Source organism: Pinus tabuliformis, chromosome 5_1 (assembly GCF_031772625.1).
Source record: "Pinus tabuliformis cultivar Carrire ecotype Pingquan chromosome 5_1, CPIR1, whole genome shotgun sequence".
Classification (NCBI taxonomy): Eukaryota; Viridiplantae; Streptophyta; class Pinopsida; order Pinales; family Pinaceae; genus Pinus; species Pinus tabuliformis.
Genome location: NC_142305.1, coordinates 629899762 through 629971850, shown reverse-complemented (window position 1 = coordinate 629971850; position 72089 = coordinate 629899762). Strand labels below are relative to the sequence as shown.

Sequence of the window (72089 nt, the reverse complement as noted above, 5' to 3'; positions counted from 1 at the left end):
GGACTCCTATTTCAATGGTTTAGAGTCTATTTGGGATTCTACACCCGGGAAATCCCCTAACTATTGGCAGTGAATTTTGACATGTCAACATATTTAGTGCTAAAATGAGGGTTTCCATTGTATGGTTGGTAGACTTCCACATTATTTTTGTGAGATCTCTAAGAAAGATAGCAACTAAGCACATTTCTCTTCACCAACTCCTCCTGTGTGGGAAACTCCCGAAATAAAAAAAAACCCCCACATAGTCCTAAGTTGGTATATGAAGCTACATACGATCAATTAAGAACCATTCACCTCTTACCTATGAATACAAAAGAAAACTTGAATTCCTTCATATCACATCCATCTCGCCCCATAAGTGTTCAAATAGACCTCAAGCAACCCGTCATAGAGTGTTAGTTGGTACAATGCAATAATTTATTAATTTTTTTATGGATGATTTAACAAATTTTGTGGAAAGAATCTCATAATGAGGCAATGAAGGAACTTTTGATTTAGATAATATGGAAGGTGAGAATATGGAAGCACTAGATAACGATGGGAACCTTGAGATACTGGAGAACGAAGGGAATTCACAGAACAACAACGAAAGCTCAGACTCAGAAAGATGAAGATAAAAATATGGCTGAGAATCAGCCTCAACCTTTAGCCTGGATGGCACAATAAACGCTTGATATCCAAGGCATATTACATGATCTACCTCACCATCCTGAAAGGTACAGTACCATGTTTGACCCATACAAACTGATTTCTTTAGAAGTTCATATCAATAAATTATATCTATCAATGAGAATGATGAACATACAACATGAGGACATAACTTGTATATTACTCCCCTACATTTTAGAGAATAAGGCCACCGCATGGTATCATACTCTTCCTATGGGATTTATTAGGTGTTGGGATGAATTCAAGAAGGCATTTTTGGGAAAATTAGTTGAATAAAAGACATCTGTTATGCTTCTAAAAGAACTGGGCGTGCTTAAGATGGAAAAGAAAGAGAAATTTAAAGACTTCAATTAGCACTTCAAACCTATATCAAATAAGTTTCCTAATTTTTTGCTAACTCATGACTCTATAATGATCAACTACTACCTTGCAGCATTTCCCTATAACGTTTCTATGTTCATAAAAAGGGAAGTGAAGGCTATGTTGATTGAGAATTTTTTTGAAGCTATTATTTTCAAGAAATTCATGGTTATTATAGGAGCAGCATATAATATTCAAGATGATTCAAAGACTACCAATAAGAAATCTTAAGCCTCTTCTAGTAATTCTAGTGATAAAGACACTTTTTTATTTCAAAAACTTAATAAAATCCCTCAAAAAATTGACTAATGAAGTGTCTAATCTTAAGAGAAGGACCATTGAAATTTCTTCAAGTAGAAAATCATTTAATCCTTTCTTCAAGAATAACAATAACCAACCAACAAAGTCAGCGCAAAGCTTGAATGTTAATCTCAATGTAGAAGAGTTGGGCATGGATAATTATAGCACTTTTTATAAAGTGGCCCATTCTAAGAAGACATGCCCACAATGGTGGAATGGAATGACCGCAATAATCAATAAGGTACTTAATGATCAAACCACCAAGGATCAACTCGACTAGTCAAACAAGGAAGAAGAGGCCACTCCATGTGAAGATAACGCTAATATTGGGTCACCCATAACGACGCTAGATTATTAGAGGTAGTGAGTCCCAATTGATTGGTGAAGCTTCGATTAGAGAATCTCTTCCTACCAACCCTCCTAAGACCTATAACTTAAGGAGAAAGGGACCAATGTTTGAACCTTCTCTAGATGATAAGAGGAAGGCATTTCTTAGAAGAATCCTACCCCCCGTAGGATCTTGCTCATAATTTGTCTCCTCAATCTCCAACTGCTTAAGCTTCAAAGGGCACTTCACGAAATTTTAAAGGTAATTCCAATACACCCAAGGCATCTAACAAGGCTTCTCAACCAACATCATTAAGCCAGTCATCTAAAGATAAGAATGTATCGTATGATATGGATTACAACATAATTGAAAATTTGAGCTAACATATCACTCTTTCAATTGGTTAAGCTTCCTAGGAAAACAGAGTTTATTGTTAAGACTTTCACATCATCACCTTCAATAGGCAAAGCCATCTCTTCTTCGAAGACTTCGCCTTCTGGTCAAACTAAAGCCACAATAAGCCTTGAATCTATTGTGAATGCAGCTAATGTTAATTTGACATCATTAATGCCTCTATTTTTGTTGGCCTTTGAGATCTATGATTATAATGTTCATAATATTTTATTAGACTCTTGTGCATCAACGAATGTCATTCCATTATCTATGTGTAAGAAGATTAATGCTAACCCAAAGAAGAGAGACACAATGATTATTCAACTTGATGGATCTCAATTATAAGTGATATGAGAGCTTAACAATGTATTAATTACTTTTTCCTCGAACTTTCGGGTACACCATTTTATTGATATTGTGATCATAGATAATCTCGAGGCATATGGGTCACTTTTAAGCAAAGACCGGTTGAGTAAGCTCCAAGGATACTCTGTCATGGACTGGTCACATTTGTGGCTCCCATATAAGGGTAAAAATAATAGAATCAAGGTTAATAGTGAGCCACTCATGAAGTACATGGTTACTGAGATGGAGGCACCTAATGAACCTATTAATATTACTCAGGAGATGTTGAGGAATTTTTTTTTGGAATCAGATATTGGTTTCTATCATGCCTATCCATTGCATGTTTCACCAAATACACAACTGGAACTCCTTCCTTATCCTCCGACTGGTGAGAATGAATCTTGTATTATAGATGTATGTAGTTTTAGTTAGATGTTTACATTTTAAAAAATGCCCCTTGGACTCTTTATTATTAGGGATCGAAGACATGGGATGCAGATGGTGTTGGATGCATCCTTATGGATCCTAAGAAGAATAAGTTCCTAATTTCTTGTTATCTAGAGTTTCAGTGGACTAATAACACTGTAGGGTACAAGGAATTGATTCTTGCTCTGAAGAAAGCCATAGACCTAAAGGTAGAATGCTTGAAGGTAATCCATGTTTTTGAAATTGTCACCAGGCAGGTGTGTAACACTATCCATTTTATTCCACCTCATCTAAAAAAATACCAATAGGAAGCATGACATTTAATTTCTACTTATAAAGCCTTTAATATCCTTTATTATTAAGTATGTACCAATCATTAATAACACTAATGTTGTTAATTTAGCTAACGTGACCGCTATATTTACACCTCTTATGGACAAATTTTCTATAGAAATAGTTTACAAACCTATCATCTATAATAATGTGACTAGTTTTTGCGTTTTCAATGATGACCAATGGATCTTGGACTTTTTGATCCGAATTGGATCCTTAAACATTTCCATGACTGTTTCAAATTATGTCAGGCTTCAAAATCTTATGAATAACAAGCTTATCAGAAATGACCTCTGGACAATGGCAATTTGTGGCCAGCACGGAACAACGAGGACCCTCGGTCAAAGCGCGCTAATCGTTGGCCCATGGAGACCGCGCATGAACGCCAATTGGCAATCGGAAACCCAAATCCAAAACCAAAGGTAGTTTCTAATACGCGATATTGAAGGGCAAAACTCTTAGTGAAGGAAAGCCCCAAGTGCTTGGTCACGGGGAAAAGCATAGAACTGCACAAAAATCGCTGAAATTGTCAGAAGGTGGGTCCCGCGCCCAAAACTGGCAGGATATTGCATGCACTTTGAGCGGTAAGCGAGTTTGGCCGAGTTCAACACGATGCCACACACCGAGTGACACATGTCCAGCGGATGAGAGAGAAAACCGCTTACATCGCGTGAGTAACGGTCGAGCAACTTACCCGCGTGATATAGACGGAGACCGTAGGATCTAGAGGCTCCAGATCAACAGCGGAGAATCAACCTGATGGAAGACCGGATTTGACGGGGAAATAGACTGAGGTACATGAGATTTGGGGTCCAACATGACCAATGAGTTGGCAGAGGAATCAATTTTGCGGGCAATCTTGGAGCAATGGAAATAATGACCGTTCAAAGAGAACTGACACTCAGTTCATGAGGAAATAGGTGGCCACCTCTCTGTGAAGCGTTACACAGTGATAATGACACATAACATTGGAATTCCAACCGACATAGGAAGATGATCCAGAGAGTCAGGAAGAAGAAACGAATAGTCAGGGAGTAGATTGGATTTAAGCCATGAATAGACAAAGAGCAGGAGGGACAGAAGTAGAGAAAGAAGTGAATTGTAGAGAACAGAGAAGCTGAGCTAACCTGCAGAGCAAAGGCAGCATCGAGCAGACAGAACAGAGAGATTCCGAGAGTCTGTGAACTCCAGAGAAGGCTTGAGAGGCTCAAGAAACTCCTCTATGTATTCTTGTCAGGTATTGAGTACCAAATTGGACTCATACCACTGAGACCAATTGAGGTCGAGATTCAGTAAGGGGAGTCTGTGTACTCTAGAGACTTGGGGGATCCAAGTACAATCCTACTGATCATTCTCTGTTAAGTGAGACTCAAATTGAGCTCCTTATTGTAAATTCTCTACTTTAAGACACAATAGAAAGGCCCCCACTGAAGGCTAGACCAGGAGACGTAGCCCAGGAGGATTGGGTGAACTCCTTATTAAATTTGTTGTGTTTTGTATTTGCTTACTGTGTTTCTCTTACTGTTTCAAGTGCCTGTGTATTTCGCAATCTTATTGATCCGTTGCTTAAAATAATATAGGCACACCCCAACACATAAGTCTGTAATACCTTCATTAATTAACTGAGATCATTCACGAGTGATTTTCAGATCAAGTGGTATCAGAGCCTCTAGGTTGTTTTATGACCTTGAAGTCAATGGTGGAAGAAATGTATAGGGACTTTAGGAAACATAAATATGAAGACTCATTAGGCTCCAACCAAGACAAAGGAGTAGAAGAGTCTCTCCTCCATGACCACTCTAAAGGCAAAGGAAAAGAAGAAAAATTTCTCACACCTCCTAATAGCACTGAAAGTAAAAAGAAGACATCTTTGATTAAATTAGATGTTAAATTCGATTTACCAATATATGATGGAGAGTTGAATGCAGAGAAGCCGGATAATTGGATCAAACAAATTGATGTTTATTGCAGAGTGCAGAGCATTGACTCAAACAAGAGTAAGATTCAGCTGGCCAGCCTATGCCTCGGAGGCACTGCCTTGGTATGGTGGGAAGGCAAGACACAAGCTGACATGAAGGAACATGGTAAGATTCTTTCTGTCTGAGGTGAATTAGTTTATGTTTGGTTGTGTTATAATCTTTCCACGACTAGCCCACGTAGTTAACCGTGGGGGTTAGAGGGGGTGGAGCACCCCCTTCGTTACGCCAATTATGTCACGGGGGGGGGTCACAGGGGGTTTGAGGTGTACCTGTAACCCCACTTTATGGGGTCCAGGGCAGCGCCCCAGGAAATTTTGGTTTTGGACCCTATGTTAGGTTGGGCGGACCCACCTATGGTTTTGTGCATGATTTTCACACATGTTTTTTGGACGCGATGGTTTTCGATCCATGGTATTGGACGCGATGGTTTTCAGTCCATGGTATTGGATGCTTCGGCATGTATAAATATGTATTATTACATTGAAAGGAACATAATGAAAAATCAAGCTGGTAGTCCCGGTTTTGGGATCCAGGGGAAAATCTCTGTGTATATGTGTTTTATGTGTTATGATCTCGCATTGTTTATTTTCTGTGTTTTAGAATTCGTATGCAGGTAATTTCTGTACGGGGTTAAAACCTACATTTGGTATCATAGCTATTTTGGCTTCAAGGGGACGCCTTTGTTGCTGAGGGGTTTCGCTCGGGCCTGTGGTAGACCCTGTTCAGTGGGAGATCTACGAGATCAATTCTGGTGGTGAAAGAAGATGGCGAGCTGTGGAAATATAGAGATCAAGAAATTTAATGGTCAGAGTTTTGAGTTGTGGAAACTCAAGATGGAGGATCTATTGGTGGATAAAGATCAATGTATCGCGGTAGATTCGGGTACTAAACCAATGGGAGTGTCCGATGAAGAATGGAAGAAGTTGATCGGAAGGCAAAGAGCACAATACGATTGTGTGTCTCAGATCCATTATTGCTGAATGTATGAGGGGAAGCTACAGCCAAGGCTTTGTGGGAAAAGTTAGGGACTTTGTACCAATCTAAGTCTCTGGTGAATAAACTGTTCCTGTGGAAAAAGCTGTATAACCTGAGGATGAAAGATGGAGACTCGATGACAGAGCATCTGAATGCATTTAACACTGTGGTAAGTCAGTTAGCATCTATTGATATTAAAATTTCAGATGAAGATAAGTGCATCAGTTTATTGTGTTCTCCACCAGATTCGTGGGATAGTTTGGTTATTGCAATAGGTAGCAATGCAACTGCCTTGCAGTTTGATGAAATAGTCTCATCCTTGCTGACGGAGGAGATGAGACGGAAAAATATGGAGAGCCAAAATGGTGATGCCTTGTCTGTACGAGGGCGGACCCGGAATAGAAACAAAAATAAGTCATCGAGTGGGAGATCTAAATCTCCAGGAAAACCTGTAAAGGTGGTGTGCTGGAAATGTGGAAAGGAAGCACACTCCAAAAGGGACTGTAAATCTAAAGCTCCTGACAAAGGAAAGGGATCTGATGAGGCTTCTTCTGCAAAGGCAAAAACCACCTCAGATGAAGGTGGGGATGTGTACTTGGCTTCTTCAAGTACACATGTAGATCATGAGGCATGGTTGATTGACTCAGCTGCATCCTTTCACTTCACTCCCCATAGAGAGTGGTTCTGCGAGTATGAGAAATATGATGGTGGTGATGTCTTCTTGGGGGATGACAGGAAGGCTAGAATTGTTGGTCATAGAAAAGTAAAGTTGAAGTTGCAGGTGGAAGGATTAGAACGCTTCCAGGTGTTCTACATATTCCTGCATTAGCCAGAAATATGATTTATGTTAGCAAGCTGGATGATGAAAGTGTAAAAATAGTGTTCGAGAAGGATACCTACAAGATGGTTTAGGGAGCATTGGTATTGATTGTAGGGAGTTCGGATTGGAACTCTGTACAAGCTGCAAGGTAGCACTGTTATTGATGGGTGCAATAGTTTTGTGGTTCCTGAAAGTGGAGCAGAAAATATAGTGGTCTCTAGAGAGAAGACCATGCTATGGCATCAAAGGCTTGGACATATTGGAGAAAAGGGCCTTCAGATACTTCATGGTAAAGGTATGGTAGAAGGTATGAGTAATAGCTCTCTGGATTTTGATTTCTGTGAAAATTGTGTATATGGGAAGCAGAATCAGGTGAGTTTCCCCTCTGGTAGTAAGAGGGTGAAACAGATATTAGAACTTGTGCACAGTGATGTGTTTGGACCTGTGAAGGTTCCATCACTGGGTAAGTCTGTGTACTATGTATCATTTATAGATGACTTCTCAAGGAATACATGGATATATTTCCTTAAGAAGAAATCTGAAGTCTTTGACAGGTTTAAAGAATTTAAGGCTCTAGTGGAAAACCAGACAGAGAAGAAGATAAAGGTGCTGAGGACAGATAACAGTGGAGAGTTTTGCAATAAACAATTTGAAGAATTCTGTAAGAAGTGTGGTATAGCACGATAAAAGACTACTCCATATACACCTCAGCAAAATGGAGTTGCGGAAAGAATGAATAAGACGTTGATGGAAAGGGTAAGAAGCATGCTCAGTGGTGTCGGGTTAGGACAGGAATTCTGGGCAGAGGCGGTGGATACCGCATGTTACCTGGTCAACAGGTCACCTTCATCAGCGTTGGAGGATAAAACTCCACAAGAGGTATGGACTGGTAAGAAACCCTCTCTTACACATTTGAGGTTATTTGGATGTAATGCATATGTACATGTTCCAAAGGAGAAAAGAACCAAGTTGGATAGTAAATCTGAAAAGTGCATCTTTATTGGGTATAAGGATGGTTTAAAGGGTTATAAGCTTTGGAACCCAGTAACAAGGAAGGTTGTGTACAACCGAGATGTGGTGTTCAGAGAGGTGAAAGATGTTATTAAACATGAATTCCAACCAAAGGAACCTAAGAAGATAGAGTTTGAGCTAAAGGAGGAAGAATCAGACTCTACAGTAGAGGAGGAATCAGAAGATGAAGAGCCACAAACTTCGACTGTGAGAAGATCAGTTCAAGAAAGAAGGCAGCCAGAAAGGTATAGTCCATCTACTTTCTGTTCAAATTTTGCTTTTTCTATTACTGATGATGATCCCAGAATTGTGAAGGAAGCAGTGGATTCAGAGGATGGAAAACTCTGGAAAGAGGCCATGGTTGATGAAATGGCATCTTTGCACAAAAATGAGGCTTGGGATCTGGTGGAGTTGCCGGCTGGAAGGAAACCCATTGGCAGCAAATGGGTGTTCAAAAAGAAGACAAATGCAGAAGGAAAAGTGGAGAAATACAAAGCTTGGTTGGTAGCAAAAGGTTATTCCTAGGTGTCGAGAATTGATTTTGGTGATATTTTTTCTCCTGTTGCCAAGGTAACTTCTATTAGATTACTTTTATTTGTTGCTACTGCTTTTGATTTTGAGGTAGAACAGATGGATGTGAAGACAACATTTCTTCACAGGGATCTGGAAGAGGAAATCTACATGAAGCAACCTGAAGGCTTTGCAGTGAAGGGTAAGAAAGAACTGGTATGCAAGTTAAAGAAGTCTCTGTATGGGTTAAAACAGTCACCAAGGATGTGGTATCAGAAATTTGATACATTTATATGGGGACTTGGCTTCACCAGAAGAAAAGCATATCACTATGTGTATTTTAAATTAATTGGTGACGTGTTATTTATCTGGTCTTGTATGTGGATGATATGTTGCTAGTTGGAAATGACAAAGAAATTATCCAGGATTTGAAGATCCAATTGTCCTCCAAATTTGACATGAAAGATCTTGGTGCTGCAAACTATATTTTGGGCATGGAAATTAAAATAGATCGGGAAAAGAGGAAGCTCTGGTTAAACCAGAGGAAGTATGTCGAGACAATACTGCAGAGGTTTAATATGCAGGATAGTAAACCGGTGAAGGTTCCTATTCTTGTAGGTGTGAGGTTATCTGCTGAACAATGTCCCAAGACATACGAAGAGGAAGAGGACATGTCTCGCGTTCCATATGCAAGTGCAGTCAGTAGCCTGATGTATACAATGGTCTGTACTAGACCAAACAATGCACATGCAGTGGGAGTATTGAGCAGGGTTATGTCAAAACCAGGAAAGGAGCATTGGAAAGCAGTGAAGCGGGTTTTCAGGTATTTGCGTGGCACTAGTGATTATGTTCTGTGCTACCAAGGAAGACCAGGATTGGATAGAGTGTTGGATATTCATGGCTTTGTTGATGCAGACTAGGCTGGAGATCTGGATCAGAGAAAATCTACAAGTGGGTATGTGTTTAACCTATTTGGAGGTGCAATCAGTTGGATGAGTAAGAAACAATCTGTAGTGGCACTATCAACTATAGAGGCAGAATACATGGCAGCCACTCATGCAAGCAAGGAAGCAGTTTGGTCGCAGAGATTGTGTTCAAGTATGGGGTTAGTACCGGAAGCTATAAGGATAGATTGTGACAGCCAAAGTGTAATTTTTTTGGCAAAGAACCCTGCATTTCATTCAAAGACAAAGCACATTGATGTTCAGTATCACTTTGTGAGGGATATGATAAAAGACAAAAAGGTGTTGCTGGTAAAGGTGGACACTTTGACGAATACTGCAGATGCATTGACCAAATCTGTGAGCTCTGAGAAGTTCTCTTGGTGTAGAGAAACAATGGGCGTTTCAGGGCTGGAAAAATGACTAAGCTCTCTTGTGGCCCCCTGTGGAAAGAAAACAACGAGTGGGAAAATGTTGGGTTGTGTTATATTCTTTCCACAACTAGCCCACGTAGTTAACCGGGGGGTTAGAGGGGGGGGGGGGGGGGGGAGCATCCCCTTCATTGTGCCGATTGTTTAGTTGGGGGGGGGGGGGGGGGGGGGGGTCATAGGGGGTTTGAGCTGTACCCATAACCCCACTTTATGGGGTTCGGGGCAATGCCCCGGAAAATTTTGGTTTTGGACCCTATGTTAGGTTGGGCGGACCCACCTAAGGTTTTGTGCATGATTTTCACACATGTTTTTTGGACGTGATGGTTTTCGGTCCATGGTATTGGATGCGATGGTTTTCAGTCCATGGTACTGGATGCGATGGTTTTCAGTCCATGGTATTGGATGCTTCGGTATGTATAAATATGTATTATTACATTGAAAGGAACATAATGAAAAATCAAGCTGGTAGTCCTGGTTTTGGGATCCAGGGGAAAATCTTTGTGTATATGTTTTTTATGTGTTATGATCTCGCATTGTTTATTTTATGTGTTTTAGAATTCGTATGCAAGTAATTTATGTACGGGGTTAAAACCTACAGTTTCTGCAATCAAAAAGCAGTTCTATCCACTAGCTTACATGCAGCAAGCCATGATGAGTTGGCAAACTCTTCACCAATTGAAAGGGCAAAGTGTACAAGGTTAAACCCAAGAATTTAGGAAAACAGCTTTGATTCTAGGAATTTCATTAGACTCACCTGAGACTCCGTTGAAGTACATAGGTGGTCTATATAGCTACATGAGGCACACCATCCTCATGTTTAATCCCACTAGTATAGATGAGGTATCTGTTCAAGCTACACATCTAGAATCTAGAGAAAAGAATGGGAACCCAGAAGTTGGGGGATCATCCAAGCCCATTACAAGCAAGAATAAGGAGAAAAGAAAACAAAGATGGAAAGAGAGGAAGGCCAACACTGCACAGAAAACCAAGTCTTCATGCACTCACTATAAGAAGGATGGGCATGATGATGAGCACTGTTGGATTCTGCATCCGGAGCTGAGACCTGAGAAGTTCAAGGCAAAGAAGAAGAAGACTGTTGCAGCTATTCAGAAAGATTTGGGGTCGGACTCAGGAGATGAAACAACCGTTGTAGCCATAGGTATAAAAGGTAAAAATTCTGAAGCATCTACTAGTAATTCTGCACAATCTATTAATGATGAATAAAATGAGAGAAAAAGGCATGATCTTTTCCATATTCTAGTTATTTCCAAACATCAAAATGTTGATACTTTGTTTGATAATGGCTCACAAGTAAATTTAATTTCTGAAGCAATTGTGAAGAAGTTGGGATTACTGACTACACCTCACAAGAAACCATACCCATTAGGTTGGTTAAGTGATAAAGCACAGCTACAAGTGACTAGACAATGTAAACTTAAGTTTTCTTTCAAGTCAGCATTTGTAGATGAGGTTGAGTTAGATATAGTTCCTCTGGATATATGTGGAATTGTTTTAGGAAGTCCTTGTATGATAGAAAAGCTATTTTCTTTAGAGCTGAGAACAAGTATCTACTCATTAAAGATGGAATATAATACTTTGTAAGAGCTCATAAGCTCAAGAATAATTATACTCTCATAAACTCAGGGCAGATGAAACGAATTGTAAATTCATGCAAACAAGTTTTACTGATGGTTGTAAAGGAAAACAATCCTAATAAAACCAATGTATTTGAGGGTTGTGATGCTAAACAAAAAGCAGATTTAGAAAAAGTTGTTTCAGAATATGATATCTTGTTTCAAGAACCTAAAGTTCTGCCACCCAAAAAGGAAATAGTGCATGATATTAATTTGTAGCAAGATGCTCCATTGCCTAACATCAGAATGTACAGGTTGTCCGCTTTAAAGAATGCAGAAATCAAGAAGCAAGTGTAGGATTTGCTCGAGAAGGGGTTCATCAGACCTAGCACATCACCATGTGTGTCTCCAATCATTTTGGTAAGAAAGAAAGATTGCTTGTGGAGAATGTGCATTGATTATTGAGCACTGAATAAGATAATGATAAAAAATCGTTATCCCCTTCCTTGCATAGATGATCTATTAGATCAATTGAAAGAAGTTGTTTATTTTTCCAAGTTAGACTTGCATCATGGATATAATCAGGGCAGAGTTGCAGAACAAGATGCATGGAAGACTGCTTCCAAAACAACGCAGGGATTGTATGAGTGGCTGGTTATGCCTTTTGGCTTAACTAATGCTCCTACTACTTTCATGAGAATAATGAATGATGTACTCAAACATTTTTTTGATGATTTTGTTATTGTATATTTGGATGACATTCTTATATTTAGCAAAACGTGGGAAGAACATTTAAAGCATGCTAAGCAGACACTAGATGTTTTTAAAAGAGAAAAACTTTATGTTAAACTCTCAAAATGTGAATTCGGAAAAACATCTTTGAATTATTTGGGTCATATAGTAGGGGGTGGTGAATTGAAGATAGATCCCTCTAAAGTTGCAGTCATTGTAAACTGGCCTAAACCCAAATCTGTTATAGAAGTGAGAAGCTTCTTAGGAGCAGCACAATATTGGAGAAATTTCATTTCTAACTTTTCCTTAATTGCAGCTCCCTTACATTCTTTGACAAGATTGAACAAGGTGTTTCAGTGGGGAGGCAAACAGCAGAAAGCCTTCAACACCTTGAAAGAAAATATTAGTATAGCACTAGTACTAGCACTACCTGATCTTCAAAGACCATTTGAGATCCAAACATATTCTAGTGACTATGCTATGGGAGCAGTGTTGATACAACACGGTAAACCCATATGTTATCATTCTGAGACATTTAATTCTGCAGCAGTTAACTATCCCACATATGATAAAGAATTGTATGCATTAGTACAGAGTGTGAAAAAGTGGAAACATTACTTAATGGGCAAAGAGACAATTATACACATTGATCATCAACCACTTCAATATCTACACTCCCAAAATAAGTTGCAGCAATCAAGACACTATAGATGGATGGGTTTTCTACAACAGTTTCATTTAGTCATCAGATATAAAAAGGGCATACACAATAAAGTTGCAGATATGCTATCTAGACCTATTATAAATGCATCCACTATACTTAAGCATAATTCAGTACCGCATGAGAGCTACATTGAACAATATGCTCAAGATATAGATTTCAAAGATGTATATGCAACTTTAAGTCAAGGCAAACGAGTAGAAGAATTAGATTATCATGTTAAGGACCAACTCTTGTATCATTGTGGGAAGCTATGCATTCCACAAACTGAAAGAGTAAAGATAATTCGAGAAGCACACACTTCTCTAATATCAGGTCACTTTGGGGTAAGTAAAACAGTTGCCCAACTGCAAAGGTTTTGCTATTGGCCAAAAATGAATGAGATAGTTTCTAGATATGTAAGAGGGTGTACCATGTGTGCTAAAATCAAGCCCAACAATAGAAAACTAGGCTTGTACACTCCACTACCAGTTCCTTCTCATCCTTGGGAAAGTATTTCCATGGACTTTGTTGGAGGACTGCCTAAATCTAGGAAAGGTCATGACTATTTATATGTTGTTGTGGATAGGTTCAGCAAAATGTGTATTTTGATACCTTGTAATAAACAAATTACAGCTGAACAAACTGCAAAGTTATTCTTTCAACATGTATGGGTTCATTTTGGATTACCCACTTCCATTGTATCTGATCGAGACACCCGATTTGTTGGGAAGTTTTGGTCGAGTCTGTGGGAACTGATGGACACCAAACTAAAGAAAAGCACAGCCTTTCATCCACAAATAGATGGCCAGATAGAAGTGGTCAACAGGACAGTGATCCAGTTGCTCAGAGGCTATTGTAGCAAGCATCCCAAACTTTGGGATGAACATTTGTGTTATGTGCAGCATGCTTACAACCGAGCAAAACATTTTTCTACACAGAGATCTCCTTTTGAGACCTGTTTCGGTTTCACACCAAGGTCTCCCTTGGGTTTTGTCTTTGGTAAAGACATAGCAGTTGATGGACACAGTGATGTGGACAAGGCAACCAAGTTCATTGAACAAATCCAAGAGATTCACTAGGCAGTACAGGAACAACGGGAAAAGAGCCAAGCCAAATACAAGGCAAGCATGACAAGCATCAGATGGAGCATAGTTTCCAATTTGGTGATCAAGTCTGGTTGTATATCAGCAAGGACAAAATGAAAGGTGAAGGTAAAAAGCTAAAGCCAATAAGGTATGAACCTTTCACGATACTTGAGAAAATTGGTGAGAATGCTTTTCACCTTGATTTACCAGCTTACATGCACATCTACTCAGTTATTAATGCAAACAACTTGAGACTATTTGAACCTTCATTAATTGATGATCCTAAAGAGCAGAGTCAATTACCTTCTATTGATGATCTGTTATGTGAATATCTCAATGAATTGCAGGAAGACACAGTTCTGGACAGGAAGGTGAGGACGACGCGCCGGGGAGATGTTGAGTACCTCAGGATTGGACTCAAGGGTTCCAATCCAAGCAGTGCAAAATGGATAGAGATTGGACAAGTGAGACAACTATACCCTCACTTAGTCGATGCTTGAAAACCAAATTTTGGTGGTCCAAAAGCTTTTTCAGTGGGAAGGCCGTGATCCGAATTGGATCCTTAAACATTTCCATGACTATTTCAAATTATGTCAGGCTTCAAAATCTTATGAATAACGAGCTTATCAGAAATGACCTCTGGACAATGGCAATTTGTGGCCAGCACGGAACAACGAGGACCCTCAGTCAAAGCACGTTGACCGTTGGCCCATGGAGACCGCGCATGAACGCAAATTGGCAATTGGAAGCCCAGATCCAAAAACAGAGGCAGTTTCTGATACGTGATTAGCGCAAAGTGCTAATTGCATATCGTAGGGAAAAACTCTCAGTGAAGGAAAGCCCCGAGCGCTTGGTCACGGGGAAAAGCATAGAACCACACGGAAATCACTGAAACCGTCAAAAAGCGGGTCCCGCACCCAAAACCAGCAGGATATCGCATCCACTTTGAGTGGTAAGCGGGTTTGGCCAAGTTCAGCGTGATGCCAAACACCGGGTGACACGCGTTCAGTGAATGAGAGAGAAAACAACTTACATCACGTGAGTAACGGTCGAGCAACTTACTCGCAGAATATAGACAGAGATCGTAGGATCTGGAGGCTCTAGATCAACGGTGGAGAATCAACCCAATGGAAGACTAGATTTGACGGGGAAATAGACTGAGGTACATGAGATTTGGGGTCTGACATGACCAATGAGTTGGCAAAGGAATCAGTTTCACAGGAAATCTTGGAGCAATAGAAATAATGACCGTTCAAAGAGAACTGACACTCAGTTCATGAGGAAACAGGTGGCCACCTCTCTGTGAGGCATTACATAGCGATAATGATGCAGAGCAGGGGAATTCCAGCAGACAGAGGTAGGTGATCCAGATGGACGGGAAGAAGAAATGAATAGTCAAGGAGAAGATTGGCTTTAAGCCACGAACAGACAAAGAACAGGAGGGATAGAAGTAGAGAAAGAAATGAATTGCAGAGAACAGAGAAGCCGAGCTGACCTGCAAAGCAAAGGAAACATCGAGCAGATAGAACAGAGAGAGTCTAAGAGTCTGTGAACTCCAGAGAAGGCTTGAGAGGCTCAAGAAACTCCTCTGTGTATTCCTATCGGGTATTGAGTACCAAATTGGACTCATACCATTGAGACCAGTTGAGGTCGAGATTTAGTAAGGGGATTCTGTGTACTCTAGAGACTTGGGGGATCCAAGTACAATCCTATTGATCATTCTCTATTAAGTGAGACTCAAATTGAGCTCCTTATTGTAAATTCTCTGCTTTAAGACACAATAGAAAGACCCCCACTGAAGGCTGGACCAGGAGACGTAGCCCAGGAGGATTGGGTGAACGCCTTATTAAATTTGTTGTGTTTTGTATTTGCTTATTGTGTTTCTCTTACTATTTCAAGTGCTTGTGTATTTCGCAATCTTATCGATCCACTGCTTAAAATAATATAGGCACACCCCAGGACATGAGTCTGTAATACGAGTGATTTTCAAATCACTTTTTCACTAACGTGAATGTATTCAAAGATGTTGCCATAGATGAGGATGAACACGATGAAGTGTTACAAGAAAGAGCCAATGTATGGGAGGGAAATCCAATGCCCAAAAGTGTTGTTTCATTAGAAAAGTTGTTTGATTTGCAGAATTTATTCAAGGGACTGCCTAACAAAAAGACCTAGAGTTCAATGCTATTACATGAGAAAATTAATCTAGGGACATAATAAGACCCTAAGTTTGTTAATCTCGATACACGTTACTCTCCAAAATAAAGACGGACATTCATTCAGCTATTCGAAAAATATTGAGATGTTCTGCATGGACTTACGATGACCTCAAGACATATGACACCAGGATCATCCAACATGTGATTCTAATCAAGGATGGGGTCAAACCATTCCAGCAGAAGCTAAGGAAGGTACATCCAATGCTTGAGCCCTAAATACAAAAGGAATTAATGAAGTTGTTGCATGCACGAATTATTTTCAAAGTTGGACATTCTACATGGGTCTCTAACTTAGACCCTGCGAGAAATAAATTTGGAGATATTCTCTTATGCATAGATTTTCATAATATTAATAAGGCTTTAGAAAAGGAAAACTATATTTTCCCCTCAATGGAACAAATACTCCAAATATTCTCAAGTTCTAAGATGTTTTCATAATTGTACAATTTTTCTAGCTACAATCAAGTATTTGTAGTTGGGCCAGATAGACTTAAAACAAAATTTAAAACCACATGGGGTACCTTTGCCTTCATATGCATGCTTTTTGGATTAATCAATGTGGGAGCCACCTTTCAGAGAGCATGGAAATTACATTCATAAGACTGATTGGCCAAACGATAGTTTTCTATCTCAATGACATTGTGATGTTTTCAAAGAGGAGATCTGATCACTTGCATTATTTGAGACGAATCTTCAAGCATTGCAAGGAAGTATGGTATATTGCTAGACCCAAAGAAAATAAATTTTGTTGTGTCTAAATGTAATATACTAGGACATATCATTTCAAATATTAGTATCACAATAGATCCTGAATGTGTGAAAGCAATCACTCAAATTCCATTCCCTAATGGTAAAAGGGCAATGTAATCCTTTTTGGGAAAAAAAAAAAAAAAATCTTCAAAAAATTATCTCTAATTGTGCTCAAATTGTTAAGCCTTTAAAAGCTATGATAAATAAGAATGCTATTCACAAATATAATAAAAAAGAGAAGGAATCCTTAGCTAAAATAAAGGAAGCTATAAGGCTCGTGCCCTCTTTAGTCCTAATTTTGACAAATACTTCATGCTCTACAACTTTTCTTCAGACTCCTCATTAGTGGTTATCCTCACTCAGAAGGATGATCAAGGAAATGAATGACCCATTTCATTTATGAGTATGAGTATGCAAGGGTCAGAGTTGAACTATCCCAACATAGATACGCAAGCTTAATTACATGGTTTACAAAGTTGTCAAACATTTTAGAACGTATATCCTCAAAAATCATGTTATAGTATTCGTCCCTCACCCCGCGATTAGATCTTTGTTTGTACAACAAGAATTATGGGAATGAAAAGTGAATTGGATGACATGCCTACAAGAATATGACCTAGAATTCAAGCTTTCCCATACAGTTAAGGGTCATAGCCTATGAAATCTTGTTGTTGAAGCCGCAAATCCCCGAGAAGAAGAGATTTTAAGATGGGAGCAAAAATTAAGATGTGCAATAATAATTTTTCAACCTCACATAGTGCACCATCTTCCAAGTATACAAAAATAAGGAAATATCCGGAGTAGGGGACTTTTCCATCTCACTTATTAGCAAAACCAAAAAGGGCCATCCAGATAAAAGCCTCTTCTTACCATTTGGTCCATGGAGTTTTATTCTGAAAACATCACAATGGAGTTTTATTAAAATGTTTGGAATCTCCTAATCCTAAAGGGTTTTGAAAGAGCTTCATGATGGACCAGTAGGAGGACATTATGTTGGTGATACCACAACACACAAATTTATGCGAGTGGGATATATTGGCCAAAACTATTCAAGGATGCTCATGCATACAAATGCAAATGCTCAATTTGTCAAAAGTTTGTTGGTAGGGAAATACAATCAACCACCCAACTTCAACCCATTGCAGCAAAAGAACAACATTAGGGCTTAGATTTTATTATTGAAAGCACCCTTCATTCCTCAACGCAACATGAATATATTCTCAAGGAAAGATATTATTTTAAGCAGTTGGTTGAATTCGTTCATTGAGGAAAGTGAACGACCAAGAGGTGATCACTTGTCTTTGATAATTCTACTTATTTCTCATCTTTAAGGTTATATGATTTTCCTTGGAAAATGGAATTGTGTTAAAACACTCTACAAATTAGTACCCCTAACGTAATGGCTTGGTTGAATCCACTAACAAGAACTCAATATGTATAATAAAGAAAATAGTGCTAACCCAATAGATAACTTAGTACAATGCTTTAATAAATTCTCTTTGGGTTGATCGTGCTACACCCAAATCTTCTTAGGCACCTCACCCTACTTCCTCATATACGAAAAGGAAGAAATCATCCCCCCCTAAACTTTACCTATTGACACTCCAATTATCTCAGGAATCATGTGATGGGGATTGTCCAATAATGTAGAGCAATATTGGCACTCACTTGAATCTAGAGGAAGAAAGGTAAAAGGCCCGTGAAAAATTTACCTCCCAACAAAAGTGTATCAAAGGCGGTTTGACAAGAAATATGCAGGTTATAAGGAGTTTAGTGTAGGACACCTTGTCTTGAAGTGGGAAAATCCCACAATGACAAATGAAGCACACCAATTTCCAATACTTGTGGATCGATCCTTTACAAATTCAAGGAAAACTTGGCCTCCATACCTACTTACTTCCACTAAGTTACTTACACTATTCCTTCCACTAGCATCTCTTGAAGTTGCTTCTTTCATTGTAAATATTACTTTCTTGTTTCCTTTCATTTCATGTTATTTCATTTCCTATACTACAATATCATTTTCTCAATGCATTTCCTTTTCAGTTTCTCCAATAGGCCTTTGTACATAAATAAACCACCTTGTGAAAATGTTCATAAGTCAAAGTGCTTTAAAGAGATTGTGGTTACTACTCAACCATTGGCTAAAATTAGATCTCTTTCTACTAGTCAGTCCTAAATATCTTAATAAAGGCAATGATATCCAAATGGAAAATATGAATTAGACCATGTGGAGAACACTAGTCATTTGGAATACCCCATATCCTTAATAGGCTCTCTGCTACTCAAAGTGGCTTTGAAAATTCAAGTGGTGTATCAATTAAGTTGACCTAATGGCTAAAAAAGGGATAAGGAGAAAACACATAGTAAGAAGACCCATCTTGGAAAATCTTAAAGTCTTTGAAGTACAAGAAACAACCTCTCTATTCATAAAACAAGTTGGGATACCATAAACACCCTGGCGTAATGAAATCCCAAAATATGCAAATTGCATGAAAATAAAAAACAATAAAAAGGTAAAGGCATGAGAAAGGCTTCCTGCACAGAGAGGTGATTCAATCAACTTTATCGAGGCTATGGATGCTCACTCATAGTGATGGATGCTCACTCGTAGTGAAGCAATGCTTCTGATTTCTTAAGTGATTCTATCAAGGCTATGGACAATCACCGACAACAGAGCAACAATGGAGACTCATACTAAATTCTGGACATATATTTTAGCTCACATATTTACTATCCTAATCCCCTAGAAAATTCATTAGTGTTTGATACCTAACTTGTGAAGTGTGTCAAAAGCAAGCCAATCAAAGTGATAGAGGTACTACATCCATGAATGGGGTCGAACAACGAAACTAGTGGGATCCATAAGTATAAGACAATACCTCCTAAATATTATACTTCATTTTAAAATTAGTCCCAAAAAAATATTTTGAGGCCCTAACTGTAAATTCCCAATTGTTGTAGCCGCAACAACAACCACAAATTTCAATGCTCTCAAAATTTTGAGTCCCCCCACGTGAAACTTCTCAAATGCATTTTCAATGATTATTTTGAGTCCTAACCATGTTTCCACTCTCATTAAGCCTTCCTTCACTTAGATCATGTCCAAAATTCTTGTCTCAAGTCACATCGCACTCTTTCATTTCAATTATGTGACCAAATCTTGAATGATAAAATCCCTTATCGTGAGTGTTCATATCAGAGATGTGATTATTCCCTATCGTCTTTAAAGGAACCTCTATTGTCTTTTGTCATCATGATTCATGATTTTCAACTTAGATTATTCCTTATATCACAAATTTCACGTCACACTTTTATTGAATAGATGAACCCTGTCGCATCTCTAATATTATGATCTGGGGACTTGACCACAATTCCAAGCTACACTACAACATTATCGTTGCGATTTCAATTATCATAATGTGTGATCTTGTCATTCCATCGCACCACCTCGACCTAACACAACATTTAATGTGCCTTTCCCCACACATGCATTTAAAGGCCTATATATATGTGAAAACCCCATCACATTTTCTCTCTTGCTATTCACTCCAAGCTCTGGATCACTAAACACAAGAGTGACCCCATCGCAGTGTCGACTACCTTTGTCAATTGTAACCACAACCAATGCACCTGATGAGGTTAGTATCACATCTCTATGCCTTGAGATCATGATTTCATTATATCTCTTCAACTTCTTGTCACTTTGGCTTCCTTGACCCTTCATCTCCCTTAGGCCTCGCACTTAGATAAATTAACCTCGCTTCATTCATGTATCATGTGCCTACCCTAAGCCTTTATCCTATACACTCAAGCTCACACTACCTCTCGCAAGCGAGCCACCACTCATCAAATCACCTAACCCTCTTCTGTGATTGCATCACTCAAATACATAGTTATTACGGGAATAAGTACCGTAGGGCTTTGGGTCAGAACCCCAACAGAGCAAGAGTAATCTACAGCAAGAAACACACATACAACTCAGGCAACATGCTTAAATAAACAAACCATGTATGGATGAACATACCCGTATGTCCTTCGTTTGGGTAGTTTCAGCAGGGTTCAGACCCTCCGCAACTCCTCATGATCTTTGAATCTGCAAGTCAACCAATCCGAACATACATAGCAGCATATAGATAAAGAATTTTAATGAAATCAACTTTATATCATATAAGTAAGATGATTAGTTATACATCCAAATGACATTCATACATGAGTTACAACAACATCTGATGCATAAACAAGGTCAATCTCAGGAACAAGACAACATTTCTTTTTATTGTAGAAAACTATAATAAACATGGAAAGAGTTCACCTAAGTCTTCCTCTTCTAGCTCCAAGTGGAACCATCCTCCAGGTCCGTCCAGTCCCAGTCTTCAACAGCCTCCTTCCATAACCAATACCATGATGTCTCAAGCAAGTGAGAGAATATCAAAACTCAAGGAAACAAGGGTTTCCCGAACTTGGGGAAGTGCTTGAAGCACAGGGATACTTTAGACTTGATCAGGGGACAATATCAGTATAGCAATTCTATCTCTTCTCTCCTCCCTAATGCCTTCCCATAGAAATCTTATTTATACTTCTCCCAATTAGTTTTTTATTTGGGAAACAGTTGGGAACAATTAGGCCACGAACACTAGGAGGTAATCAACAGGTAAAACCCGTGAACTCCGCCCATAGTTAAGGAAATTTAATTTTTTTAAGTGTTTAACACATATACGCGGGTTGGGTATTGACTAACCTGCGTGTACACGCTTTTATCAAAGGTAAAAGTAGCGTACAGTGAGTAAAAAATTGTTTTTAAAATATTTTTACCAAGTCTAGAAGGAGGGGTTGCCCTAGGCCATAAACCAAGCATCACAAATATCAAGGGTGACATTTGGAGCTATAACAGATGCCCCCTAATATATGAGGTCAGAAGGGGTACATGATGGTCGAAATGTACTAAGTATATGGAAATGAAACCTATCGAAAACTAAGAAGGACTTCACCAGATTTCAACCTGCCAAGCCATCAAAAAGAAGATCAGAAAGAAACAACTGTCTAAGGCGGGCATACCCATGCTCAGAGAAAGTAAAGCATGTCCGCATATCAAGTACAAGTGAATCCACTATGTATACAAGTAAAGTACATAATGAATCATTTGATCGTGATCGAACAAGTACATGTCTGAACATCACATATATAAGAAGATGATCAATGAAGCTGAAGGATGAAGCTGATCACTGATTTCAAAAACTGATCCCAATAGTACCAAATGAACATGATGGAATAAGATGATACTACATCGCAACTCGGATTCCATCATATAAGATGTCACTGTGAAGAACTGCAACATATAATGTGGATGGTGTCAATTAGTAGCAACAGGAGAAACTGACAAGTGAACCAAAGAATGCTGATGCAACCCAAGGTCTTCAACAACCACTGTTGTACATTTCTACACAATGGGAATAAATGATCTGAAGTCGACCATGTGAGAAATTGTTTCATTACTGGTTATTGATGTATACCATTAACAAACGCGAGACTACTCACCGATAATGATAAAGAGAGTCAAGGTACCCAGTACAATCTAACAAGTGTGAATGAATGAGCCGAGGTCAAACACTTGCAATAATCTATCAATCATGGAACAATGATGGTTTCCCACTATCGATAGCGAAGTATCTGCCACTGATGATTGCAAACCCCAAGGTACTGCCAAATGGACTCTAGATCTTTTCCCCAAAGCAATGAGTCGTAGTTGATAGGAAAAGATCAACTGGAAGGAAGGCATTAAGGCATCCTTCATAAATCTAGCACGAGTGTAACCCGTAGGCCAATAATGTGGAAGGAATCAGACAAAAAAAGATGTAGTAACCCAACCGAAGCACGTTTCCGGCGTACAAAAGATGTAGCTAGTGCACAATAGAAACCCTCTGAACCAACCAATAACGAAGGTTGTCACAAAGGTGAGGAATCCACCAATAGGGTCAAATGGAAACCAAGGCACTACACGAATCCCAATGTGTGATAATGAAAGCTGATGTCGAACACAAGGGAAACCACTTAGCCAAAGACCCATGATACTGATCGATGTTGAGCATAAGGTGACCTATCAATAATGAAAATAGGGCCAGGGTGCGGCTCTAGGCCTGCCCTCATAACAATATGTCGTCGTCAATAAGGACAAGACCCACCAGCAAGAAGTCAATGGAGACCTTCTCAAACCGGCACGAGCAAAGGACCAATATAATTGATGTGATGACAAACAAGACACTGACAACCAGGGATGGCTGACTGAAAAATAGGTCAAGAGACACCGTAGAGAGGCTGACTTAGGCTTACTTCCCTTGAAAAAAAGCATGACTCAATGATGACTATGTGACAACATATGATAACTCTGTATAAGTTCATCATGCAGGAGGCATGAACGAACTCTCCATATGATTGGAAGAGATAACCAATCAGAGGAGAACTGACTCAATAACAAGGTTAAGATGTACCTAAGTCAAACTAAATCCCACCCAAATTGGAGGAGAGACTTTCTTTTGAGTGCTTTGTTCAAGGGCAACACAACTAACTCTAGTTGCCAACAATATATGGAAATGTTGTCCCGTTCCCGCTCTTTTTGGAATATATAATTTTTTTGTCTTTTTATTTAAGCTAGAAAAAGAATAAAAGAATGTTATAGTACAGAGGAAAGAACGAGTGTCAGTGAAACAGATGATCTAGTTCTTGGGATGGGAACAATCCTATTCTCAATGCAGGGAGGTGAAACCAGTCAAGGACACTCAAAGGGATGTTCCTTCCATGGATCAAAAGGCATGTCAAGTTGCAGAAGCTAAGTGATTGCAAGTTTTAGTTTTTAGAAGACATGGTCAAATAAGTGGCTTAAACACGAGTCCAAGTGAAGCCGACTCAAGGCCAAAAGGTGCAAATAGTCAAAATGCAATGCAATAGTACAACTCAACACAAAGGAGCCTCTAGGGTATAAGGCCAGAAATAAGCGTGTAATGCAAGGAGAATGTGTCTTCAACGCACAAGTCATGGCGAGACTAAAGAGGACTCCCGAGCCTAAGAACAAAAAATCAGCATGGGTGCCAAGTGACAACAAGGTACTATCTAGGGCACCCATGATAAGGTAGGCTCTACCACACAAGTCATGATACTTCTAAGAAATGAGAAGGTTCTGCACCATAACTTGGTGGGATCGATCCTAAGACCAAAATGGGAAAAGAAACTGATAAGTGCATAATGCAGGTGAAAAAACCTAACCTATATGCCAGTTTCAAGAACCAATACCTGTCAGAACGGATCAACCATAAAAATTTCCAAAGGAGAAATCTTCCAAGTTCTGTAGACATAAATAGGAACACTATCCAAGAAGTTAATACATCCCACATATAAACTTCATATAAACTCTTGTGTTATAGAATAAAAAACTTGAAAATGCGTACCTTATATATACAATATGGTACAGGGAACCACGCAACCTTGCGGTTTACGCATAATAGTTCTTCTAGACAAACCCCCTGCAGGGCTCAGGCCAAGGACTCCTTTGGTAATCAAAACTCATGGCTTCAAAGAGTTCCTCCTGTGAAGGAAAATCAAGTTCTGAGAAATCATGAGAACTATAAGGATCAAAAGAGGGAATTAAGGGGTCCCATGTCCCTATATGAATAATCTCTCGGTCAACTGTCGGGACTAAGTCCCAAGAAGGAGAATAATAAGTCAAAGGATCCTTCTTAGAAGCAATTGAACATTGAGGATTCAATGCCACATAATTCACCCGTGGCGCGGTAGAGTCTACTTGAACACTTGGAACAAACCAAGGGGTATTCTACAGTAAATTCGAATTAGGGTGGTGATTATCATATGTAAGTTGATCAATAGTGATAATATTCCCTTTATGAGGAAAACACATCACTCGAAAGAGTGAAGACACCACCGCATTCATAGCATAGACATAATCATGCCCAAGTAGCATATTAAAGTCTAAAGGGAGATCAACCACCATCATATCGATTAAGACAGTCTTCCCACCTAAAGTAATAGGCAATTGAGGAAGAACACCCATAGATTCACCAGGTCTTCTATCATAGGCTAACAATTAACTCTGAGCTATCGACAACTTTGGGGAACCCAAATCTTTCCAAGTCAAAGAGGATATAATACTTGCAAAGGATCCTTCATCCACCATACATCGATAGACGTTTGGGGAATTAACTCTGACCTTTATTTGGAAAGGTGCAGCGGAAGGAAGACGAGGCTCGACAAGGCTATCCCAATCAAAGGAGATACTCCTAGAACTTGGAGGGGGAACATTCGAAGCAACTGGAATGCCCCCTATACCAAAAGACTTTGTACTAGAAATCAAATAGACTCTTTTGTTAGGCACTTCACCCCCCAAAAGAGGAGTGTAATCAGCCATAGATTGCACTGGCTCAACCACATTATCAACCAATGGTTGATGGGACTAATGAGAAACCATATCATATCCAAGAGTAGAATAACTTTTAGACTCAGACCATATCCTTTTTACCTCTGGAATACCAGGGCATAAATGAGTAAGATGGTCTCCCTTGCATATCTTACAAGGGAACTTAGGTTTAAAACTTCTACGTCCAGGTTTCTTATCAACCTCCATTCTACCAACATGACTAGCAATGGTTTTTGGAGAGTCCTGAACATGACTTGCAGAGGTCAGTGACTCTTTGCTAGTATGACTTGCAGTGACTAGACTTATGCCCCCAGCATGACTTGCAGCGACTGAAGGTTGATCTTCAACATGACTAGCAAAGGTTGATGATGAATTGCTAGTATGACTTGCAGTGACTAGACTTGTGCCCCTAGCATGACTTGCAGCGACTAAAGGCTCATCTTCAACATGACTAGCAGAGGTTGATGATGAATGGATAGAATTATTCTTCTTCTTCGTCTTCCTTTTTCTCCTATTTTTAGATTTCTTATTACAAGAAGGAGGAGAAAGAGGAATCCTAGATTTCTCTTTGAAAGAAGATGAACAATTAACATCCATGTGATGCCCCTGAAATAAAGCATTCATCTGAGAAGCTTCAAGAACATTTGGAATATTCGAAGTGGACCACAGCCAAACTGGTAGTCCAACATTCAATCTAGTAATATTCAAAGTGTCCATCAAGGGAGTACCAACGTTTCCAAAGAAAGGAAAAGCACAAGGATCCCCTTTTGGGAGGGTACCTTGGTTGGTTTCCACAGGAATATGGGCCATATCTAACTGATTCGCAGATCCTTCCCTTACGGGAATGTACAAATGACTTTTCAAGGAAGATAGATACACAATCAAAACCTTTTACCTTGAGGAGGAAACTCCACAAATTTCGAAAGAAATATCAAAAGCCTTTCAAGATCGGCGGAGTCGTAGGTCAGTCACTCAAAATCTAAAGTCCAAAAGTGACTAGACCAAAATACCTAAAGCCAACTATATACAAGGAGCAAATAAAACTCGACTATAAAGTCCCTAAAGATACAACCAATCAGGCAACTTCCAAGTATTTCTGCTCCAAGTGATGAGGACCGGACACCAAAATATAATAAAGTGAAGCAAGGGACCTTCCGAAGATAGTTTGGGATAATGACTGCCCAGGCCTACCAACGAAGGTATCAGAGGTAGTTATGTTGACCTCCAGACAACATCCTTTATTGGTGCAAGCCCCCAAGCTTCGCAAGGGTGCCCTCCAGAAGTACTACTGAACGTGATGCAACGTCAACCTCAGGTGCCACAGGATTCTCCTCCGCAACCACCTGTGTGGATTCCTAGGATAGGAAACTATGGACACCAACTCATATCAGAAGTCGGGCGGAACAGTCTGGAGATAGGATCTGACAAGTAAGATAGGGGGTATATCTCGTCCTTATCTTCACTAACTCTCATGCTTTACTCCCAATCACGGATCTTTCCCGGTCTCCCTAATGCTATTGGATTTTGCTCTTTAATCAAACTTCTATGTTTTACAATTTAGAGCGGCCTTGGAGAGTTAACTCTCCTCTCGCCTAGTCCAAGGCCCTAATAAACCTAAACTTGTTGGTGTATTCTGATGACAATACAAAAAAGTTCTAGTTTATTTTAATTAGCGCTTGATTTTAAAGGTTGTTCTTTTAAGTCAAGGGTATGGGAGTGAAACTAATGATGTGTGTATGACTCAACCGAAATCAATGAAAAAGTAACTACATGAATGCAATCATTTTTCCTTCGATGAAAAGATATCTCTACGTGGGTTCTACGAAACTTCTAGAAAGCAGAAAACTTTTTCTTTTCTTTTCTTGCAACACACTTCACACATGCAAAAACTAAAAAGATTACTAATGCTTTAACAATGCAAACTATCCTAATGCAAGGCGTAATGAAGATGCAAGATCCTAAATCACTCTAAAAATGAAAGCAATTGTTTATAACCATTAATAAGCCAACTTAAGTATTGAAGATAATATAAATTTTGAATGCAAAAATTCTCTCCAAACAAGAAGGACAGATTGCAAAAGATCACAATTCACTTTCAAAAAATGAAAAAGGAACCAAAAACTTGGCTAAAGAAAAGAAAAACAATGTTTTTTAAGACTTTTTCTTTTTCAAGAAACAATCAAAACAACTTTTCGAAAGCACTCTAAATGCCACCAAAGACTCAAAGACCGAAAGCAAAGCACAAGGAAACTTTGTAAGTTACCAATTCAACACGAACGAAAACTTGAACAAAAAAGGCTTCAACTTGCACTAAACGACCCAAAAGGTAGTAAAGAGCTTTGAAAAACTAACCAAGAAGTCAGGAAAGAAACACTTTCACATTTGTCAAAAAGAAACTTTCAAAAAGCAAGAAAAAGTGTAAGGCCACAAAATGACAAAAACCAAAGCAAGTAGACCAATAATCAAGCTTGACACAAAGATTGAAAACAATCTGATGTTCCAAAGGAACAAAACAATCAAGAACCTCTATAAGAAGTCTTGTGTGTCCAAACACAAATCATAAAACTCACTCAAAAGCAAACCTAGGCCAAAAAAATTTCGAAGCAGAAGAGAATTCAAAACAGTAAGTTCACTGAATAATTAAATTCTAAAGACAGAAGTTGACCGCTCAGAAACCAAACAAACCAAGAAGCAAATCTTTCTAGGAAGAAAGATTTGAAAAAAGCATGTAAAAAATGGTATATGTGGCTGTGTTCCAGCACAGGTGCATGTACACGCGCTTCTAACAAAAGAAACTCACATATACGCAGTTTCAGTTCATAGAAACAGGCGTGTGTACACTTCTATAAATAGACAAAGGTGCATATACTAAGTTTTGCAAGAAAAATAAAAAACAAGGCCTAATAAAAAAGATTAGACTTGAAGTCTGAGTTCCTACAGGAGTAGGCAATACTGTCACAGCAAGAAAACCAAGAACTGAGCCCTGATTGACACTAAACAACCCAAACTAGGAATAACAAGATTGTTATCCCCAGTGGAGTCACCAATTCTGTTACGGGAATAAGTACCCTAGGGCTTTGGGTCAGAACCCCAACAGAGCAAGAGTAATCTACAGCAAGAAACACACATACAACTCAGGCAACATGCTTAAATAAACAAACTATGTATGGATGAACATACCCGGATGTCCTTCGTTTGGGTAGTTCCAGCAGGGTTCAGACCCTCTGCAACTCCTGATGATCTTTGAATATGCAAATCAACCAATCCGAACATACATAGCAGCATATAGATAAAGCATTTTAATGAAATCAACTTTATATCATATAAGTAAGATGATTAGTTATACATCCAAATGACATTCATACATGAGTTACAACAACATCTGATGCATAAACAAGGTCAATCTCAAGAACAAGACAATGTTTCTTTTTATTGTAGAAAACTATAATAAACATGGAAAGAGTTCACCTGAGTCTTCCTCTTCCGGCTCCAAGCAAAACCATCCTCCAGGTCCATCCAATCCCAGTCTTCAACAGCCTCCTTCCATAACCAATACCATGATGTCTCAAGCAAGTGAGAGAATATCAACACTCAAGGAAACAAGGGTTTCTTGAACTTGGGGAAGTGCTTGAAGCACAGGGATACTTCAAACTTGATCAGGGGATAATATCAGTATAGTAATTCTATCTCTTCTCTCCTCCCTAAGGCCTTCCCAGAGAAGTCTTATTTATACTTCTCCCAATTAGTTTTTTAGTTGGGAACAGTTGGACCACGGGCACTAGGAGGTAATCAACAGGTAAAACCCATGAACTCCACCCATAGTTAAGTAAATTTAATTTTTTAAGTGTTTTAACACATATACGCGGGTTTGGTATTGATTAACCCACGTGTACATGCTTTTATCACAGGGCAAAGTAGCGTACAGGGAGTAAAACACTGTTTTTAAAATATTTGGACCAAGTCTGGAAGGAGGGGTTTCCCTAGGCCATAAACCAAGCATCAAAAATACCAAGGGTGACATTTGGAGCTATAACAATAGCCACCTTGCTTAATCACATTGGCAAATTCTTTGTTAATATATCTCACCCTTTTGGCTGAGAGTTGCAATCAGAATTATGCGACCACATTCTACCCTCAAATCACGGTTATATTCAATATCAAGTTGTGATTGTACGTATCGCTTGGAGCATATTAGCACCCTCTAATTAGTCTCTAGGCTAAAAAAAGGATCACAAGGGTAATCACAAACCTCTTTTAGGCTAACATCTAGCCCCCCTAGCCTTGGAGAGGACTCTCTCGCTATGTTCTGCTATCAATCAACTAGATGACTGATAGGATCTAGTTTTTATGTTGATTATTTTACTCAGTGAAACAAATTGATTTCATTGAGTTGCAGGTGGGTGTGGGAAATCACATCCATTGAGCATGGTGTCACCTTAGGAATACTCTTCAGTGAAAAGCACAAGGATGGTTATATCTATACAAGGGCAAGTTAGACAACATGTTGATGTATTGATCTAATTTTGCAGTAGAATAGGGTGAAGAAGGACTTAAAAGAAATAAATAAACCACTTGGCTAACAAGATGCAAAGCACAACCATGTGAATTCTGAATCAATTACTAGCTAAACCAAACATGAGATCTATGTGAAATAGCATGGAAAAATAGAAAAAAATATTCTACACATGAGGAAACACATTATCAGTAGAGATTGTCACATGAATCCTTGCTAATCAAACCAACCTTCCTTATATTTCACTGAAAATTATTATAATGAGTACAAAAAAGGAGTCTTTACTCCACACGCTAACCAACAGAAATGATTTCCATGTATTTACGTCATTATATACAATGAGGAATTCAGATCACCACTCTAGGTGATCAAATTCACTTCATAAAAGTTGAATGGTCTAGATGCAATGCATCTATATAGAAATAGGAACTACTATATCGAAACTATCACAACCTAGAAACATCGTGATTTAAAACTTGAAACAACTTTAGAAACATCATGTTTGGAACTCAAACTAAAGTAACTTATCGACACTTATCCAACTAACAAAATCACTTCTAGAAGGTCCCAAAATACAAATTTACAAAAGAAACCATGATTGATATACTTACGTAGTAGTTGCACAACAAAGGGCATACATCTTCAAAATCGACATGGTTGCAGACTGTTCTAGATAAAACTGAGCAGATGGATGCACTTGAGATGATGGTGTGTTGGTGTTTAACCTTTGAAATACCCTCTTCAACCTTTACAGACTTCCCAAATGACTGATCCCAACTTGCGCAACAGAAGTTAAATTTTGAACTTGTATTGACATTTCCCACTCCAAAATGATTATAGTGACCAGTTAACCATCTCATTCACCTTATAGCACCCAACATGCCTCACACCTTCCAAAACCTTCACCATATTGGGTTTTCAACAACCAGTAGAAGAGGTTGAGTTAATATTTGTTAAGGTTATTGTCTAAAATCCATCCTCCATTTGATCCAGAACTTATAACCTTGTTAACAATTGAGACCAGAACGTTGCTGAGATAGAATCCAAACGATTAGGAGAAATATGTAAGAGCAATCAACATGGATTGCATCCCTACAGGGGATTGACTGTAGAAAATTTCAATCAAGCCCACTATTGTAAACATTTCCGATAAACCAAATACCAAGAACTGCAGTGTGATCAAGAATATGGTTAGTGGAAGAGACACTATATTGTCTCGAGCAACATGTTTCCTCTTGGCCTCCACGAGAGCGATGGTGACCATTGAAAATGTGGAGATGAATAATCCAATTCTAATTCTATGAAGCCGAGAAATGCTAGTTTCCTTTCCTGTCATGCCTCATAAGAAGGGCACGAGCACAACACCATACAGTGGCATAAGGATTACCAGCATTATGTATGGAATTGCTTGAAGCGATGTTGGTGGTATGTGGAAAGTGTTGCACCTGCGTCTGTTGTCCACGGTGTTACCCTATTGAACATAAAATGTTTGCAACTGTGCAAGTAAGTAGTTCATGACGATCATGCAAGAAAAAATCAGGATGACTCATGTGACAAGCTTCACATGTTCTCCTTGTGTCACTGTGCATAACTTCCAGGGGCTCCCATTTTCATTCTAATAAACTATAACATCTTTGTCCAAGAACCTGAATTGGTCTATGTGGAAGAGAAACTGACGATTAGGTTGGGTATTTTTGAGGATTGGTTTCTCCAGATGGTAATTATAAGGATATGGATCATGTAATTCATGAAACATCCTTGGATCAGATGGACATCGAAGTCTTCTCTTATGTGCAGTAGCCACCAAGACTTGGGCAGTATGAGTGAGAACACTGCCTTGAGGAATCCTATTTTGGTAGAATGGTGTTCCATTAGTAATATTGAGTAAGCCTAACACCATGACAAATGCAGAAACTCCAAAACCCACACCCATACCACATCATATTTGGATCCAAACAAGGGATGTTAAAGCAATCATGTCGATGCAAAAGATGAGATAAGAAAAAATGAAATATGTTGACATCTTCCTTCACTCCTTTTCATCATTTGCATCGAACTAATCACCACCATGTGCAATCATATTAGGCTTCAGACATCCAATTCCCAAAGCCACTAAATATAGTTCGAGAAACAGAAAGAACGCCTGCACCCCTTTGGGTTTCTTGCAAGTTTTCATTTCGATTCATAATGTTGCAGCTCTCTGGTTTTAATCTAGGCACATGAGATTGTACTTCCATTACAATATATCCAATTAATTCACTTAAACCAAAGGCTATGATTGTCAGGAAATTTCCAAGGTAGGAGTAAGAGATAAATCCTCCAAGGATGGACAAAAGAAAGATTGTGCCCACAAAATTTGTAACAATGTTGGTCGAATTTGGTAGGGAATGATGCATGTCATTAAACACATATGTTATAAGGTTATTCCCCATTGCAGCAATTTCCATGATCTCGAAAGCCTGTAGACCTAACAATCTATGAGATTCTGAGGTTTGTGCGCAACAGTTGTGCAATGCCCTCTTTCACTTGAGCTTCAAATGCCTCCCTTCAACTGTTTGCAACCTTCTTTGAAACCTCAAACTAGTTCAGAGTTCGAATTTCACTTTGGATGAAGGAGAAATGAGGGATGACTTGAAGAATTTTTTAATTTTATGCCACCACAAGCCCTCCCATGTCATAATGTTGAAATTTGAAATCATGGAGGTATGAGAATTACAAACCACTAACTAACCCATGACATGACCCATTCAACTCTAATAATTACCCCTCATGGACTATTAGACCTATAAAAATTCGAATTAGGGCTAAAAGACCCCTTTATGACATGAAAATTTACAATGACCTTAACTCATATGACTCTCTTTTCATACAAACCTTTAGACTATGACACATAGTGACTCATATGCTAAAATTAACAAAGAGACCCCCAAGATGAATAGTAAGAGGCAAACACACTTTGATTCCTAGACTATCGAACCTTAACAAACCCTTCCTATAGCATTGCAATATGCGATCCCGGTTCATGACTAGAGTGCCTAATCCTCTCTTCAATCGTAAGTCGCCATAGTATTTTTAACCCTTCCTCGTCTACCTTTTAACTTTGCAATTTGTGACTATAATAGTTTCTTAAACTGTGACTTGTGACGCACCCTATTGCTTATCTGCCTTCTAAGTCTATGACTTGAACCAATCACATCATAACCTCATGAATTTTGTATTTTACTTCAAAAAGAGGTTTACCTATGCTTTTCTAACATTTTGAATTCCATGGATATATTTGAGTGTCTGAGTACTATTGATATAAATTCCCTAAATTTGATATCATCTACAACAAATATGTCTCCATATAGAAGGAGATTTGGGATAGATGCTCTAGGGAGAAGTATTGAAAGTGTTGTCAAGAGTCATCCTAACATAGTAACCATATATGGAGACACAACTTGCTACGTAAACAAGATGATAAAAATGACTTGGGGAATATATATCAAAAGTTGCCAGAAAGGAGGTGCTCGAAGATGAAGATGATTGCAAGGTATATGTCAATGTGAGACAATCATGGTTCCATAAATTAGTAGCCTATCCTCCAATATTCCCATGTGCAGAAACTATCGAATGGATTTCACAGCATATTGATGAAGATGGTACCATTATCAGAAATGATCGTGGTGAACTAGTGGCCTCTTATGCAACAACATATATAAAGGAATATTACAATATCCCTAAACATCACGTAATATTTAATACAAGTTGGGTTCTAAACTACAAAAAGAAAACCACAAACATTCTGAAATCTTGGTGGAAAGAACCTAGAAATTTCGACAGAGAGTCGACAGAACCTTTAAGAAAAAATTACTTAGATAAGCATATCAAATGTTGGTTTCTATGTGTTGTAGGCTATATGGGAAACTATATGTGGAGTTTTTCCAAGAGAATTAGGTTACAATGCTTGACTCATGTGCAACAGACATGACAATCTTCAATTGAGAAGATATCTTGGCCTCCTCCATACATATGAATATCAAATTGGGAAAAGGAACTGCTAAAGGGAAACAATCATAGTTATAAATGGATTCATATTTGATAGATGATATTTGTTCCTTTTGTGAGTTTGAAGGAATAGGATGGAATTGGAGCAGTAATCAAGATCCACCACTAGTACCTACTTATTGTATGAGTTTACGGGATCCAAGATACAGAGGAATGTATGAGAATATTGCAAAATACTTTTTCTCAATAGTCTATGAAATACTTTTCAATTCTAACCCCCTAAATGTGTGATAGAGATAGGTCATATTTTCAATACATTGCATATTGGTTCACCCTAGGAGGCACTACTTTCATTAGAGTATATGGAGCTTACAAACCACCTCATCAGTTACCATCTTTCATTACAGACAAGGTAATGCTTCAAGAAGTGGCATATCAACTTAGCACCAGGTTAACAAAGTCTCTTATGAAATATAAGAAATCCCCATGGCCCATTTTTCATTTATATAATGGGGCTTATTGTATTAAAAGTTTCAAAGATGACAAAGTGGAGGTTGAAGATATGTTGCGCTATAGATTCGATGGGCTATGCTACCACAAGTATGATCACAAGTATATCTGCACCAATCACTACAAAGATATCGGATATCATTAGCAATGTACACCTATATTTGATGAGGAAGAAGAAAAGGTAATGAATTTCTTCAATGCTTCTAAGGCCCTATAATCACCTCAAGTATCCAATGCTTCTCATCATTATGAACATTTCGTTGGTGACCCGCAAGAAGGTGTAAACTTAGAGGAATGAAATAGTATGCTTAAAATAAAATAAGAGTTAGAAGCCAATAAGGAAAGGTTTAAGAAGTAGAAGGTTGAATGTGAAGCTAAGAAATAGGTGGAAGAATAATAAAATAAGAAACTAGCAAAGGAGGAAGTTAGAAAGAAACGAGAAGAGGACGAAACTAGGAGGAAAAAAGAAAAAGAGAAAAGGTTAAAGAAGGAAGCCCTGAAAAATAATAATGATGAAGCAGCAAGAAAGAACAAGGAAGAGGAAGAAAGGAAAAAGAGAAAGGAGGAGGAGAAGAAAAAATAAGAGGAAGAATTGAAGAAAAGAGAAGAGGAGGAAAGAAAGAAGAAATAAGATGAAGAGTTAGACAAACAACTCGAAGATGAGTGGTTAGCTGACACAAAAGGAACTATAGATTAGATTGGACAATTCAAAAGTAAAGGAAATCATACCTCCCATGAATTTTCAACCTTCTACACCCATTACTGGAGGTCACTTCCCAATGACCGAAATGGATTTCACTTTCGAGGAGGAAGATCGGGTGCTAGATCTCTCGAAATTCAAGTTCGATGAGTTTAAGAACTAAATATATCAAGTGAGATGGAAATTCTTAGAGAGAGATACTAAAAATGACATATCAATCAAAAAGGAAAGGTTTATAGTTGGAAACACTACAAGTAATCCAATCGTTATTGCTACCGCAGGGAATGCATCCTTCGTTACCACTGCTCAAAATGTAGAACATCTAATGGACAATGTAAAGACGCTGAAAGAAAATTTGTGAAAGGCTCAACATGAAAATGTCAGGATGTGAGTAGAGAACCAAGCCTTAGAAATCATGAGCTCTCACAATGAATACTTTACAGCAAAAGTGCAAGAACTGATCAATTTAGTGGAAGAAGTAATAAAACAAGTTTATGAAGAAATGATTTTACCCCACAAAATCATTTCTCCACTAACAGTGATTCAAAAGGAGCTCAAGGAAGAGGAATTCCCATAAATCATGCCTTCTCAGCTAAAAAATACCTTTATGAATGGAGTTGAAAGCACCATGATGCCCTAGAAGCACTACTAAGGAAAGAAAAAATGAGGATGGACGAAGACAAAGCAAGACTTAGAATGACAGGGCAATCTCATGAGAAATTAACCAAGGACATAGGCAGGGTACTAGATGCATATTAGTTACGACTCAATAAATTTGATGCTCTTGTGGAAGAATATAAAATGATCCTATTTGGTGCAATGGAAGTGATTAGGCCCAAAGAAGAAGTTTGGTAGGAGGTCCATGAGAAGTTGGACATGAAGCAAGTAGTTATCCAAGATAGTTTGGAACCTACTAAAGAGGCAATTGTGGAATTTATTGTAGAACCAACTGTGTTGCACACCAAAATCTCAATGCTCACTTATCAGATACAAATGGACCCGAACATCCTTTTGTTGGATTCCATAAAATTCTAGATGAGGTTTGAAGGGGAGCTACTAGAGAAAGTCACACTATTAATAGCTAACTACAAAGCATGGTACACATACCTGACAAAGGATTTATATTCATAATCCCCTAATCTACCCATCATGTGTATTTTTCCATAAAGACATAGTTATTATCTTGAAATTCCCTATATTTTGTAAATAAATTTATTTTTGAAATTAAAAATCATGTAGAATGTAAAAGGTCATGAGGGAAGTTTAAAATTCACGGAAGGTGAAAAACCACCACTTTTTGTATGAATACACCCTCGTGACTAGTTAGAATGGACTTTACTTTTTGGACTTCATTGGAGCATTTTGTTTTGATGGCTTATAGATCCTTTTGAGAGTTCAAGTGGTAGCTTTGCATCTCGACTAATGGATTTCACGGATACTTCACGCGATGGTGCTATTGATATTTCAACTTAATTTTGGGAAGCTCTTTGAGCCAAGGCACACAATTCCATACATGTGTTGTTAAGAATTGCAATACTAATCTCTTAGTGATTCAATCCTATATGTTTGTGCTTTCATGTGTTTGGTTAACAAACTATTTTGTTGGTTTAGGCACATATTATAATTGGGATTGTATTCCATTCATATTTTCGTGATTGTTGTCGATTAGGAACTAATTCGTGATTGATAAATAAATATTTCCTTTATAAACACGTATTTTAATTGAAGTTTCCTAGAATTCCTCTTTAAATTTGATGTCACCTTATTCAATTGATGTTATGCTTGCATCATATTATATGTAAAGTATTCCATAAAGTTTCTCTAACTTGTGTTTGTCATAATATTTTCTAACACTTTCTAGCCATTTCGTCCAAAACACATCGTCAAGCAATATGGTGGAAGTTGGACCTACATACTAGATGAGACTCCTATTCCAAACGATGTAGAGTATTTATGGAATTCTACACTAGGGATATCCCCTAACTATTGGTGGTAATTTTTACCTGTCAACAAGGCCATATATATCTTGTGTGCTTTATTGGTTTCATTGTGAAATTTTTCTTTGGTTGAGAACTCCCAAAGTGTTTGTGTGCTAGTCTAACCATAGACTAGACCTAGGGTGTAAGGAATTTCAACATGGTATCATAGCTACTTTGAAAAGCATGTGGATCAGAGTGTGCATAGCATGCAGCTTAAGAGGGAGTTGTGAAACTGCTAAACATGGAGCAAAAGGTTTAGCACAAAAGGTGCTTTGGTATGGACGAGGAAACTTTGTGTGGATGGCAGGTTAATTGTGAGTTAGTATTTTCATTAGGTTATGGAGTTGCACATCTAACAAAGGAGCCATGTGCACATGAGGTATTTGACCTAGGAGGATGAGGGATCATGCAAAGTTGAGTTGTAGTGGTCTAGAGTGGATTAGACCCAGTGTTCAATTTCAATTCATGACTGAATTTGGAAGTACATAATTTCAGTAGAAGCACTTTCTAAGAGTGAAAGCAGAGTAAGCGGTGGAGGTTGTGTGGGCTCAGAGGGAGTCTAGCTTCATTAGGAGACTGCAAAGGAATGCTAACTGCCTAGTGGAAGTCAAATCTTCAAGTTCAAGTGAGAGAATGAAGTTTTTAACCCATGTAAGGAAAGTCACGAACCATGTGAGAACACTCATGGTGGTGCAATGAAAGACATCCCATGCAAGGATAGTTATGGAGCATGCAAGGAAAAGTCATGCTACATGTGAGGATAGTCATGCACCATGCAAGATAAAATTAGGGCTTTTAGAAAAGAATGCATGACACATGCGAGGACAGATATGACCACGCAAGGAAAGTCATGGCTCATGTGAGGATAGTCCTGCGTATGTAAGGAAAGTCATGGAGCTGGAGATTTCAAGGTGTGATGGAAATACCTTCCTCAGTAAGAGGGAGTGTTTAAAATTGGGTAGTTCGAAAGGTCTTTCTGACTAGATAAAACCCACCAAAAGGGATTTGGCTGCGCAAGTTACCCAAATGGTTTGAGTTTTCACCCAAAGTTGTGGGCTTGAGACCCAAGTTAATTAAGTGGTTAATATAATTTGTTGTTGAGTGAGGTAAAATAAAGGTTTGCTGATGGACAAGGAAAACCCCCAAGGTCACTCACACAAGTGCATAAATTGGAGACCTATGAGAGATCATTTCAATCACAACAATCATATTTGTGAGAACAAATAAGCCTGAGAGAGAGTGTCATATATAAAAGAGGATGAACAAGGAAGTTTATTCTATGTGAAAGATAGGAATACTTTTGTTCTAGTGACTAGGTCGAGTTTGTCTTCGAGAAGGTCGAGTTGCTTGTCTGCTGAACGAGGAGGATAGGATACCGAGATAGTGTTTTATCTAATGTTTGAGGAGGAATATCTAGTCGATCTTATTTTTTACTAAGGAGGAAGGTCAAAGCCCTGGATTAGGGCTAAAAGGCCTTAGACTAGCAAGTAGGGGGTTGAAAGGCCTTAGGGTGTGGACAGGAAGATATGAGGAGGGTCACAACTATTTTGATCTAGGACACACACAAAGAAGGGGGATCAAGAGGCCTCAAACCCTTCGGAAGTAGGGCCAAGGTGCCTCAAGGCTAGGGAGAAGCTAGCGAATGGTGAAAGGAGGTTAATGTTTGTTGTAGGTGGATTATTGAGTTGTGTGATTGTATTGTTGTATGTGCATGTTTCAGGGTGATTTGAGCCTAATATAAGGTAGGATGGAACCATATCTATGTAAATATCTAAGCAACAAAGTATTTTAGGACTTGGCCACAGTCTTGGGCTAATTTTATGACAAGGTCGCAAGAGACCAGGGTTGGTCGTAGGATGGCTTAGTCTTAGGAGGAGGAACGATGGTCCAGGAAAGGCCTACTAGATCTACTCGAGGGTGAATGAGGGTAGGAAAAGGTTGGAAGGTGTGTGACCAGGGCTAAACATGATAGCTAAAGAGTGGTTGGGTTGAAAACAGACAATAGGAGGGTTGTAAGGAAGATTGTTAGGTCAAATGAGAGACTTAAAAACAAAGAGAATTGATGTTGATAAATGCAATGAACTGAAGGGATAAGTCCATTGCGAGAAGCTAAATGTACATGGATTTGAAAGGAGTCATTTCCTGTGAGATAAGGAGGCAGTAAGGAGGTTGAGGATTGAAGAGATAATCCCAGATTGAAGGAGTTGTTTAAGAAACTTGGCAGGTGGGAAGCAAGAGGACAATGACCAAAGGAGTTAATCACTATGTTTTTCAAGGCAAAGGACAACCAAGTACATCAAGAGAAAAGAGGACAGAAAAGGTTGAAGGAAAAGGAGTGTTAAAGGAAGTTAGTCAAGTTATTTTATCTTTATTGTGATGGGAAAATTGAGGGTCTGAAGGATTAGATCTCAAGCCCTATATTTTATATACTATGTATACTAGTTTTTATAAGGGGTTGTAAAGGGCCATGACCCTTGGTAAGGGATCCCTACGATTGTTTAGTAGTGGACTGATAAAACAAGTTTTGGGCCATATATATCTTGTGTACTTTATTGATTTAACTGTTGTTATGTTTTCGATGTGCAAAGTGGTTTTGGTTGAGCACTCCTAGTGTGTTTGTGTGCAAGTCTATCCATATACCAAGCCTATGGTGTAAGCAATGTTAGCACTAATCACATTAATATTGATGCCCAACACTAAACAATGGTATCAAACTCATGCCCAAAACTAGTAATCAAATGAAAAAATAATCATCCTATTAAATAAAGAACCAATTTTACGATTAACTTAGCTTAATAAAGTGTTTAAATAGCCCTAACATAACCATGTTATGTTGTATTATTATTTGTGCTTACCAATAAAATCACCTAAGTGCCACTTAACAAATTTGAAGGGATAACAAATACTTATAATTTAAGTTACCAAAACATAACTCAAGCTCATTAAATAAAGTGTTTAACACATTTTAATGTACAATTATACCGTGGTAGTCTTTTAATGAGGTAGTCTTTTAATGTACATTAACAACAACTTCATGAATCAACTAAACTTGGATAGAACCATGTGAAATAATGGAAGTACAAACACGTGAAGCATGTGCAGGAACAATTGAAATGGCAATGTAATGAAGCGGTGTAAAGGACACATTAGGGTCATGAGGTTCATGTGTTTATCGAGATTATTCCATGTGACTATCGTGAAATAGAGAAAAACAAGCGTGCAAAATGTTAGTATTTAAAAAAATGAGATTTCCTGAAGTACAACCTTTAATGATTGGTATTAAGTACAAATGGATATGCAAGTCGTCGAAAGTTAAAAATATGCTTTAAAACAACTTTAAAAAGTAAATAAGATTATATAAATCCAACGCTAGTCACGAATCTGTATGGGGGGTTTTGTTGGATTAGTGGGCAAAATCGTTTGATTTTGTTAGGATCTAAGCTAACCAGTGTATGATTCGATGGTTAGTTGTATGAGTGGCATAAGAGTATTGTGTAGTCTGGAGGGGGTTTTAAATTTGTCTGGAAAATAAAAGAATTTTTGGCAAGATTTTGATAAAATCAGAGATAAATTTTGGGATATCTAGGTTTCAACTGTCAAGTTTCAAAATTTTGGGTGTCCTAAGGGTTTTTGATCGTGTTGAATCTATTTTCACCATCAAATACACGATTCAAACGCTCCTTCTATCAGATTTGTTGAGAAAAAAATAGTCGAATTCCGATGGTTTTTTGTTGTCTAGGTAAATTTGTTGTCTCGATAGACAACACCTAAAAATACTATACTGCCAAACAAACAACAATAAAGTGACATTAGAATACATATTTAACCATAAAAATGCATTTCAAAATGTAAAAATTAGAGGAAAACAACTATACCCCTGAACTCTTGTATTAGTTCGATGGAAATTTTGAAATATGATATCATATTATAAGAGTGAATCAATGTAGGTGGACTCCAAACACTCTCCTTGGGATGGGTCCTTTTACTTCTTGAAAACTCTCTTTAACTATTGTATATGAATATCATATTATACAAGTGAACCAATGTAGATGGACTTCAAACACTCTCCTTGGGATGGGTCCTTTTACTTCTTGAAAGCTCTCTCTAATTAATGGCGTATGAATAAATCTTGGTTCCTAGAGCACAAATAATCACAAGGGAAAGGAATAGTAGAAATATGAGAGTCAAATGATTGATCTCCAATCTCATTCGTGCATCATAATCTTGCAATTATTCTATTCTTGGAAATGCTACCCCCATTGACTTGAGTTATAAGTAAAATTGGAGCTTCAATGATGAACTAGTTCCAATGTGAATGCTTCACATTCAAATGGGATCCCAAATGCTTAATAGAGACCCTTGGGAGGCCAAAATTACTTAGCATAAGTGAGATGAGAGTTTGAATTTTCATGGTACGTCATTGTAGAGTGACTTATACGAGGCCTATTAGTCACTAATATACTACAGAGAGTTTTTTTCCACTTCAGCAAGGTCACATGAGTATTGAAGGATTTCCTACATGAATCAAGTGATTAAATGAAGATATAATGCTTGGGTCTCTAACTCCATTATTTACAATACTTTATTAATGCATGTGTCTATCTTCCTTGAATAAGGTCCACTAAGTAGTTAGTTAATACACCCTCATTTTAAAGAGAGTCATCTTTATCAATAAGGCCCATATTAGTTAGTAGGTCCTAGGTAGTTAATGTTTTGTATGAATGGACATATATTGAGTATAAGGTTATGAAATATCTTATCAATAATTGTTATTATATTTTGAGCTTTGTGCTAGAAGGTTATTGTCTCGAATAAAAGTTAGTGTAACTCTATATTGTTCATTATTAAGAGATATTTATCAAGGTTTAATTAGTTTGTCTTATGTTCTTTGGTTTTACACTAAATTTTATGTGATTGCTCTAAAGTTTCGGGGTTAAGTACTTCAAATGGTTTCAGAGTTCTTTCTTGGGCCAAAAATTGTGACATTTTTTTCTCTTTTTGAAAATTATTAACAAAAAGAAAAGGATATTAATATTCAAATCAATTTTTGAAACTCTTTGTGTTAAATTGAAGAAACTAACAACATAATCTAATTCCTCTTGAAAAAATACCCAAGTTAGAAAAAAATATTGTTTAAAATAGAATCAAGGAAGTGAAGTTATCATTGATTTAAAAGCAACTTTTTTTAAGGATTTTCTAGTGACAATTGCAATTTTTGTTGTATTAGATACAAGAGAGTGTTAGGTTCACTAGTGCATGATCGAGGAAGTATTGGTCTAGTGGAAAGATATGCAATCAGAAGATGTCAAACTAACAATGATTCTACAACAATTTCGTCACCTCCAGCCTTAATGACAACACTTCTTTCGGGGGGCATGTTAGGGTCCTACCCTCATAGGCCACCTTCCTTGAATAAGACCCACTAAATAATTAGTTAATAGTCACTCATTGTAAAATAGGTCATATTTATGAATAAGGCCCAAATTAGTTAGTAGGCTCTCATTATAAGTGTGTCAATACATAGTTAAAATTCTATATGGATAAATATATATTGAGTAAAAGGTTATATAATGTTTTATCTAGAATCATTAATTGTATTTGGAGCTTTTCTCTAAAAGTTTTTTCTGTTGAAGAAGCAAGTGGACATCGCTCTATTTTTTATTATCAAAAGATATTTGTGAAGGTTTATCCATTTTATGTTATGATCTTTGACTTTGCATTATAGTGAATATCATCACTTTAAAATTTTGGGATTGAATACATTATAGATAATCATACTATTGAACAAATAATCAATTTTATTTGATTTAGCTTACTAAAAGTGTCTAAATAACTATATCATATGATTATTATATTATTGTCATCTAATAATATTTCTTATGATAATTACCTAAATAATGTTTATAAGCAACATTAAGATAATAACAAACACTTATAATTTAAATTATCAATAAATAACTTAAACTTTTTTTTAGAAAAGGGAGGGGCTAGTTCCCATCAGAAGCGTTATAGGGCCCTCTTTTTATTACATTTATACATATCAAACAAGCTGATAACTGTCACATCTGAATCCATCATATCAACCAAAATATTCGCCAAATCCATCACATCAGCCGGAATAATCACCATGGAACAGCATAGGCTGCAGTGCTGCAGCACGAAGGAGGTTCGAACGCGGGCGGGGTGCGAGTTAGCCGACTGCCCATCCACTGAGCCATGCACTCATGTGCAATAAATAACTTAAACTTTATTAAATAAAATATTTCATGCACATTTTGAAATGTAAATTATACCATAATAATCTAGATATATTATTCAAAATAATTTATCTTACAATTTTTCACATTAATATCATAGTTGATTCATACAATGCATACCATAATTGTTTTATGATTAATCATATATACATATATACATCTTAATACATGCTTTACAAAATAATATAAAAATTTAAACATAATTACTCTAAAATCTCATACCAATACCACCACTTTGTTCTATAATTAACCATATATGCATTTCAAATTACAATCAATAACACATAGTATGAAAATTTAAACCTAAATACATTTCAAATTACAATCAATAACACATAGTATGAAAATTTAAACCTAAGTTCTTAAAAAAATCTCATACCAATACCCTACTTACACTATATGCTATAGAAATTCAAATATTTTACTAAAGAAATTAAATAAACTATCAATGTTTTTGAAGTTGGTATTGCTAACTCTCCATTACATCCAGCAATTAAAAAAAATCAATATTCCTCCTTTCATTCTCACTTTTCCATAACATCACGGAATATCATATATACTTTTCTTTTCAATGTGCCTTATTATTATATGCTTTTCTTTCCAATTCATCTCCAAATAGAATTTTAGTAATGCTATCACTATCTATTCTATTCATAAATTACAAAGAATATCCAAGTACTTGTGTACATTGTAAACTTCATGTGAACTCATACTATGTCATGGATATACCATACAGAGATATATTTGCAAGTTAAATCACATTAACGTCATTTTATTCGAAGCATACTACTGCAAATACAACGGATCCCAAAACCTAAGGGTGATGCAATTAAGAAAAAAGTATAAGTCACATTAAAATAGTAATCACTATGTGAGATGTATGAAAGATATAAATTCACCATTTTAATAATAAAAAACTAATTATAAAAGAGACAAATTAAGAAGAATAAATATATATATTTGGGGTAGTTATATATAGTTGGTGTCATATTTTTTTGTTATTTGAGTTTTATAAATTACATTTTTGAAATATAAATTTCACAATTTTAAGATTAAAATAAGGTGATGATTGAATTTACTATACAAATGGGTAATAAAAAAAATTTTGGGTTATTAAAGAAATAGTTTAGGGAAAAAATTAAGTATTTTTTGCATTTTGTGGATGATATGTAGTGTAAATTTGTTAAAATTGATTTCCTAATTTACAGGATCATCTATTAAAGTACACAATAGAGGTAACTAATTACGAGATTGACCTAAGTTTTCTTAATAAATTTCAAAAGAGTCAACCACTTGAGCTAGTTCACTGGTATTAATGTGAATTCAAATTTATATAAAAGGCTCACAAGTTATACGTTAGTGTTTTAGAAATACAAAGTCATGTGCACATAGACTTTTGATAGACATTTCCCACACATGAGAAATTATACTACAAGATAAAATAGTTGGACATAATCGTTAGCCCAAGAGTGGTATACAATAGTGATACCAATGTTTGACACACTAAGGAGATGCTTCTAAAATTAGGCACTACTCATGGTAAAAAAAGTAATGGTTTATGACCTAAACCATGCTTATATGGCTCATAGGTCATGCATAAGGCCCCAAACCATGATATTGGCACTGCCTATGGTTTGTTTTGTTTAAGAGGAGTATATGGGTTTGATTAAAATAATCTTAGCTCAAAAATGGGGTCTTAGGCCCCAAGTGATATATGTTAGGTACATTGACTATACATTAAGTCATTGGTTGCAAGACAAACCCTCTAAAGGAAATATTTAGACCACGATCAAGATAAGGGCCCAATTCAAGGTTTAGCACACAAATGATGGGTTTCTTTGCAAAGGACATGGCATAGGGCCAAAATAATGACCCCAAGGGTCATGCGTTGTAATGTACCCTCTCCCAATCCCAACCCCAAACACTATTTAAAAGGAGGTGATCATTATGTTGACTTGAAATCTAAGGTAGCATTATGGAAATAGGGTCTATTTTTTTATATTTTTCAACTTCCTTAAAAGTTCATGTGGATGGATTAATTGCATTCGTCTCATTGAGACAATTCCGATAATATAAATTTTGTCCCAATCCAACCTCCAGATTGAAAGTTATGGCCACTTAAAGCTAGCCAATCAGTTAGCGCCATGTCATCACCCCGCCACATGGTACCCTCATGGCACCCATGTGTCTATCCTAGTCAGCCTTCTCACCACCACTTGGCATTCCTATATTAGTTTTCGACCTGTTCATACTCAAGGTCACCACATACAAGTATTCGTTAATATAATTAAGTTGTTGACCTGCTCATACTGCCTTCCTTATTTAAGTGCACTAGCGGCCTCTCTCCATGTGTCGTCTCTTAACAGGTAGCAGTAGCAACAACCTGGGTTCGCTCTTGCCACAACACCTTGGCTATAATCTTCTTGGAAGTAACCAACCCGGAGGAAACCCAGCTACACTACACTCTTAATTCCAAGGTTTTGAGGTCCACGTCACCCTAAAGGAAACTCACCTCAACGGAAATCCATATTGGGAAAAACTCTTCCTCGTGAAAGCTCTTTCTTAGCGAGAAATCCTTCGTAGAAGAAATACACGCCCGAGGCCCACTCCCGCCACGTCATCTCGGAAGAAACTCTTCTCAGTGGAAACCCTCCTTAGAATAAATCCTTTCTCGACAAAAACTCTCCTTGGAGGGAATCCTACATTCGGTCCCACTCCTACCATGTCATCCCATAGCTCCTACTTGAGGAAATCAATGCAAAACTACAACAACAAGAACCCTGTAGTGAGGCATGTAGCAATGAGAACACATATCTTATTAGGTATATAGCACAGTTGTAATTATCATGTCTAGTCCAAGGAACATAAAATAAAGTTAACAAGGCTTATGAGACAATTTCATCAACTACACAAAAATAAAAGGCTTATGTATGCCTAAACTCTAAGAAAGTGGAAATGCAGACCCAAGAACTTGGGCATGCCTCACAGGAAGACTTGAAAGGAAACAATACAAGGTAAGTAGACCAATAGGTCCAAGGAGTGAGGAATCTTCTTTATTCCTACTCAGAGATATAGACAAGAGCTAGCAGTAAAATCAAAGATTATACCACTGTAAATAATAAGGAGTTTCTATGTTGGTCACTACCATAACATAACCAATACAATCGTACACTATTCCAATACTTTTAAAGTAGTGCCAACAACATATCACTATGTCAGTAAACAGTATAATTACATATCATGCCTCATACCACATTTTTATAATTGATTTCACAAGAACCAACACTCCTTAACATTAACATGAAATTATCTTGATACATTTAATAGAGAAAATATAGTAATAACAAGCATAAACATAATTTTATACTTATCTTGTGAAAGTTTTGGCAACTAAGAGTGGGACTCTAACCCTCTGCCCAACCATAGACATTTTCAATCAAGTCTTACTTACAATTTTCACCCCTGAGCTAGATTCCAAAGCTTGAGGTGGAGTTCTTCTGAGGACTTTGATCAACAATATAGCTAAAACTGTATGTCACCAACCACACTACCTTCATCCATTGGTGGAAAGCCTTTACTCTCTCTATGATGCTTATGCCAAGCAAACTTTCAAGAGGGTTTTTCAGTTGGTTTTAACCCTCTCAGGCTTACAAAAACAAACTACTATGTCTTATTATCTGTTTTGGGTTCTCAACTCTAATCTTGGAGGAATTTCCTTTTCTCATGGCAAGCATACACATAGAGGACCTTTTTGTTATTTCTACATGCTCTCAGAGAGCTCCTCTCTCTACATAAGCTCCTTGCATCCATGAGCGATTTCCCTGCATCAATGTCCCCTATTCCATGGAGAAGCCTCTCCCTTTTTCCAACTGACTAATTGTCCCTTTTCTTGCACGATTGCACAATTTTCAACCTCGCGGACTATGCAACTCATGCTGGCTTAATGCTTTTGTCTTGTTCTTGCTTGTACTCAGAGTTAAATGAAATCTACTATTGTCCTTATTTCTTCACTTAATCTATAACATAGTCAGCCACTCAAAAAACTAGGACTGATATTTAAAACAAAAATTCCCTCAAGCAATGTCCACCTCAATTAATGGAATTTGTGTTCCTCTCTCATCCATTTAAAAAAAATTCAATTATTTACAAGAGAGAAGTATTAACTAGGGGACGTCACAATCCCCTCCCCCTTGTGGGGAACACCGTCCTCGGTGTTCAATGACCGTATACAGTATACAATCACTGCTTCAAAGACACAACACAACTGATATGGAGCTTATATATATATATATATATATATATATATCTATATATATATATATATATATATATATATAGATATATATATATATATCATTTCAACTTTTTACAACACATCTTATATGCACAATGGCTTACCAACCACTTGGTAATTGTTAGTTTATAAATTCATCCATCTTCAAATAGCCCTTTTTGAAGTCTTTTGGTGCTTGATGTATTTGATTCGACTTATATTTGTTCCGTTTCCTCGGAGTTATGTCTTCCTCCAATATCTAGTGTTGTTATCCTTACACTCCTTTTTCCTTCAGCAAACAGTTCCTAGTTCATTTGTTTCCGGGCACACCCCCAATGTGCTTTTGATTCAAATTAGCTGGTCTTCCCTTCTCTACTTACTAGTCCCTTTGGAAATCTGGTCACTCCTCCCCTCGCCCGCCCTTCGTGCCTCCTCACATCGGAGGTGTATCAAAACCAAGGCAAGTCCTTGCCTTAAAACTATCATACCGGTCATAACATGCTTTATGGAAATCAATTGGAACCATTGGTTCTAGTGTCCCACAATGGCCCCATTCCTGAAAATATTGACTTCAACATTTTATTGTTATTCCACCTTGAAACCAACTTATTTCACTCGAACTATGCAATCCCATATCCATTCCTACATCATAGGCACACAGATTTCATGAGACTCATCATAAAGAATGTATAATAATTTTAAATCATATTTCATGAGGTGAACTTGGAATTTTTACTTTGATTCCTCTCACAACAAAACTAGGTTAGCTTATAATACAAACCATCATAAATTAGAATATTGAATTAGATTCATAATTTAAAGTTCATAAATCAATGAAATATTGATACTTATCTTGAAATCCTCTGTATTCCTTGCTTTACACACACTAGATCAGTTGCCAAATCTGGCAAGAATCTAGTGGCATTCTCCCTTCTCATACACACACTGGATTGGTTGCCAAAGCCATCAAACACCCATTGCCTTCACTTATCTTTGACCTCGTACACACACTAGATCAATTTTCAAACTCGAAAGCACCCAATGCCTTGACTTCTCTTTAACCTCGTACACACACTGGATTGGTTTCCAAACCAACAAGCACCTAGTGCCTTCACTTCTCTTCGACTATCACACAATGGATTAATTTCCAAACCTGACAAGCACCCAGTGGGGGAAATATATATATATGATTAAGCCCAGTCACTACCTACTGAATATGGGCACTACCAATCCCTGTAATCTTCCGTCAATAGGAATATAGGTGTATCCCACACCTTCATAGGCCCAAGAAGTCCCATACCTTCCTGTTACATACATTACACAACACAAGCACAAAGACGTAGTGTACAAAACAACACATACACATACACACATGATGCAGTACAATGAATACACATGTAAGACACAACACATACATAATACACTTGGCATAATATGATATGTATACAACAATGTTTAAAAACCTAGAGATCACACTGTCTCTATCCACGGACACCAAGAAACATTGCCTCTAGTGTCTTTCCCTATATGTTGCAAATCACAATGCTTTCATTCTACTGATATATCCTTCAGCGTTTCCTGTTCATAATATAACACAGGCATAATTTATGAATCATATTCACATGTTGGACTTTAAGCTTATGTGGTTGTTATTTGGTGTAGTATGATCCAGATTATCCACAGTATTATATTCATCATGTCGACGTTTTGAACCCCAAAGGGGGTCCACCATCAGGACCAAAAAATGGTAGATTATGTCTTGATGATGGACCCCCTTTGGGGTTCGAAACGTCGACATGATGAATATAATACTGTGGATAATCCGGATCATAATACACCATAGTCACATGCTATTAAAATCATAGATCAATTAGGGATACTTTTTCCCACTTGATTCTTCATTAACCAAGAACCTTTTTATGTCATTCACATATGCATTAGATAAGTTTAAGCAGTCCTTCTTCCGCAAGAAGGGCCCCTAACAAAACCCTATTACACAAAATGGAATTTTATATTTGTATGCAATAGGATAATCATATATATGATACATAAGCATCTATTCAACAAGGTGAAGGTGAAGAGAACTCCATTTTACTGCTTTATGGTCCATTATTTCCATGGACCTAACCAGCCTATTTGGTTATCATGTTTTTGTTCACTTAGTCATAGGAATAACAAACACTAACTTATGCCAAATAAAATCAGGGCTTAGATAACTCTCTATACATAACAAAGCCCACGTTAGTTCATGGAATTCTCTTCTAGAATTCCTCCTTTCACCTTTCTTTGTGAGATTGTTGTTATGTGGAAATTTTCCAACAACTTATGTTTTAACTTGTGCTTGTTGTCGTATCCAAGAGTAACACTCCAATATGTTCCAACATTGACCTTTTCTAGCTCATACACCTAACTTGAAGTTCCTCATTACATGGAACTCGCTCATCTAGTTATTATTCATTCCAATTACATGTGGCCATCTTCATCTCTCTCACCAGAGCTTCGTAGCCTCCCTGTTGCCTTCCATTGATTTGACTTAAGGCCCTAAAACCCAAGTATGTAAATTGAAGGCTTGTCATAAAATAAATAGGTAATGCAAGAGGCACAATAAAAGCTAACAACGCAAAAGAGAATAAAATCCATGATCGCAATCATAGAGGAAACCACACATAAAGCAACTTGGTCATGTAAAAATCTAAAATCAAAATAATGTCAATCATGAAAATGATAAATTAAAGCCATCACTTATAGGCGTTAGAATAAAAAAAGTCCCCAAAAATCATTTTTTTTTATCCTCATGAGTCTAGTGTTCATGGCACTTCCAACCATCATACAAGTACACATTCATGCATGTACATATGTATGTTCACATACCAAAATCAGTTGAAGACTTCTTTACAAGGCTCACGACAACCTTAAAGTCTTCAATTCCCCAAAAGTTCACAAAGAATCTCTTTAACAAATATAGGCATATGTCAAGGAGCTTGAAGGAATGCCCCCTCCTCTTTCTCAGCATCTTGCATAATTGATTGGCATGTCCCTGTGGCTTGTAGGGGCTATTTTATTTCTTCTTATTTATGTAGGGATAGTCCTTTCTCAGTTGCTCTTCTCCAAAACACCAACAAGAAAATATCCTCTTCTCCTTTTTAGCCTCACAACGCCTCTTCCTGCCAATGCGAATTTTCCTTTTTTAGGGTTTAGCTTGATATGTCATTCTCGCAACTATTTTTTAGTTCAACATTCCAATCGACTAGTTCTTATTGTTTCTTGTTGAGCTTTCTGATTTCTGCCTTGCATATATTTATCTCATCTTCCAAATTCTTGAAGGTTATTTTCCTTTAGAGGGATGTCCTTATTTCTCGTTCTTGATGGACTTCGTCCATATCTTGCTATATCATGCCATGATACATGTTTCCTTTCACAACGACTAAGTCTTGCTATGTTCTTCCACATACACTCAACTATTATTGCATTAATAGATATAAAAAACGCATACTAGTTTCCTTTCCTTGTTGCACCAAGCACATTGCCATGCAACTGCACATGTCTCAATTTATGTATTAGTCACATGTCTCAAATCCAGGACATAAATATCTCAAAATTATTTTTTAGAAACGAGAATTTCTACATGCACATGCACATATCAACTCATTAATTTCATTCAGTCTCTATATTGAGACTAGGGTAGCAACGTAAATTCATCCTTTATACCAAAGCCAATAGTTAAGGCATCTGTTAAAATTAGCCTTCAAAATTAAAATGAGTGTCAGCCTTCATTGGCTTCATTCAGTCTCTTTACTGAGACCATCATCACTAATTGAGAAGTCAACTCTTCCCACTAGAATTCATATCAGTAGATGAATATTCAACCTCCTTTTCCAAGGCCAATAATCAGCAAATCATTTCATAAAATTGATCGTCATATGCAATAGTCTCATAGACATATTCAACCATGTCCTTATTATCTGAGCCACATTCTTCAATTACATTGTCATGTATACTAGAAGAATACCCCATTCCTTAAACAAGGGAGGCATTGACCATGAAGACAAGCATTCATAAGGAAAACATAATGACCGCAATCATCATAAATAAATAGTCAACCTCCACCAAGGTTATTTTCCATATAACAATCAGGCAATGGGACTCCCCCATCCCAATCAATATATATATATATATATATATATATATATATATACTTTCATTCAATTAGAGACAAGCCAATCTATCCATGCTATAACAACACATGGATTTCCCCACATCCCTCATATCACAGTAACATGCACATGCACTATAATTCCAAGTATACAATATCGCATCACTCAACTCACAATGATGGTCCACTACAAATAACCATACTCATCACCATGTAGGAAGTTTTGCAAAATTAAAGAAAATGACAAATCTCCAAGGTCACAACCATCGGTTGTCCAAACCTTCAAGATGAAAGCTACTATACACATTTAGTTAATACACTCAAAGTTGTGTTCCACTCACTTTGAGAGGTCCAAATGTTCAACCTGGAAGCTCTGATACCACTCTGTAATGCACCCCCTCCTAAACCCAACCCCCAAAACCAGTTAGAAGGAGCTGGTCACTATGCTGACCCAAGATCTAAGATAGCGTTACAGAAATGGGGTCTAAAAATTTCAATCTTTTCAAACTAATTTCAATCTTTTCAAACTTACTTAAAACTTCATATGGATAGCTTAAGTGTGTTCGTCTTATTGAGACTATTCTAGTGATACAAATTTTTTCTTGATCTGACCTTCGGATTGAAATTTATGGCCATTTAAAGTTAGCTAGTCAATTAGCACCATGCCATCACCCCGCCACATGGAACCCATGTGTCTATCCTATTCAGTCTTCTCAATTTCACTTGGAATTCATGTATTAGCTACCAACCTATTCATACTCAAGGTCACCACTATACAAGCATTCATTAATATAATTAAGTTATTGACTCGCTCATACTCCCTTCCTTATTTAAGTGCACTGGAAACCTCTCTCCATGTGTCTTCTCTTTACAAGCAGCAATAACAATAAATCGATTCTTCTCCTACCACAAACCCTGGATATAATTCTCTTGAAATAAACCAACCCAAAGGAATATCCCTTCAGGACCTTCTTCATGTGCCATGACTATTGAAGCTTGAGGTGTGTTTGTTCTCCTTGAAATAATTTGAGATCTTAGCTCCACAAGTTCTCCTTCTCCTCTTTTAAGCTTCAACCTTGTAAGAATAAAAAAACCACTTGCAAACAAAATCAAACCTTCACAATAACCTGATGCTCTAATACCAAAATGATCTGTTTATGAAACTTGAAGGTGATATACAAATTGCAAGTGAAATTTTATGTATTTTGGGTAATGGATCAAGTTACAAAACACATAAACAATTGATTTTTAAACTTAGTTAACAGCCAAAACAGAGACAAAATACCATATCAGAAACACATAACAACAAACATGATAAAGGAGTTCACCCCTCTCCTGGGTTACATCTCCTGGTCCAACTTCCAATGTAGGGCCTCTTTTATTAAGTTCTAAAATTTGTGTTTTCATGGCTTTACAATACTCAAAATAAAAATAAAAAAATGTCTTCAGTGGATCCAAAACTGTCAAAAACCCCCATTTGGGTTCTTTTTTCACCTCATTTGGCCAAAAACTGAGAAAGTTATGCCTATTACAAGTTTTTCCCAATTTCCATAGTCGGAACTAGCGCGCAAACCTGACCTACAATCCCGCCCAACGGGTGAAATTGTTAGACAGTTAAACTGTCCATTAACTCCCACTTTCCAAAAAATGTGGTCATATGGGGGCCACATTCCAAGTGTTGGGGCTAACCGCCTGCCCCCGCTGGCCGATCCCCCAACATCTAGCACTTGATCGTGTTATGCACCCATAGAACTGGAGGTCAGTGCAAAAATTTCGCCCCCATCATTAAGGGATGGATCACTGTTACGTGAGGGTCTATGTGACCCGGGGCTAGCTCCTCCACTATCTCTATCTCTGGTTGCATGTGGCCGCATATGGCCTAGGGTTGGCCCCATTCAAACTCTCTGCCAATGGTCTGCTCTGGTGAAAATAGGTGGGTTGTGACCGTGGCTTAGGGTTGGGGCTACGCCCTAGCCCACGATTCCTCCCCTTGCTTGTCGTGGGCATGGTGACCAGGGTTGGGGCTTAGCCTTGGCCCTACCCCCGAATGTGCAACCACGAAACTTTAAATACGCATTGGTGACTATAGGTTGTAAGAATCACTGGTGGCGCAGTGGTGGAGAATTGTGTTGCCACCCTGGAGGTCCAACATTCGAACCCTACCAAGGCCCGATCCGCCCATACCAAATTTTAATACACCACCATGAAGCCACGTGGCAACCATCAATTGGCCCACGTGACTCTCCTCCATTGGTCGAACTCTAGCCTATCACAAACCATCATTCACAATCCAATCACATTAGGTTACATGCCAATCAACCATTGGCCCAAATTTTACAGTCAATTTGCCCATTCACATGCCTAGTCAGCGTACAAACCACTGATTGGACGTACCTGCAACCGAATTACAAAACTTTTAATTATTTGGCAATTCAATCAGAACGCGATATCAAGAGTATACGATATCAGTTTTGAATGATTCAAGTTGTGTTGGATTCATATCACTGAGATCTACACAATGGTATAGGTTTTGTGCTTTATCGCACAATTTGATTTTTGAGCACTAAATTGATCCCTTGGATCAGTATAGCCCTAGATGCTACTGTTGTCAACCATGTTGGTTGTAAGTCCCACCTTCTTAAGTCCCTATAGAAGGCTCTACAATAAATATAAAAATTCAAGCAATACACCATTTCTTAGCTCTTAGAGTAGGGAAATCCCATCCTTTGGTTCACCCATGATCATTCTTTCTCACAACGTCCATGGGGTGGAGGGAACCCAAAACAAATTAGCCCCCAAAAGGCTAAGATGGAGCCAAAAACATGATATAATTTTTCTATAAGAGACTATAACTTTGGGTGTGAATATTATTGCATTACTTGGTTCCAAGTGAAAAGAATGGTATTTTTCCTCTTTGGATGCAAATGGAATGTTAAGTGAGCTGGTTACGATATGGAGCCCATATTTATTTGCTCTATCATCCTCTACTACATATCAATCCATTTATGTTGGTCTAGAGCAAAAAAGCTCTAGTCTTCGCTTCAACGTTTAAAAAATATATGGTCCTTATTCTATGAAAGAGCCTTTTTGGGACTAGTTGTTAAGTTATGAAAGACTAGATGCCCAAATTTTCCTTATTGTTAGGGTTGATTTTAATTTCAGATTGTCTCTCTGCTAAGTATGGGGCTCTAGGCCACAACCTTACCTTCTTCGAAGTTATTTTTAGTCTCTTTTGGAAAATCATAATCTCCAAGATCTCAAGCTAGTTAAACTATTTCCCACATGAAGGAATTTTTGAACAAAGATACTAGACATATTTAATATCAATTATAGTTGGATGATGGACAATTTCATAGTAAAGACATGGGTTTCCTCTAGGGGGTCATTGAATCATCTCAAAATTGTCCTCATGATAGATAAAGGCTTAAATAATCCCCCTACACATTTCAAACTTAATCGGGATTAGTTTAGCATGAAATAATTTTGATGTTAGGTGGAACAAACATGGTCACCTCTCTCCTCAACCTCTCCTCTATCATATACGATCCAATTTGTAAGAAAAAATTTGAGGGTGCACTTAGCACTAAAGAGGTGTGAAAAAGTCCCTAAAGGAGATAAAGCTAAAATTTGAGGATTTTTTCTAGGAAAAGGAAAATAATAAATTTGAAGCCTTGGATATCATGCAACTACGAGGTTTGGAGGATTCCATACATTTTATACTAAGGCTCAAAGAGCCCAAGTGGAATTTGGGATGTCAGACCATTTAGATACAAGAAGATGAGAACCACATGAAATATTTCCAAAGGTATTCAAATTATTGGAAACTTTTGAATACTATTGGAACATTCAATCGAGCAACAAAGACATTATGTACACATTCTTAGATATGGTAGAGGAGGGAATAAATTGTTTTAGTAAAATATTTTCAAATCCTTTTTGTTGTCAGGAGATTTTGGAAGTGGTAAATATTTTTCCTCTAGTGGGTTTGGATTAAATGCACATGAAGATGTCAATACTAAACAAAGAAAGAAGAAGTCATATATTCTCTATCAACCATGTAGAAAGGTAGGAGCCAGGCCCGGATGGTATGTTCGTGGAATTTTACCCTAGTTTTTGCAATTTGATTAAATATGATCATGTTAGTGATTAGAGAGTTTTAGAGCTCGAAAATAGTAATTGGATTGCTCAATAAGACACATATTTCCCTAATTCCTAAGAAGCGGGATGGTAGCAAGCTTGTTGATTATAAACCAATGTGCTAAGGGAATTTTGAGGTGAAAAATGGGCCTCCAAACAAAAAATAATTACTAAGAGTATCAATGTTAAAAAAACAAGTAAGATTCAAGATTATGATATCATCCCCATAGGTAAATATTTTTGGAAGGAGAGGAAGAAAACTACTCTTTTCAATTTTTCCAGCTTATCTCCTTATAGGTTTACTCAAATGTCAAGTGTAGGCACTTGTTGGATGCAAAATTAATTATGCATCCATTATGTTAACTTTCTCTTAGATTTATTCAAACCACTGGATGAAATTTAGATATGTTCTAAGTATCATATTATCCTTTCTTAAGAATTGAAAACAAAAGAATTTATCATAGTACTCTTTATATATTGGAGTATGGCCATTATGAATCAACCACTAGATAAATTATTGCCATCTTCAAAGACAAAATTAGTTTTGATTCTAGAGAAAAAATAATTATAATGTTAGAGATGAAGATATTAATTCCAAACAATTATCAACCCATGAGAACTACCTATAGCATCATAGGGAAGGAAACTTCAAACTTATAGATAGGATCTTGGATATTTTTTAGCCTTTTCATTATCCATTGTAGTTTGTTAAATCAAATAATGTTTGGTTTATTAACCCTAACTAGCCCAACTAAGGTAAAATTTATTGGAGGTCTATTATGATCATTGTTTAAACTTATTAGGGAAAAATCTTACTCTAAGGCCCCATAAATTATTTTCTTTTTCCTTTAAGAAGGTACATTTATAATTTTTGTGGGATATGGAGAGGAAAAGTTTCTTACCATGTGTGATAGCATTAAGAGAATGAATAGAATCAGAAGATAAACCTTTCATTTCTCTATGCATTTGAATTAGATGAACATAAGTGATATAATTTATAAGTAGACATTGGATTTCAAGTCTCCTTGGGGATGGGTATTTTTGACATTGGGAGCCCCTTTCAGAACAATATTATCTCTAGAAGCTTGAAAGGGTAGTGAGGGAGAAACAAGATTGGGAATTATCAAAATAGGAAGGGGACAAGAATTTCAAGGATAGATCACAAATCTCCACCACCTAAAGAAATATCTAGGGGAGGGAGAGGATTAAAAAACATCTTAAAAGTGGGAGATTAGGATTTAGAATAAGGAGGAGACTTGAACCCAACAATCTAGATAAACCAATTTATAAATCTTTTGGGAATATCGCGAATTTGAGTCTACCCTTTCTCGATTACAACTTATAGGAGTTGTTATATATTGAAGTATTCGTGTAGCTAGAGTTCTCCACCTTTGAATTTTATCCTTACCTTAACCTCCTTCCGGACTGCTAAGGCCTCTAGTGGAGGTGAAAATTGGGAGGGTGAGTCTCCACGCCCTTTTCAAATCTAGCTAAATTCATTGTCATAGATTAGTGTTTTCCCTAGAAATGGGTCAAGGACCAATTCAATTCATATTACAAGTGCCATTAGCTTCATTTCTAGCTGAACATCAATCCACTTTAAAGTGTACATATACATGATAGAAGGAACATATTAAAGAGAGATTTTAAATATTGAGAGTATTTCAAATTTATAGCCTCTATAGTCTTCTTCCAAATCTAACTCTATACAATTTTGAGCTACTTTCCTTTGATTTCTCTCTTTGGACCCCTCATCAAGACATATGACCCTACCAATATTATTCCGTAGAGCCCTAAGGGTCAAACCATTTTGAATCTCTAAAGGGAGAGTGAGGAGGTTTGTCTAAATAGGATTGGTAGAGGATCATTCCCTCATTAAATTGAATCACAAAGATTAGGGATTTTGGGTCAAAATGAAATTTTTCTAAACCTAGGTTCATTCCCAAATCTTAAGTGCATCCTTAACAAAGCTGAAGGCAATCCATGCCCTAGATAACTCATTATGATCAAGTAAATATACAAGCAAAGGGAGCTATACCTTCCTCATCTAATTGAAGAGAGTTTGCACAATAATATAATAACCATAAAACTTACCAACTAGGAGATAATTCAACTCATTAATATATCCTCACTTAGAACCATATTAATATCTTAGAGTGAAGTATAACTCATTTCTTAGCTTCAAATTTCCTTTCCTTGGATGTCTCCTTTGAGTTTGACACTTCCTTGGATACCTTAATGAGGTTATACCTTATTTTATCATCACTATAATGTTCCTTGGGGGGATCATAAGCCATTAAATGTCGAATAACATTTTCTTGAATAAGATTTGGGGCTCTTCAGGCTAGAGGATCAGGGCGTTATCTAGAGAGTTCAAGGCTATCAGAAGCAAAAATAGAAAAGTGAGTTCTCTTACATGATTCCAGGGAACGAAATTGTAGTGTTGGCTTATTGAATGGATTTGGAGTGTTAATGCATCCATCTAGTTTATGACTACCATATTGAACCTTGAAAAACCTTGCAGTGAATGCCTTGGCGTTCCTACACATGGACTATGTCTATATAAATAAAAATTTCGATGGACACTTGACCTTCAAGTTACAACTTTCAAAATCTTCCTAGTCCCTTGAACCTCATCTTAGTGGGGCATGTAGAGAGTGGATCCAATGTGCAATGTCCCACCTAATGGTAGATTAAGAGGGTGTTTACATTTACAATGCCCCAAAACTTATTGATAAAAGCTAGTGACTGTTGAGTTTGACTTGGAAGTAGGGACACTCAACCTTGAGATCATAAGGTTTTGGGGGAAAAGATAATCTAATTTCATGTGATTTTTGAAATTAGATCATTTATTTTCTGAATAAAATATTGCATCGTTTCCTTGATAATTTAGTGGATAAAATGGATATTCCACCAATTATTCATCTTCCAAGGATTTTCTCTTAAATACATGTCAAAAATCTTAATTTATATGTGGTTATTAGTATTTAAGAACCATTTAAGTATGATAAAATGACTATTGCATGAAAAATGTGTGTGTGTGTGTGTGTGTGTGTGAATTTCCAGGTAATCAATGAATATAAAAGTTAGTGGTTCTATTGTAACATCCTTTCATACTTGAGTTAATGGACATTCTTGAATATATTTTTTAATAATAATAATAATTTAAGGTCACCACTTAGCTAGACACCAAATTGATGCATGAAATTTATTTGTTTATAAAGACAAGGAACCTCCTTCATAAATATTTGAATGTCAACATGTGTTAAATACACAAAGTATATATATATATATATATATATATATATATATATATATATATATATGATAAGGAACTTCAAATTGATATATGAGATTTCATTGTTTATAAGACAAATAAAATACCTTTTAAAAAAAATAAAATGTCATTAAATGTTAAACTCACAAATAATATAAGTTTTTGATATGTGTGTGTGTGTGTGTGAATTTCCATTTAATCAATAAATATTAAGGTGGGCTCTCTCTCTCCCTCTCTCTCTCTCTCTTTATATATATATATATGGAGGCCAATTGGGGTTGTCTTTGGTCCCTGGGAGGAAAAAATGGGATCCTCCCTACGCAGGTTCAATTCTCACAAGTGACATTATGACGAATGTTGATAGTATTCCTCATATGCAATATACAAAGTTGTACTTGTGAGATATATATATATATATATATATATATATATATATATATATATCTATATATATATATATATATATATATATATATATATAATATATATATATATATATATATATATATATATATATTCAATCAATATAAAGGTAAGAGGTTTTATAGCAACATTTTATCATCCATATATTATGATGAGTAAACAAATCTTTCTTTTTTTATTTTTATGATGATAAAATAAATATATAATATTAATACATTTTAAAATCGTTATTTAGGTATATACTAAATTCATATATATGATTTCTTTATTTAAAGATATGTAAGATCCCAAATTTGAGTGTTATCTAGAGATTGATGATGGCGGCCATGGAAATCAGCTCCAACTCTTACATTGTTTGTAGGAAGTATGTTTTTGTCTCCAATGCATCATCTGTTAATCTAGGTTGTCATTGATCTCAATATGGCACTAGCTGAGATGGAAAATATTGTTGAGATGACCGGTTCCAAATGATGATGTCATAACTCTTGTTTCATAAGAATGTCATTAATTAGTATGTCAAGTCACTAATGAAGAAGTCTTAAGAAGTGTCAAGTGCCAAGTATTTAGAAGCCCTTGATGACATATGGAGTGTATAAATTCTCTACAAATCTCGCAATGAGATATTAAAAAACAAATGTGATATCACAACAAATCATTAAAAATCCTAAAGATCCATGCCTTGGAGAATTCGGTTTGTTTTTCAAAAAAATCGTAGCAGAATTATGTGGAGGTATTATCACAAAATGTGAGGGAGGGAGCGCATATTGGAGATCTGCGAGGGAGGGAGCCAATGTATATGTATGAGGGAGCCAGTGTATATGTGAGGGAGCAATGTATGTAAGGGAGCCAACATTTACATATATGCAACATGGAGAGGTATGGTAAGTGTTTACAAGCAGCGTGGAGTGGAATGGGCCGGATATATGTGCAGAGGAGGGGTCGTAATATTTGGAGAGGCCTATCTGAGCAGCTTCTAGCGTGGGAGGAGTAGCGCAGCGTGGGAGGTATGGAGGGCCTTTTACAGGTAGCAACATTGCCAGCTATTAACACTTGTCCATGAGATGCTGCAAGCCTGACTGCGTGTGAGAGACGCTAACCAAACCGCTACGACCCACGTTCGACCAGAAACACCTCCGGCTCGATCTATGGCGTGTTTCAATAGCCTCTGAATTGATGTCGACCAGGGCCAAGGTGCGAAGCGAGCAAGCCCAATGCCCCTTAATGCAAGCGGAGGTTGCGTTCCCACCAGTCGTTGTGCCTCCCTGCGCTCTCAACCATACGCAGCGTTAAGAAATCCTCGGTGAGAGGAATCTAGCTGAAGCTTGAAGCGTTAACAAAGAGAGGTTCGGTTCATTGATGAGAGGTTGAGGAATTTGTGCTGGCAGAAGGCAGATGTGTCAGGCTGCAGAAATGCAGAACATGGGCAGAATAGACAGAAGGGAGTTACAAGGGTAGGAATGCTAAAAATAGAGTTGGCTTTGATACCATGTCAGGCCAGGAGGTAACTCCTCAAATGAAATTGTATTATTCACTTAGGTTGTTCATTATTATATACAAGAGGGAGTGACTGTTCAATTTCATCTCCCGATGACTCTCCATTTCCTCTATTATTTATTTACACTAATTAAAATTGTTCACCCAATCCCTATTATTAGGTGTCAACAAGTATTAATTAACGATATATATATAAAAAAAAAACACACCATAACCTCAAAATATTAATGTTATTATTTTTTTAACTTAAAAAACAATTAAAACTTTAATTATAAGAAAACATTGCAAAGAAATACAAAAAATAAATGTTTGGAAAGCCATTAAAAGACAAATATCTTAGGATGAAAACCAAGAAAAAGAATACGACAACTTGAAAAATGGTTAAATAATCAACATTTAAAAAAAATTGTGCATACTTAGGACATAAGAAAATTTAAAGTATCAAAAATATGCCTAAAAAATTGATGTTTTTCAAAATCTGCATGAAAATCACCAACATTTAAAAAAAATTATCCGCACTTAATACATTATAAAATTTAAAGTGTAAAAAATAAGCCCTTTAAAAAAAGCGGTTGATGTTGCATCAACACTTTTCAAAATCGACATGAAAATCACTAACATTTAAAAAAAATGTTCATACTTGATACATTAGAAAATTCAAAGTGTGAAAAACATGTTAAAAAGAAGTGTACTATGAATCAATGATTTTCAAAATCGGATAATTTTTTGCTACCTCAAAAAAATGGGTACTCGGTACAATTCTCATTTAATAGTTTACATTGTTCGGACGTAATTATCTAACTTTTCAGCATTTACTTCTCCATTATATATTGGCAATTCAAACTTGACATTAAGCTTAAGTAAATGAGACTTCGCATGTCCTCTTGGAAATTTAGGAGGAGCAAGTCTATGTGAAGAAGGAGGTGAAGATGGAGGTGAAAGAGGAGGAGGAGGTGGAGGATTTCACCCATTACCACCATCATCGTTTGGTTGATTAAAACTTTTTCCTTGCAATCGTGTTGTTCTATTATCGTACAACACTTTCACCATCTCAATCATATCAAAGAAAGCTTTTCTAAAAGCTCTCTTATCCTCAAGCATAAGCTCTTGTCCTTGTCCTTCTTCATGTGTCATGACTTAAGGAGCTTGTGGCCTCCTTGAGCCAATTTGAGGGTTAAGTTCTTCAAGTGTTCCTCCTCCTCTTCTAAATTTAGACCTTGTAAGCATTCAAAAACCTTGCAAATTTTGTCAAACCTTCCCAAAAACCATGCTCTGATACCAAACTGATCCAAAAATAAAAAGTGAAGGTTTCATGAAATAATTTGCAAGCTAGTTTATGTCTTTTAAGCAATGGATCGTGCTTGAAAAAGCACACAAACTTAAGTAAATTTTGCAGAATTTTAACAGTTAAAAGTGAAAAAACATGCAGGCATCAAACATAGAAAAATTGATATTGGAGTTCACCCCTCTTGGGCTACGTCTCTTGGTCCATCTTCCAATGTGACCTCTTTATTATATGCTCAAATGCTCAATATATCAACATACAAACTTCAATCTTCAAAAATAACACTATCATCGTGTCCAAATTGCTAAAAAACCCCTTGTTTAGGCTCTTCTTGAGCTCAAAAAGGTTGAAAAATGAGCAAGATATTACCATTTCTCCAATTTGATCGACAAACTTTTCTACAAATTGTCTCAGCCTTGCTAATTTGGAAACAAAATTCCATGCAGTCTATTGGTGGCACCCAAAATTTGTTGGGCGGAGGTCATGGGTTCGACCCACACCTCCCACTAGTAATTGTGTTGATTGGTTATTAAATAATACATTTTTTTTAACTCTTGGGCCGAAGTCCCCTCCGAATACTGCGCACCTGGTCGTATGGACACATGGCACTAAGGAGTGCGGGCCAAAGGCCACGTGCTCTCCCCTGGCCCTGCGCCCTGTTATGTGTATATCATATGCCCTAGGCCTTGGGCACGAAGAGGATGCCACGCGCCCTACCCCTGAACGTTACGCTGACGGTTACATTACATTACTGGAAACCGTGAGCCATCCGTCGACCCGCCCATGCCCCCAACCACTCCACCTTATTAATTTAAATATAAACCATCAAATAACATATAATGAGAAACATGTTTGGTCCAACGGTGTGGCTTTGACTTTGCTAACAGTAGGTCAGGGGTTTGAACCCTGTGGAGTGTAACCAACCAAAATTTTGATAAACAACAGAGGGCCACATGGCCTTTCACGATCGAGTCATGTAGCGCCCTCTTATTGGACCATGTGGCACAATGGGATTGGTTTGGATTCAACCAATAAAAAACACCCAAATGTTTCCTCTTGTGCATGCCACCTGTTAGTCTTTGATTAGGTTTTGTACTGCTCAGTCATTGGAATGACATCAACATTACATCATCGTACGAACTACCATGTGGCATCCATATCTACACAGTCAACCCTACACTTTGTAACCTCCTCATACAGTGCCAGATTGAGGCGATTCAAGTGTCATTGGAATCAGAACGACGAGCTCTATGATTTGACACTAGTTTTGAGATATTTTGAGCACTTTAATTTTTGAGCATATTTTTGATCCCCTGGATCATTCAAGGAAGATTGGAATATATAAATATTTTGGCTTAGTAACCAATTTTTTTAATAATACAAATTCCTACAAGTTTCGTTGAAAAACAAATATATGTTAAAGTCACAAATAAATAAGATACACACACACACACACACACACATATATATATAATAATAATAATCTAATTTTAAAATTATAACTAAGTTAGACATCAAATTGGTATATGAGACTTAATTATTTAAGAGATAAAAGACCCACATTCGTGCAAAAATTTGATTATTGCTAAAATTTACAAACATACATACTTTACCTTTTTTTATATATATATATATGTAACTTAACAAAAAATATTGATTAATTTCTATATAATCAATTTAATAACTTTATTATAATATTTTTTCATATATTTTAATTAATAAACATTTCCATCTTTATAATAATAATAAATTACTTCTAGTTAAACATCAAATTAATGTAAAATCTTCCATGGTTTATAAAACAAAGAATCCTTCTCACAATTATATATATATGAGTGTGTAAAAGTAAGTGAATTTCCTTTTTAATAAAATATGAAGACGAGTAATGCATCTATAAAAATATATATAGCGAATCATATATATATATATATATATAAAAGAGTGTGTAGTTTATTACAAATATTTATTTATTTTTATGAAAATAAAATAATTATATAATAATAAAAATAAAATTTTAAAATCATTGTATAGTTAAATATTAAATTAATGCATAAGAATTTTTTTATTTATAAGACCAGTAATATTTTTGATAAATTATAATTAATATATTTATATATATGTGATTAATTTAGATATCAAATGGGTGTATATGATTTAATTGTTTAAGAGATAAAGGACTTGTAATTTTTTAAAGATTTAACTATTAAAGTGTATAGAGGTATACATATTTTATCTTATTTTGTTTTGAATCCATAACTATATATATATATATTATTGAATCCAAAAATATTTATAAATTTCTATATAATTAATAAATGTAAAAAATAATAATTTTATTATAATTCTTTTTATTTTCAAATTAATAAATATTTTATTTAAGTAAGTTTTTTTGGTAGAAATTATATAAGAGAAATTTTTGGCAAATGTCTTTTGAACCAACAAGTGTGATTCATTATGAGAACATGATCAAACACCTTTATTGATTCGAAACACGTAGGCTAAAAATCTAATATAACTTTTAACCAAATAATTTATTTAATTCATTATAAATCACAAAAACGCTCAATACAAAAAAATATTTTATTTTTAAATTTTATAATAAAATAATAATAACAAAATTTTAAAATTGTCACTTAACTAAACATTTATATATAAGATTTTATCAAATTAAAATATATTTTATTTTTGTTTATGGTAATAAACATTTATATATAAGATTTTATCAAAGTAAAATATATTTTATTTTTGTTTATGGTAATAAGATATTTTATTTTTGTTTATTGTAATAAATGTCAACCGTTTATTTTTAAACACTAAAGCAGATATTAAATATAAGATAGTAATATGATGAGGGAAATATTATTTACATTTAATAAAGTAATTATTTGTATTATTAAAATTGTAATTTGATTTAATTTAAATATTAATTTTTCTAATAACATTGAATTTATTTATATATTATATATTAAAAATTAAATATAGGATTTCCCAACATTCGAACAAAAAATAACAAATACATTAAAAATTAATTATTTAAAAAAAATATTTTTAAGAAACAGGATAGCTATCGATGTTCAAGCACGATACCTTGTGGGGTATGCGGCTAAACAGCTTTTAGCTGTGTTTGGTTACCGACAAATAATTGTCCAGTGGCTTCCAAAAGTACCTGCGATCTAATCTCACTACCACCCAAAATGAAATTACAAAATTACCGACTGTCTGAAAAGTAATGTAGACTTCTTCTGAAAATCTTGCCAAATTCCTCCTGGCAATTCGGTTTGCTGTATACAAGGCCTTTATATTTCCTTAATATAAACTATTTGGTTTTTTTTTTCGTCTAAAAAAAGAAAAGTAATGTAGACTTTATCATTGTTTATTGTGTGTATATTTTGGTAGCAGTAAGCATTGGGATGAATTTTTATTATTCTGTTTACTGTGTTAATAGGTTTGTAACATCTTGTTTTATTATTATTTAGGAGAAGGGATTTTTTTTAATAACATAATTTCAAATATTAATTTAATGTATAATTTAAATTTTAAAATTATATCATTAATATATATGTGCATTGATTGAAATTTTACTTGGAAAAAAATAATATAGATAAATTAAAATTTAATAAGATGTTATTGATAAATCAATTTAATATTATAAGATGTTTTTTTCTTTACTAAAAAAATATATAAAGAATTCAGAATCTAAATTGAAAAAAGAGGGAGCACTTTTTTTTTTGTTGATAAGTGGGTGAATCCTGAAAATCATTTTTACCCCGTGGGAGGCCACAACTCAAGGGCGTCTAAGCAGTCAAAGTCACCTGGGGATCGCACCGCACCAGCGGAAACCATGCTGGATTTTTTGATATCCGCGAGACTAGAACCGATGACCTTTGCTTAGAGAGTGCCTGAATAGTGCACTCCTTCACCCACTGTTTTAAATCTCTTTGAAAAAAAAAGAAGAAGAAAAAAGAAAAAAGAAGGAGCACTTTTATAAACACTGTCCATCCTTAACTTTTTTGACTGGATTCCAGATACAGGTTAATATATAAAGGATTAAGAATCTAAATTAAAAAATATATATATATGATTAGCTTTTTAAATAGATTTTATATACAATATCCAGAAACATTATGTATCTCTAATCATTAGACTTTGATAGACATGAACAAAATTTTCAGCTATAATTTTGTTTTAGAAGAAAAATGAATATAATATAAGTAAGCTTTTTTTTATAAAAAGTATTCATGACTATCTTTTTAAATGGATTCTAGATACAAGTTTTTCGAGAAACAGAAACACTATGTATTTCCAACAATTAGACTTGTATATCCAACAATTTGATTTTGATAGGCATAACAAAATTTTCAGTTAAAAATAGTTTTGTTTTAGAAGAAAAATGAATATAATAATAAAAAGCATTTGAAAATTTTGGATTTTTTTGGGACAAACATATGAAATGTGATGTATAGAATTGAAGTGGTACTGGCTCTTAGCTTCAGAAGTAAAGAATTAGGTATCTCGATATATAATTATGTAAATTTGATTTTGAAGAGAAAGAATAATGTTTAAATGTATAGTTTAATTATTATATGTTTGCTTTTTAATTAATTTTATGATACTATTATGTAAATTTGATTTTGAAGAGAAAGAATAATGCTTAAATACATAGTTTAATTATTATATGGTTTTTTAATTAATTTTATAATGTTATTTTTCGCAAGATTATAGTTTTTTTTGCTATTTAAAATAAATTTTTAAATGTATAATTTTTTAAAATCACATATTAATAATTATATTATAGATTAATTAATATTTATATAGATACTTTGTTATTTTTTAAATTGGATAGGATTCTATTTTACGATAAAACACTAAATAACTATATATTAATAATTTTGATAGTTATAAATTGAATAATTTTAATAATTATAGATTAAATTGGATAGAATTTTTTCACGATCAGGGTGTGAGCCAAGCTAGGGAGTAATGTGGGATCTCAGTCGCAGTAATGGTAATTATGTTCATAAAGGAAGGGGGTGGTGTGGCCACCCCCACACATGTAATCTCATGCAAGGAATGTCTGGAAATTATTATGAGTGAGGGTGGAGGCATGCAGTGGTGATTGAGTTTGGAGGAGTTGTAGATATAGCACGTAGAGGTAGGCTGAGAGGGAATTGCAGAAAACTCATTGCAGGTAAGATGACTCCAAGGGGGTGGGTTGCAGACACTACATGGGGCAAGCTCAAGGCCTCCTTACAGGCTTGAGATCGTGCGTCCTCTTCTCTCTGCCTCTGCTCCAGTGAGTAAGTTCAGGTCGACCCCTTTCTTCATATAATGTCTTCCATGAAGTGTGCTTGTCTCAATTGGTTATGGATGGTCGGTAATGGTTTCCTTATATGGTTATGGGATGAGTCTGGTCGTGTGGTCAGTTGTTGGCTTTTCAGTTCCTTTACAACCCACTTACTTGGAGATTGGTTGAATTATGTTCGCCCCTCTATCCAAATCCTCAAGCCCCCTCTTCCTTGGGGTAGGGAGGCTAAAATCTTTTATGTTTATGTTTATATAGTAATTGCTTGGGGCTAGGGTATTGGGGGCCTTCAATGCACCAGGAGAGGCTTGAGATTCACCAATAATAGTCTCTCTCTTTTGGAAAAAATCAATGCAGATCTGAAGAACCTAGGGTCTATGGGTAGCCAATCTGCCTATGAGTTGGATTGTCGTCAGGAAGTGATAAACTCATCTCCCCATTCATGCATGCAGCCTTTTGAATGACGCAGTACTGGAGAGGCCATGGTCCAAGGTCATAATCTACATTATGAGTTTTACAGCCAGTATGGAGGTAAACCCCATTGCAGTTGGGATGTTCGGTTTGTTAGTGTCCTTGAGTTAAATCAGGAGAGGATTTTATGGGTCTAGCATATTGAATTCTTGTATGGTCGTTGTATGTTAGATCCTGAAGGTAAGCTTCAACCGTAAGCCTCCAAGCTTTATACCTTTCTTCGACCTCCAGAGCCACCCCATGTCCACTTCCTAATGTGGGCCAATGGCTCTTGGGCCCTCTCCACAAAGGTATTTAGGAAAACCCTCAACAGAAATTTGAGCGCAGGTATGGTGAGACCATCGTCTTTTGCGTAGCAGTGGTTTTGGTTCAAGCTGAGGGCGTGGACATGGACGCACTTAGTCTAGACCCACCAGGGGTTGTGGGTGTTGGATTTCTCAATGTCTGGGAAATTTTGCAGCTAGTGCATACAGAACGAGCACCCATCCATCGACCCACCAAGCCATTAACAAATGGGAGGCAAAAATTTATGCTAGGATGGATCCCAACGACCAAGAAATTTTGGACGATTTTAGTGTCATTATCCCAGACCTGCGTAATTCGTGGGGAAGACACCCTTTTTTCCTACAAACACTACACATTTATTGGATGACGAAGACTTTGTTGGCTAAAGCTTTGATGTTGCCCCTTACAGGTAGCCCTTTGATGTTTCCCCTTACAGGTAGCCCACGATCCTCAGAGGAGATGCAAGATATCCATAGGGAACTCTAGTTGATACAATGTCAAATTCAACAACAGAATGCTCATCTTGCATCGAGAGGCACATTCAATGCATGCCACCCATAGAACAACAGGATAGATCTAGTGTCAAGGATCCAACGCCAATTGAATATTCTAATGATTAAAGTCTCTTAGATGCACATGCTAGTTTTTTTGGTTATTTGGCATCTAAGGCTTTATAGATATTAGAGGATATAAAGACAATTATGTTCATTTAGCTCTGTTGGAGAGTCTTAGACATTTTCGATTTTGGACTGGCTATAATGCAACCATAGGGTCACGGACTTGGTTTCCACATGGGTAGGTTGAGACCATCTGGGCGTGATCTGGGCATAGATTTTTATGATGTAATTCCTACTACAGTTCGAAGTAATAGAAAGGTACTACCTAAATTCAAAAAAAAATCCATAGAATTTTAGGCTTTACACATTTTTTTCTATAACATCAATTGGTGTATAATTTGAATAATTATAAACTAAATATTTTTGATAACTATAAATTGAATTCCTTATAATTCTAAGTTTTACACAATTTTTTATATAACGTCAATTTGATGTGTACCTAAAAGTAATTTGCAAAAATAAATATTTGAAGTATAAGTCATCTATTTATTGTTTTTTTTCCATTTATCTAGAGAAATTGACTATTGAGCTGGTGAGCATTGTAAATAAGGGAATTGAAAGCTCAAATCTGAAACAACCATCACCAATTGAAGTGCACCTCTAAGAACATTCATATATCTATCTTTCACTAAGTAGGAAATATTGGATTTTTTTAGAAAACATTAACAGTTATAATTGTGAAATTTCATTATTTTAGTTTTTATTATTTTTATTAATATTTTATAGTAAATTATTAAGAATATTATCATTCGATTTTATATTAAATATTTAAAATATATATTTTTAATGGAATTTTTTAATAAAATACAATATTTAAAACATAGAGATTTTAGTTGGAGGATTTTGATTGATAAGATTTTGTTAAAATCAGCATAGGTTCATTTTACTTTTGTATTTGTTAAGGATTTAGAGGGATCAAATTTTGGGAGAATTTTTTTTTTAAGTGTAAAATTTGAGGAAATGATTACACATTGAAAGATTGTATCCCTCCTAATATTTAATAGATAGAGTGTTAGAAATAATGAGAGAGGGGGTGAATCAATATTTCTTTAGAATTGTTATATTATGCTAGTTAAGATCATTAATTAAATCAGAACATAAGATCCGCAACAAAAAAATAAAACTATTAATAACAATGATAAGAACTTCAATCATCTACAAACAACCAGGATCCAACCTTGGTCTCACTGAGGCTCCAACCTCTAATGAGGACTTCAATCCTCACAGACAATCTAGGCTCCAAACTAGTTTCTACGATGCTCCAACCTTGTACAGGGACTCCAATCCTTTAGGGCTCCACGCCCCTCAATTTATTTCAATCCTTCAAGGTGGCTTCAATACCGCTTCAAGTCTTCCAAAAGCTTCTTCAACAAGACTTGAAAGATATCTTCATCAATACTCCAACAATGCCTCAAGGATGTCTCGAATACTGCTTCAACAATGCTTCACATACTGCTCCAAGATCTGCTTCAACAAATGATTCTAGAGTTGCTAAAATTGACCTCCAAGATACTTCAAAATTTGGTTCAATTCAAGGTAAACTCTAGCAAGACTTCAATATTCATTGAAAGTGTCCCTAAGGCTCTTCATGTTTTAATAGGTCCCAAAAATACTCCAACAGGGTATTCAACAATGCTTTACCAGGGTGTTCTACAACAATGTTCAGTGCTCCAAAAATATATTCAGTAATGCTCCAAATATGTCATCAATGATGCTCCAAGTGTATAGAAGGATGTCCGCTACAACAAGTGATCTATATTAGCTAAAAAATTCTACTTCAATAAGGGTATCATATCTTCACAACATGTCTGATCCAACACTGTCTTCAAGTCTCCATCAAGACATCCAAGAACAACTCCAACAATGCTTCAACTTAGCTCCAAAGGATCAACTTCAAGAGCCAAATCCAATCTCTAAAAGATGCAAAGGTACTGCCCTCAAAAATTTGCTCCAAAAGTGTCTCAAGTCTACTACACAAGTGGCTGATTAAGTTTGCTCCAAGACAGAAAGTCACCTTTCTGTGAGCTACAAAATGTCACCTTTTTTCTGAGGTCTGTGAGCTACAAAAGGTTGCCTTTCTCTGAGGTCAGCGAGCTACGAAAAGTTGCCTTTATGTGGTCTGCAAGCTATATAAATGCACCTTTTTCTAAGGTCTGCAAGTTACAAAAAGCCGCCTTTCTCTTAGGTCTGCGAGCTACATAAAATAACCTTTCATTAAGGTTTGCAAGCTTCATAAAATCACCTTTTTCTGACTCGGTATGTGAACCATAGAAAAACACCTTTCTGTGAGGTTTGTGAGCTATAGAAAATCACATTTTTTCTGAGGTCCACAAGTTACAAAAAATCACCAATATGCAAGGTTTGCAACTTGTTTAAGGCAGGGACGATAATATACTCAAAAAAATTTATTAAACAAAGTGAACTTATGATCCAAAAGTAGGTGAAAAAATCAATGAATCCAACACAAGGAATCTTAAAAAAGAGAAACCAAAATTATCCAAGAAAAAATTAGATCCAACTCCAAAACCGAATTCTTCTTTTAGCTTTCCACCAAGTTCATAAGTTATGAACGTCTTCTTATTCACTTAGATCTAATCCTTGTCTTTATTTTCTTGGTCAAGATGGATGGTTGAATGGAGGATGTATTTCTTCTATTTATACTCATTTGACCATAATTTGAATAAACATGCCTCTTGGGGAGGTCGACATGAATGGAGACAAAAATATATGGTTCTTTAGAAATTCAATATCTCTCCAAAGAATAGGAGTTAGAGGATGAGTAAATACTTATTGGAAAGTGCTTGAATTCCTCTACAAGCTTATACCACAATCTTCTCAAGATGGTGTCTCCTTTGACATCAATAACAAGAATTATTCCAACAATCTCCCCCTTTGTTTTTGATGGCAACAATCTCCTCATATAATGCTTGTGTCATCGTGTTTCTCCCCATGTCATCATGCTACTCCCCTATCATATTCTCTCCCTTTGACATCAATAGCTAAGGGATGCTCATTTTGACCCGTCAGCTTCTCACCATGATCTTGTGCTTCTTGGATAAGCAACACGATTGTCTTCTTGGATGTCTGCATAGTTTTCTCCTTGTGGTTTTTCTACTT

General features: G+C 36.5%; 1 pseudogene; it reads right to left on the bottom strand.

The window, feature by feature from the left end:
• Window positions 1–31437: 31437 nt before the first annotated feature.
• LOC149166528 (protein NRT1/ PTR FAMILY 4.3 pseudogene) lies at window positions 31438–62146 on the bottom strand (annotated as a pseudogene).
• Between the last annotated feature and the right edge of the window lie 9943 nt (window positions 62147–72089).